This window comes from Vigna umbellata, chromosome 9, assembly GCF_029865625.1.
Source record: "Vigna umbellata cultivar VRB3 chromosome 9, Vumbellata_1.0, whole genome shotgun sequence".
NCBI classification, from domain to species: Eukaryota; Viridiplantae; Streptophyta; class Magnoliopsida; order Fabales; family Fabaceae; genus Vigna; species Vigna umbellata.
Genome location: NC_142173.1, coordinates 12,488,406 through 12,560,494, shown reverse-complemented (window position 1 = coordinate 12,560,494; position 72,089 = coordinate 12,488,406). Strand labels below are relative to the sequence as shown.

The following is a 72,089-nucleotide window of genomic DNA, read 5'->3' as shown; positions in this document are numbered from 1 at the left end:
CTCAGAATCACAAAATACAATTGTTGTAAACTGATACAACAATGAGTGATATCAAAGTTTGGTTGAGTGTCAGTTTGTGCTATAGGTCTGGGAACATTTTAGATTCAGGACATTGAGCAATATTACTATACCGTTGAGCACCACTTTTTGCCAAATACTTTGGCATTTGAGTGGTAGTAGGACACGCCATATTTACACTATAGATATGGAGCAATTTAGTTTCAGGATGTTAAGCTCTAGAAATGTCGTTGAACCCAACGTTTTGCAAAAAGAATAACGCTAAGTGCCAGAATTATTGTTGAGCGCCACTTTTTGTGAAAGGTTTAGCGTTAAGTGTCATCTTTGAGCGCTAATTTGTATATTGGATCAATTTTTTTCTTTGGACGTTTGAGATATATTAATAATAAACTTTAGGTGTTCAATAAGAGGATTAGTTGAAGTTAACAAAGTTAGATGAACCCAACTCTTGGGCTTTTCCACGAATTCCTAGTTCGTATGTTATTAAATATAAACGTTGCTAAAATTATTATAAACAAAGATACACTTTTGTTGTTGGATTTCTATTGTTTCAACAAAGTTTGAGTTTGTCATCATAATTAAAGAATAGAAGAACCTAAAAATATTACTAGTTCCCCTTGAAGAAGCACCAAATTTCAACCCTTAGAAGTTACAAACACAACAAAACATAAAGAACTTAAAATGAAAACCAACCTCCGACTGAGGAAGCAAAGTAACCTGTGTATAAAACTTATATACTTGGACTTAGACTCACACTTGATTTCCAACAATAATTGTTAGTATTATGGAGCTTAATTTAGTCCCACATTGCTTAATACTGTGAGATGTTGTTCTCTATTATAGCTATATAAGCAACTCTATGTAAAGCTTGAAAGATATACCAAAATATAAATATACTATAGTGTAGTCATGGACGTAGACACGTGGACATAGACATTTATTTGCCGAACCACGTTAAATTCTTTTGTCATTTATTTCTCTCTTTCCTTTTTTATTGTCTTATTCCTAACATTAAGCACTAAGTTCGGATGTTTAAAATGACCTATCGTTAAGTACTATGTCTAGATGTATAGTCAATTAGTTATTCTATCATAATCTAGAATAATAAGATACTTCACAAATATGCAATTAATAAATTATCATGCAATTAAGAATAATAATAGAATACAAAAGTAATGAGAAAATATATATATTGAATAACAGAAATTACAAAGAATTAAGATACATTACCTTCAACCCTTATGAATAAGGGAGTTAGTTAATCCTATACTAGAAAAAGAATAATGATGAATGTCTTGGACCTCCAGAATGAGTTTCTACCCCAAAATGAATTTCAACAATGTAAGGCCTTCTATTTATAGATTTTCATAAATACACAACTTGTCTGGTTGAGCCCGAAATTTGTATTTGATTTTATACTTAAAATAAACAACTTTATTGATAACTAATTTTGTTGATATATTCTTTAATCTTAAATAGCTTTCACTTATCTACAAAATATAAACCAAATATTTTTATTTTCCAAATTTATTTAATAAACTCGTAATTATCTAATAAAGGATAAGATACTCAAATTTTCCAAATTATTAAATAAAACCCTTATTAATCTAAATAAATACTAGTCAAAATACAAATAAAAGTTAAAAGTTAAAGTATTTATCTTTTCTAAATTTATCTATAAAATCCTAATTACCTAAACAGATAATAATTAAAATACTCGTAAAATATAAAAGTAAACAAAATAAAAAAAAAACATGATAATGTCAATTATCATATCAAAACATAGATTTAATGTCAACTTGAGAAGGAGGTTATATGTAATAATTGTTGTAGAATATGGATATAACGAGGATATATGTAACTTACAAAACCAATGATGTAATTTACAAAAACAATGATGTCTCGTGTCTCTAGCTCTTTCGTCTTCACCTTTATAAGTGCCATTTTTCGGTCTCGATTGTTAATCTTGAGTGGTAGGAATACCTATAAAAGGTATTTTAATAATTAAGTCAGCGGTTAGTCAAGAGATAAATTCAATTAAAAAAAATGCACTTTTTACCTGGTGTACACCTATTTATACTATTTGTACCATAGAGTATTAAGACGTGTGTCATACGGTCTGCCTTGGGACCAAGCATCACCCAGGCCGAACGACAGGCCATCTCATCCAGGGCGTTATCCCAAGTTGTCCAGCCATGTTGTTGTTCCAAGTTATCTTCTCAGGTCGTCTTTCCAGACTGTCCACCCAGGTCGTTCTCATAGGCCATCTAACTAGGTCGTGTCCAGTATAATCTAACAATATGGTCAGATTATCAGTGGTAATGACTTATTAAGCCCCTAATACAGATTAAGATGTAATTGAGCCGTCATTAAGAGAGCAAAAGGTAAAGGCCCATCGCAACTAATAAAAATAAAGGTTTCAGGTAGGACTTTTAGGATCATTGTGCACAATATATACATCACTTGTTATACTAACGATTTGATTACATTACTGACTTGAACTTCAAAGTACCTTTGACAGGTACTTACCCACACAGCCTGGACAAGAAGGAGGGAAAGCGAACAACGTGACTTGGATGATAAAGGACCGCTAGGGAGTCCATCCGGTCTTTAAGACAACTTGAAGTGCTTTGAGTAAGGACTTCAACCCCATTCCATACACAAAACACTATTTTTTATTTTTCCTTTAATATGTTTGAGAAGAGGCACAAGTTTAACTTAATCATGATTTAGGGTGTGCTTTGGGTTTAATCCTTGTTTAGCCATGCTCAGGTGCTAATTCTGCATTAGTTGGGTTGTCGGCTCATGAGGATGACCTTATGTCAAAAAACTTTCAACAGAAATTATCAATGAAGAGAACTCGAGTAATGCTTTTAACCCTAGACTTAGGTAAGCTCACTCTTCTTAATTTTCACTTAAAATATAATATAATTCTTTAGTTTGTTTGAAATATATTTTCATTATTGAATTAAAAGTATACCTAATAAACTAGCATATGAACTATTTAAAATGTATTTGTAAATAGTTGAATGTGTGCTCAATCTGTCATCATAGCTTTTAAATGCAAACAAACTTTCTTGTTGAATGAGAAAAAAAAAAGTTGATGAACTGCTCAATAGACTAAAGAATATATATATATATATATATATATATATATATATATATATATATATAATGCAATCTATTCCTTCCACTTTTGTGCAAACTAAAAATTATAAAAAATGGTGAAATGTTATCCACATTTACTCAAACATGATAAAACCCAATTAGTTGTCATATCTATTTCTATGGCAATTAAGAAAAGAAAAAAATATATATGCTAACATCTCCCTGGAAAATTTCACTGCTAAATCTTTGTGATGAACTTCCATTCATTGACAGAAGTGGCCATTAAAACTCAATACATCATCTAAAGAATCCATTTTTTTATAAATGCTTGTTTTTATTAGCAAAATAAGTAATTCCCATGTTGCCTTATTGAGCATATCATGTCAAGAGATGAGTGTCATTGGCAAATAATCAAACCCAACCACACATTACAAGAAACTTATCAAATGTGAAATATGCAGACTGTGTATTAGAGGACAAGACATGATTAGGTTACAAATCTAGCAAGTGAGGTTCATTTGGTAAGAACATTTATCAAGAGAAGTGAGTAGGATGTACAAATGAGTGTGGATTCCTGTATGGGCGTGGCACCTTCTTGAAAATAGCTCTCACAAGCTCAACATAAAATGGAAATTGCATCAGTGCATAGATAGTGATCGGAAACCAAGTGGCAACATAAACAGGGAGGAGTATCATATTGTACTTTTCATTGAGCACAAAGAAATGTGCAGCCCAAAAGGAAACGAGCATTGAAGCAACGGATGCAAAAAGAGAACCTAAGCCAAAAATAAGCTTCAAGGGCAAGCTGAGGTGGAAATGTTGAACCTGTTTTGGAGAAGTGAGTATGGCGAGGAACATTACCAGTGCGGTGATGGAGAAGCCAAGTCCTATAAGGGAAGCAATGGAAAATACATCAAACTCAGGTTTGCCACCTAAGATAGGTTTTCCGTTCTCGGTGCTGCCGGGGACGGTGGTCGATGTTGCGAAGGAGATGCCGGCGATGAGAGCTGCCACAACTGAGCCAGAATTGGATAAGTCCTTTAGGGCCTCTGAGCAATCTTTCACTTTCTGAATGTGTTCCAGCTCATAGATTTCCCATGCAGTTTTATCATCTTTGTTGCGTCTGTAAATGAATTCTTTCGGCACTAGACCACTGATGTACTGCTCCATGCATAATACAATTATTGTGTATATTAAAGTGTAATGCAAATTCTAGAAGAATGTAGAAGCTTCTTAGATAGAAGAATTGACATGTAATACAAGTTCTAGAATATTATAGAAAAACCTAAGATAGGAAGAAAAATCAAGAATATTCTACATAGGTAAAAATCTAGAACATTCCACATAAGTTGTGGCTAGTATGTTCTAGAATAATCTATGGGTCTATAAATACCCATGAACTCTACCATTTGATGTATGTAGCCAACATCTATCATTTGTATGAACCAACATCTACTACAACTAAAGACAACTACAACACTTCTTCCAACTACTACTTCTACATTCAACTATCTCTACATTTTCTCTATCCCATCAACTACTCCTTTCACAACCTTAAAATACTAACAGTGTATACGGTGAAAGATATCGAAAGATATAATTTATAAATACATACATATATATATATATACATACCTGATACCACTTGATATCCCATATCATTTGCATGGTAGTACCAGCTCTTTGGTTGCTTGATGTACCAGCTGCTAAGTGTAACACGGTGTTCTCTCTGTTATCCCTTTCTAAAATTAAGCTATCAAAAGTTTCCTTTTTCAAAATGTTACGTAACATCTCAACAACATTTACTTGCTTATTCTTCACTGCCACAAGCAATACATTTTCACTTTTAGGGCTAGTTTCATATACGACACTTGATATTTTAGTTCGAAGTTCAGACACAATTTCCGTAATGCCGTTTCTTGCTGCTGTCAAAAATGCCGACAACCTTTCCTCCTTTGTTTCTGCAGATTCCAGCGTCCGATTGAGAACTGACAAGGATACACTCAACTGTTTAGGATTTGTTATATAAAACAGATAAAAGTACTTGTCCAAATTACTATTTTTTTAATTTCTTTTTTTACAGATAAATGTCTATAAATAGTCTTATATTAACAGAAATTACCCTTGATCAATTTAATTTCTTTATCAAAACCCAGCCTATAAAAGTTGTGTCAATTGTAAGTAATAAAGCTAAGATGGTTTAATTTTAAAACATTTTTATCTAGTATTATATTGACAAATAGTTAAAAAATGACATCATATTTTCCTTCTTTTCGTAAATTTTAAAAAATGTGCAAATATTTGTAATTTAATTTTCGAGTATCTTAAATATGTTGTAAAACCTGTATTGCATAAGATTTTTCTTCCGTAGTTTGTGCGTGCTGAAGAATCAGATGATGCAGTTTTTGTGAAGTGGTTTTGACCACGTGCTTTGTAACCTCCCTAGGTATTGAGCTTCCAGTGTCTTCCGCAAGCTAGGAACTGCTAACGTTTATTTTGCAACGTTTTAATTAATTAAAATATTATTTTTCTTAAAGATATTTTGGATTTTTAGATCATGGGCTTGATCCATGAACTCTATAAATAGGGAGTTTCTCCTCTATTTCAAGACACACAAAAATTCATTATTTCTTATTCTCTTTTTTTGAGTTTTATTCTTTAGCTTTTTTTTTCTTCTAAAATTATTTTGGGTTATTCTTATACTCTATTTAGAGTTCTTTACTAGTTCCGAGATCCTCAGAAATTTCTAAGAAATTACTGTTGTATCCTGGGGCTTGCACAATACACCGCGGATAAGTCCTTAAAAACAGTAATCTGTTGGTGATTTTTATTCTATTATTGTCAGTTTCGCACAACAAAATAAAACTTTCAGAAGATAGGTAATAATAACTTGATAATTTGTTCTAAAGCTCTTTCCGAAGGGCAACTATGCCAGCTTGTTCCAATGTTTATTTTCTTTTCCTCAAATTCTGAGAATTTGTTTTCGCCTCGGTTTAACCACACGCGCGACATAAAAACTTATTAAAAAATATAAAACTAATTATAATTCTTTTAATAAATAAATATTTATGTTATTATTAACTTAACCGACGTTAACACAGTGCATAAAATTGACTCTAATATGATACAAAAGTGAAGACCTAGTGCGAGAAGAGAAGAGAAGAGTGATTAGGTGGAAAGTGAAGATGAAATCAAAGACAATGACAGTGGTGTAGAGAGTAGATGAATAATTGCTTCCGTGAGTGTACAAAGAGGTTGGGGGAGACCTAAACGCAGACCCCACTGTGTTGGGTTCACACTGCCTGGCAGGAGGAGGTGGGGCAAGATTGTCAATGGAGGTGTGGTAATGGGCGCCAGTGGAGGTGAAAGAAAGTATGGAGGTGTAGTGTAGTAGGTAGGAGTGGAAGAAGAAGATGATGACAAATTCGTCTTTTCATTTGGCTTATGGAGGTGCATGAAGAAAGTATGGAGGTGTAAGAATAAATACCCTTATTTTTAATCTAGAAGGCCATACTTAAAGATGACACTTATCTTTAAGCATAATTTTCATCTCTCACTTTGTATATATAAAGCTCATCATAGTCATTTTCTTCAACTACATTCATTTTTCTCTTTTACACACATCTTCGTTATCTATATTTTTTTCCTCATCTCCTTCATCAATATTCTCCTAATCTCTTTATTCACATCCATTCCTTTTATTCACGCTCATCTCCTTCACATACTAGATTTTTCTTTCCACTTTTTTTTTCATGATGAGGTATCTTAGGGTGAGATATCTAGGCAGAGGGTTCTTGTTGTGTTTTCTGCCGCTGCCGCCATCGAAAAGGTTGTCGTAGTTGTTGTTTACTGTTCTTTCGAGAGGTCCTCCCAGTTAGCTGCCACTATGATCATTAAGATAAGTTTTGATATATCTGATGCTCGTGTTTGTAGGATCTTTTTGTTTGGTTTTGGTTGTTAAATACGATTGTTAAAAGAGTTGGTAATTGGTTGTAAACTTTAGGAGGTCCATAATTGAGTAGAACCTTGTGCTTGTCCTCCTCATGTTTTGGGTGAGTGATCCATAGATGAGTACATGGTTTGTCTCCTAGAAGTCATAATCACCATGAATCTGTTGGAACAGAGCAAGAACACAAACAACACCGAATTTTTGTATATTCACACTGATCTCAAAATCAACTATTTACAAGTATAGAGGCCCAGTATTTATAAAATGAAAAGCAACTGTCAAGGACAGTTAATCAACAACTATCCTGGCCAACTAACTAACTAACACTCGGCTTAACTCTAACACTCCCCTCTAAGCCGCACACTTAGAGGTAGCACCCATCCTTGCCAGCCTATCTCGCGTACCACGTTGAGACCGAACGGTGTTTTTGGGACTCATAGAACTCACACTTGCCAGTCCATTGAGCAACTGTTCCTGCCAATCACGTAACGAAGGCAGATGCCAACTTGCGCGAGCTGTGCGACCAAGACCGAACGGTTTGAAAGAGCGACTAAGTGACATGACCAAACGGTTTGAGTGCGGTTGCCAGTTTGATGCTCTTGAGTGACGCCTTGCTCGGTTGAATGAATGTTGTGGTCGGGTGTGGTTGAATGACGTGACCGAACAGTGTTCGCCATGTCTCGGTTCTCCTGTGACTCTCAGACTGAATGACGTGACCGAACGGTGTTCGCCATGTCTCGGTTCACCAGTGACTCCCCATGCTTCTTTGGCAGCATTCCCTTCAACGCTTTTCTTCTTCTTCCCAATTGGAATGCCAACTAGCTTCCAGATTCCATTCTTCCTAACTGAATCAACTTCTTCTCTCATTGGATCCTTCCACACAAATTTCTTCAAGGCCTCGGTTTGACCGATCGGTTTTGCGCCTGCTATATTCAAGGCTTCTGCTTGACCGAACGGTTCTGCACCTACAAACATAGCTACGTGCACCAGAACTTCCTCATTACCAGTCTGTGTATCAGTATTCATCTTGCCAGATTCTTCACACATTGCAAACTTCACTAGGTTGATCTGAAATGTTTTATCCTTCGAGATCTTGCTCCTCAAGATCAGGTTTTTCTTTTTATCAAACACTTCAATCTTATTGAAGCCTCCCATTACTACCGTAAAACCCTTTTGAATTAAGTGGCCAATACTCAGAAGATTGTACCTTATTGCAGGCACAAACAACACACCGGTTAGAATGGCACGCGAGCCATTCTTCCTTCTGATAACAACATCACCAACTCCCTGTACCTTTGAAGTGTTGTCATCAACAAATTTCACCATACTCTTCTTGGTTTTATCAAAATTTACCAACCATTCTCTATGGCAAGTCATATGATTCGAACATCCCGAATCCAAATACCACAGTTTATCTTGAGAATGTGAACTTACTTTAGATGTAGTTGTCATCAATATGATGGGTTCTTCTAAATCAGACTCTCCACTTGAGCTGCGTAGGCCTCCTTTCCTTGAATCTTCTTATGTTCTTCCTTTTCAGCATAGCACTCACTAGCGTAATGCCCATACCTATGACAATTAAAACACTCAATATTCCTCTTGTCCTTCTCGTGGAAATTCTTCTCATATTTGCCTTCCTCCTCTGTTGAAGACTCATTCTGGTCAACTTTGTTCCTATCTTTTCTCCACTTCCCTTTACCATGTTTCCCTTTCCATTTCTTGGTTGTCTTCTTCTCTTCATTTTTGACGTGTTGAATTTTCAATGCCTGCTCATCGGTTTTTATAGGATTTCTTTCCCGCATCCTCATTTCATACGCCTCTAGAGAGCTTTGCAGTTCCTCTATCTTGAGGTTTTCAAGATCTCTAGACTCCTCTATTGCCACCAGAATATGATCAAACGTCGAAGGCAGTGACCGCATGATTTTCTCAATTACCATGAGATCAGTAACAGTGTTACCACAACTTTTCATCTGGTTAGAAATTGAGAGTATTTTATTGAAAAACTCACTCACCTTATCACCATCCTCCATCAGTAGGTGCTCATACTGTCTCCTCAACACCTGAAGCTTTACCTTCTTCACTTTTTCCCCTCTGGCATAGCAGCCCACCAAGATGTTCCATGTGTCTCTTGCTGAAGCCGCATTTTGTATCTTCTCAAAATGCATATCGTCCACACACTAATGGATAATCAACAAGGCTCTATCATCTTTCCTTTTAAACTCCTCTTTCTCTGTGCCGCGCAAATCAGATGCAACAATCACTCCCTTCATCACGCTGCTGACATCTTGAACACGAAACAAGACTCGCATTTGTGTGCTCCACCTGCTCTAGTTCTTGTCTGTGAGAACAGGTAGATTAACGGACATATCTCTGCTGGCCATTCTTTACACCCTTGATCTTTCACCAAGAAACACAGTCTTGATCTTCTTCACGCTTCAATCACCTTTCCGCCAAGCCTCCGCTAAGCCCTTGATGATTTCTGAAGCTCCTAAGTCACGAACCTGAAGCTTTGGATACCACTGTTGGAACAGAAGAAGAACACTACAACATAGACGACCGAGAACGACCCAACAAGAACACGAACAGCACCGAACGACCAAGCCCTTTGCACTGAACAGTCAAGGAGATGAGCAGAGAAAGAAAGAGTAAAACTCAAATGCACAAAAATTTTCGTATATTCACACTGATCTCAAAATCAACTATTTACAAGTACAGAGGTCCAATATTTATAAAATGAAAAGCAATTGTCAAGGACAGTTAATCAATAGTTGTCCTGGCCAACTAACTAACTAACACTCGGCTTAACTCTAACAGAATCTTGCTTCCAACTGTGTTGTCACACGGTTCAAAACAATTGGACAACAATGCCTTCCTCTTTATGATATTTCATATAAAATATATTTTATGTTTTTTTTTGGCTTCAAGTACTAACGGATCAAATGTGATTTTGGTGCTTTAGATTAGGTAATTTGTAAAGAAAAGAAAAGAAAGGAAACGTACCACATAAATAAAATTGGCTTCTTGTTTACTAATTTCTTTCCAGCTAATATAAATAATTTTTGTTCAAGTTATATGCCAAGTTTTGAACCAGTGGGTCTTCCCAAGAGCATACATGAAGGAAAATGTGAAGGTAAGGGTGTTCGAGGTGTCAGAATTTAAAGTGTTAGTATAAAAGAAGTTGATCAAGCTCATTTGTACATCTTAAACAACATTGTTGATGTGATTCCTTACATTTATGAACACGTTAATGAAATAAAGGCATCACACCCAAGAATGAGTGAAAAATGGCATCTTAATGAACATGTCAAAACCTTCTTACAATGGTTTAAGAAAAATATTTATGCGACTCCACATGTTTCTGAAAGTCTGTTGAGGTTATCTCGTGGGCCAAACACAGATGTCATTACATATGGTGGGTACTATATAAACAATATTTGTTTTCAGACAAAGGTATAAGATGACAAAAGTAGATTTCAAAATAGTGGGGTTACCCTACAAGTTGAGGCTGTGCACTTTGCCAGTTCTAAAGACAAAAATTCAATCACAACATTCATGAGTTATTTTGGAATAATACAAGAAATATAGGAAGTTGATTATGTCAGTTTTAGAGTCCCAGTTTTCAAGTGTAAATGGGTTGATATAAATTCTAGTGTTATGATAGATGGCTTTAGTTTCAGATTGGTAGACTTTAACAAGATGAATTACACTGATGAACCATTTATTATCGCTAATCAAGCAAGACAAATATTCTACGTAAATGATCCAGCGAATAAAAAATGGTTAGTGGTTTTGGAAGGAAAAAACATGCACGGATATGATGATCAAGATTCTCTTGATATACTTGAGACAACATCTGTTGCATCAAGACCCATTGAAGACTCAGTTCATGACGTTGTCGATGACATCCACGCAATTCGTAGTGATCACAATGAAGGGCTCTGGGAGAAAACAATATCTGAATAGGTTTTGTGATATTTCTTGTAATGACTTTATATGTAGTTTTATTCATCATATTTGAATTAGTACTAACGTTGTATATATTTTTCAGGTATGTCGACCTTAGACTCCGGATTAGGACAGACCATACGTGGTCGAGGCGTCACACGATTGCCAGATGTGACATCTGGGCGAGTTGATGGGCAGAGTAGACATGTTGACATTGACCCCTGATCAGGTGTGCCATCAAGGCCAAATGCTGATAGGTTTAGGAGTTATCTGGGTAAGTTAGCAAAAAGTCATTTTTGTATCGTTCATGCATCTTGGGATGACGTCCCAGAGGTCGAGAAGAACCTCTTATGGCAAGATATTCAGGTATGTTTACTTAAAAGAAATTTGATATACTTATTTCTTTGATCTTATTATGTCATTTAACATGTTTTTTGTTTTAAACAGCAACATTATGATATTCCAAACACTGGATAGATTAGAAAGAAGGTGTTATCGCATATAGCGATCAGATGGAGGGATTTCAAGACAAGGCTGACATGTTTGTATGTCTTTGGAGACAGACAACATAAGAATCCATGTCAGCATTATACCTTCACAGAGGAGGAGTGGATGCAGCAGTTTCGTGCATCTAGAGAGTCTGAAGAATGGAAGGTATGTTTCTTAACATCTACAAAGTCTTTCATGAAGTTTATTATGATTTTACACTTACGAATATACATGGTTTCACATGGTAAAAGGTTAGCCGCTCCAGAAAGGCAAAGGCTAAATGATGCACCACACTTGTTATCACGAGGTGGTTATGCAAAACCTTAGAAGAAAATTAGAAAGAGTCGAGCGAAGGCCTTGGGACTTGAGTCCCCCGACCTAGCACTTGCACCTGCTAGGTACGAGCTGTGGAAGGCTGTTCGGACTAAATCTGATGGGAACATGACATCTTCCTCAGCTGCCTTGATCTCACAAAGAATTGTAAGTTCAAATTCTAAACATTGATTGATTGTGTATTTATCATAGCATGTCTTTTAAGTAACAAAGTTTTTTTTTATGTGCAGGATAAGTTGGTTGAGCAGCAGACTCAGGGAACGTTTGCTGGCCAAGGTAGGGACGACATTCTAACAACGGCCATTGGAAAGCCCGAGCACCCATGATGTGTACGTGGAGTTCCTGGGGTGATTGGTCTTCGTGACTACTTTGGCCCTACACAAAAAAAACACTCAAACAACGAGTGAGGACGTACTGAGGCAGATGGATCTTCAGTGGGAGGAAAGACTCAACCAAAGCATGAGATCAATGGAGCAACGATTCATGGAGCAGCTACAAGAACAAAAAGAAATACAAAGATCGCTTGAACAGAAGCTGCATTCCATGACGCAGGACACCATGGGGTTGCCCACTGAAGCTCCCACAACATCTTGTGTCAGCACTAAAGGATCATGCTCTGCTGTAGAACCTACCGAGTATAGTGGTTAGTATGAGTTGTTGATTGATGGGGATCCCCCACGCATTGTGGCTGTCAGACGAGTACATGAGGAAGGACAGACTATTCATGGTGTTCCAATATTACCCCAGCACGTGCGTGTGACGATTGATGAGGTTCGGGATCCCCAGGCTCAAGTGCATGTACCCCACTACAGAAATTCATTTTGTGGGGAGGCCATAGGATCATTTATAGCCTGGCCTAGAGCATTGATCATGTCACACATTGCTACTCCACAGGTATAATATTTTTATTATTAGTATTTGTATGTTAAATTTAAAAATATTTATTGATAACTTTGAAATTCTTATCTTCAGTTCACACGTCCTTAGAAGCAGCCGATGCATGAGCCAGTCATAGATGAAGATGATGAGATGGTTGAAGTGAAGGATGATCCTCTATCAAAGCTAATGACAAGATTACCCAGGTTGAAGAGAGGACCATTAGAAATATACTGGGATTTGGGAGTATTTGGTCTCTCCCCCATGTGCCATTATATATCACATTCAATGATGCATTGGAGATCATTGGGGGAGACAGGATGTTGAATATTTCCATCCTTCAACTATGGTGCATGTAAGATAGTTTATTTTGTGTTCCATATTAGTTTTATTTAGATTCCTAGTTTCTAACAACTTAACTTTGTTGTTTTAGGTACATGGACAATATCGTTGTAGACCAAGGTCGGTCTTCCATGTACGAATTTGTTGAACCTCAGACCATTCAAGCTTCTGGTATCCAATGGTTGTAAGTCATTTATAGTTCTAATTCATTTTCTATGTTATTGAATGATCTAAATTATTGACTATTTAGTTTGTCATTTTAGTGTAACAAGCAGGTAGATTCATGGGAATGTGGCTTCTGTCATGTCTTGGATTAAGACCATCATTCAAGCTGCCATTACAGATGACTGGAATGAGGTAATGATGCATACCTTCAATACATTACAAATCAAATTCATCTTTGAACATATATGAAACCATATTGAATCTTTCTTCATTTTGCAACGCTTCAAGAGCACATCTCCTATAGCAGAGGACACAATTAGGTAGATAAGGCAGAAGTGGACAACTTATCTTCTGCAAAAATGGAGCTAAGAACACTTATATTTGTTGTTGAACATTACTTAGGTTTAGTTTAAGTTTATATTTTGATAGTTTTGGTATTGGATTGTTTTTAGATTAATTACAACTTTCTTTAGTTGAAACGCATATATATATATATATATATATATATATATATATATATATATATATATATATATATATATATATATATATATATATATATATATATATATATATATATATATATATTATAGTATACTGTTCTGGGAAAAATATCAACTGCATTATTACCGATTTATTTCCACTATTCGAAAATCCATAAAAAAAAATTTCGTTGCTGATGGATTTTGATTGTCGGTAATACTTGTTTTTCTTATATTGTTGGATTGGGGAACATATATGGAACTCCTAGCTATAGGAATAGAGCTTTAGAAAAGGGCGATATTTATATATAGGTGATTTCATTACCACTCATTCGTACGATACACACATTCATTCTCTTTCTATCTATTATGATATAAGTTATTTATTTTTAAATTGATGTGTATATATTTTATTGTAAGCACAAGAGCTGAGACGAGTTGTTTGCGTGCATGAGGTATTTCAACAAACTAATCATCAAAAGGGATCTGGTCAATTTGTGGATGAGAGGTTTGGAAAACACATGTAAGCGAACACAAAGTATTTTCAACTAGACTCTCCTAGGTTAGATCGGAGCAAGGATAATGTCCTATACTTGAATCTGTCACTCAGTTTATCGATAAACTTTACCGATAAATTTACTTGTAAGTAATGTTTTCTATTGGGTCACGTCAATATCGATATATATTAATAGTTGATAATTATTGACAAACATCGATTATCAATAATTATTCACTACCATTATCGATGATAAAAATCTATCGGTAAATATTTCTAATGATACTATTACCAATGAATTTTTTTGTTGACAATATCTCAGACAACAAACATTATCGAAAGATTTTTGTTGTTACCAAAATGTCTTCCATCAATAAATTCAATTTGTTGTAGTTAAAAGATATTTAGATTAGGATATTAATACAATAACAATCATGGGATATGCATGTTGATGCTTGTAAAGTTTCGGAAAAAGGTTGTTTGACATCATTGAACAATCATTTGATACTTGCAAAGGTAGGGACGGCAAGATAGGTAGTGCCTATTCCGTATCCAATCCACAATTTAGAGTTTTTATTGTTTGGTTTGGGATTGTTGTTTAATAGTGGTTTTAAAATACACGGTTGACAATACTCTAATGTTAATATTTTAAAATATATTCAAAAAAATTTTAGAATATCATAATCTAGTTTTAATGCTTAATATAGATGACAAGAAAAGAATAAAGTGTGTTGTTTTATGTCAATGTTATGGAATATTATGACAACCCTCTTCTGCCTCTCATATTGCTTGAAAAATTATGTTAAATAGAGTGCATATTGGAAAAAAAGTGTGAAGTATCAACTTAATATAATGAAGTGATTGTGGCTTACTTTGAAATTGTTGATGGGTAAAAAAGGGTTGACTGTCTCCGCCGTCAAATTCGATTGATGGGTGACCCCCCTTGAGTCCCGTGTACTTCTCATCAGACCTTAGCTTAATAATATCCAACAGCTGCAGACCCCATTTGTGCTTCTGCTTTATCTTCTTTACTGCTTTCAAGTCTTCAAAGTTACGTGCATCCACCCAGAAGACCAATCATTTGTAGTAAGAGAATTTTTACATGCAACAAGTACTCATTATTGATACATTTGCAGCAAATTCACAAACACGTTGTTTTTTCGCAGAAATATCTTTGTAGAAAAAAAATCACACTTTTCTAAGCAACCATATTAAGAAAAAACAAATTGGGTCAATCTCAATTTAAATAAAATTCTCACATCACAATATGCATTAAGAATGGTGATATCATCATAAAGACATTTTGAACAGAGAAGAAAAAAGATTTAGTGAGAATAAATTAAAAGTTAATTAGAAAAAGAGACCTACATACCTTCCGTAATGACACTCAATATTCTTGAAAGGCTAAGGCATTTGAATGCAGATCGAACAACACTCTTTACAAACCGAACAGAAGGATCATGCTTCTCGGAGACCTGTGATTTCTTGGCTTCATTTTCTATCCGTATTTTCACTGAAATGATACAACTCGTATAATGACTGAATATGAGGTTATAAAAAAATTCAAAGCTAAAACTTGATTCAGTACATATCAACGTATCTCTTTTTTGTACAATAAAAATAATTATAATATAAATCTTTTCACTTTTGTCATTTTTTATAATTATCATGTGTTTATAATAATAATTAGGTTTAAACCCTCGTATCGTCCTCATATTTGTTGGAGAATCTTAAGTGGGTTTTCGTTTTTTCAACTCTCTCAATTGGATCAATATATTTGAAAAATTGTCTCAATTAAGTCCAAATATTTGAAAAATTGAGTCACTTCATGTTCATTAAGTTTTCACAGACGGCGTTAAAATTTGCGATAGCTGAGAAAACGAGAACCCACTTAAGATTCCTTAACAAATATGAGGACGATCTGAGCGTTTAAACCTAATAATTATCATGTATTTATTGTACTATAAAATTATAACAATCAGAAAAATAAACAAATGAAATTAAATAGATAAATATTTATTTAAGTGAGTATGTGGCTTATTCGGTGGACGAGTGAAAGCTCTCTAGAGTAGGAAGAATACTTTTGGAAAAATCAGTGACTACACATGGAGCAGGTGAGTCTATACACCATTTATTATTTTTTAAGAAAAAAAAAATTTAATAATTTTTTTTGACAACTTTTTTATAACAGCTTATGTGGTAATTTGTGATTGGTCTGTTTCAAATATACGGATTAATAAAATAGTGACACATAATTTATTGTCAAAAAATTATTGAAAAATTTGTTAATATATCGAGGTGTTTTTTTGTATATTCTCTCATCTTTTATTCCAAAATAATAAGACAAATTTTTCCCTTTTTCCTTCCTTTTACATGGTATCAGGAGCAGGAATGATCCTCTGCTCAATTTTTTTTCTATCCTTATTCCCATGGCCAACTATAGAAATGAATCAAATTCCAATAGTTCTTATTCTCTCCATCATTCTGACCATCCTGGAATGGTTCTTGTTTCCAAACCTCTAGATGGAGACAATTATTCAACTTGGCGCAAAGCCATGGTCATCTCTTTGAATGCAAAATCCAAATTGGGTTTTGTTGATGGAACTCTCACGACATCTTCTGTTGAGGCCAGACCAGAAGAATATACAGCATGGAAAAAATGCAAAGACATGGTGTTATCTTGGATCTTTAATTCTTTGGCACCTGATATTGTCGATAATGTTATTTTCTATGACACTGCTCATGAAGTTTGGGTAGATCTTCAAAATTGTTTTTCTCATTGCTTGCTTGGCTCAAGATCAAATGACAGTTACAGCCTATTACACGAAGTTAAAAAAATTATGGGATGAGTTAGGCTCCTATAGTAATGCAACCTGCACTTGTGGAGCTGACAGTAAAAGGCACAAATTGATGGAGTTTCTTATGGGGTTGAATGACTCTTATAGTGTTATTCGTGGTCAACTCCTTTTAACGAATTCATTGCCTAATGTTACACAAGCTTATTCTTCCATCATTCAAGAAGAAAAACAACAACATTTGAGCACTGCATGTGACACAATAGAAGCTTCAGCCATGGTTGTTCAAAAAAATGAACCAGTAGCCCTTACTGTTTGACGCAAACAAGGCTCTTCTTATCGTCTTAATTCATCTAATCGAAAGTCGTTGCATTCTTCTCACTGTGATAGAGATCATCATACAAAAGACACATGCTGGAAGTTACATAGTTATCCTCCCGAACACCCAAAGCATGGAGCAACCAAGAATGCTTACTCTAAGCACAATGGGAGTAGTCAGTCTTTAGCTAATATTGTCACAGCGACTCTAATGATGCAACAAATGCAGTCTGTAATGCATGGATTAACTGAATTGCAACTCCAACAAATCTTGTCTATTATACAGGGTAATGAATCATCTCAATCAGCTAATCCTAAGGCCAACAACGCCAATGTTTCTTCAGGTTCGTCACCACCCAAACTTATAATTGATAGTGGGGCTATCGATCACATTATTTCTTCACCAACCTTGCTTGTTAACAGTAAAGAAAACACCTCTTTACCACCAATTGTTATGCCAAATGGTGACCAGGTCCCAATTCTCTCTACTGGCACTCTACCTTTGAGCCCAATTGTTTATTTAAAAAATGTGCTTGGGGTGCCATCTTGGAAAGTAGATTTGATGTCGTTAAGTCGAGTCACACGAGATTTAAACTGTTCAGTAACCTTTTTTCCTTCTGGGTGTATTTTGTAGGATTTGATGACGAGGATGACAATTGGTTTGGGTAAACAACAAGGCGGACTCTATTACTTGGTTGCAATGACATCCAACAAGTCACAAACTCCCATTCAATCCATAACAGCCCATGTCACCAAGTCATCTCCTCCTTCAAACACTTCTACTACCTTATGGCATCGACGACTAGGACATCCATCTCCATCTAGATTAGACTTCATGGCTAAAACTTTGTTAAATCTCTCTTTAGAGTCAAATAAAACTTGTGATGTTTGTACTCTTGCAAAACAGACATGACTTCCTTTTCCAACTAGTTCCATTTCTTCAATTAAACCTTTTCCATTACTTCATTGTGATATTTGGGGACCATATAAAATTCCTTCTCTTTCTGGTGCTAGATATTTTTTGACCATTGTGGATGATTTTTCTCGCTTTACTTTGGGTTTTTTTCATGCACCATAAAAGTGAAACCCAACATCTTCTTACCAATTTTTTTTTCTTTTGTCAAAACTCAATTTAATACCAATATAGCCAATATTTGAGTTGACAATGGAAAGGAATTTTTTTCTCTGCGAGATTTTTTTACACAACAAGGTACCACTTACCAACATTCTTGCACTTACACACCACAACAAAACGGGGTTGTCGAGCGCAAACATAGACATATCCTTGAGTCAACAAGAGCTCTTCGTTTTCAAGCTCATCTTCCTTTACAGGTTTGGGCAGAATGTGTTTCCACTGCTGTTCATATAATCAACTGGTTGCCCACACCTCTTCTTTCACGCAAGACACATTTTGAGCGCCTATATAGTAAAATCTCTTCTTATTCACACATTAGAGTTTTCGGATGTCTTGCTTATGCTACTAATGTTCATGTTTCTCATAAGTTTGCTCCTCGTGCCCAAAGATGTGTTTTTCTTGGTTATCCTCTTGGCCAAAAAGCTTACAAGTTATATGATCTTGAAATTCACCAAGTCTTCAATAGTCGTGATGTTGTCTTCCATGAGGCTAGTTTTCCGTATGAATCCATTGACACTCCTTCGACCACCCTAGACCCTGTCATACCTAATGTTATCCCAGACAATCCTCCGTCTGAGAGTCCTTCATACACTCAACCAGCACCTATAGAAAACAAAATTGTGCCTCTCATTACTTCCCCACCTACGGTTCCCTTGCGTCGTTCTCAACGATCTCATGGTCCTCCTACAGCTTTGCGAGATTATATTTGCAATCAGGTAGTGTCTTCCGACCCATTGTCATCCCCATCATCTTTTCCAAATAAAGGTACATGATATCCTCTTTGCAATTTTATCTCTTATGACCGTTACACACCTCAACATCGTTCATTTATTGTCGTTATTACTAATGATATTGAACCTACATGTTATGATCAAGCTGTTTCTCACACTCATTGGCAAGAGGCAATGAAATCTGAGTTGGCTTCTTTAGAGGCCAATAATAATTGGTCTATCACAACTCTTCCTCCTAGAAAGCAGGCTATTGGTTGTCGTTAGGTGTACAAAATCAAGCGCAAATCTGATGGTTCTCTTGAACGGTATAAGGCGCATCTAGTTGCAAAGGGATATACCCAACTAGAAGGTGTTGATTATCATGACACTTTTTCACCTACTACTAAAATGGTTACAGTACGTTGTTTATTAGCTTTAGCTGCTGCTCAACATTGGTCTCTTCATCAGCTTGATGTCCATAATGTTTTTCTTCATGGTGATCTTTCTGAAGAAATCTATATGTCCCTTCCTCCTGGTTTTCAGTGACAGGGGGAGAATCTTGTGTGTCGCCTCAACAAGTCCTTATATGGATTAAAACAAGCCTCTCGTCAATGGTTTGCTAAATTCTGTACAGCTATTCAAAGTGTTGGTTTTATTCAATCAAAAGCAGATTACTCATTGTTTACATGTACAAAAGGCAAGTGTTTTACAGCTTTGTTGATCTATGTTGATGATATTCTCATAACTAGTAATGACCCTATTGCAATATCCAATCTTAAACAATTTCTACACAATCGTTTTCGGATAAAATATTTGGGTGATCTTAAATTTTTTCTTGGTATTGAGGTCTCTCGTTCTAAGAAAGGTATTTTCATATCACAAAGGAAATACGCTTTGGAAATTGTTAAAGATGGTGGGTATCTTGGAGCTAAGCCCGTAGATTTTCCCATGGAGCAAAATGTAACGCTTTCTGATGAAGGGGAATTATTAAAGGACCCGTCAATATACAGGTGATTTGTTGGTCGCTTAATTTATTTGACAATTACCCGTCCGGATATCACCTATGTGGTACACATACTAAGCAGATTCATGCACGCTCCATGCAAGCCTCATATGAAAGCTGCAATGCATGTGCTACGATATTTAAAAACTAACCTAGGTCAAGGTCTGTTTTTCCTTTCACAAAATGATTTATCTTTGCGTGATTTCTGTGATTCAAATTGGGGAGGTTGCCCAGTATCCCGAAAATCAACTACAGGTTATTGTGTTTTTTTGGGATCTTTCCTTATCTCTCTTGGCGAACAAAGAGGTAGAAGACGGTTTCTCTATCCTTAACAGAAGCTGAATATAGAGCATTGACTGGTACTTGTTGTGAGTTGACTTGGTTACGATCATTGTTGAAAGATTTACGGATATTGCATCCTAAACCGACATTGTTGTATTGTGACAATAAAGCAGCCTTACACATTGCAGCTAACCCGGTTTTCCATGAAAGAACTAGACACATAGAGATGGAAAGCCACTTCATTCGTGATAAGATTCAAGATGGCTCAGTCGCAACTAAATATGTACCTTCAGCTCAACAACTTGCCGATATGTTCACCAAACCACTGGGAAAAGAAGTGTTCTCTATCATGAAGAACAAGTTGGGAGTTCTTGATATTCACTCTCCAACTTGAGGGAGAGTGTTAGAAAATAAATCATATCCCAAGATTATTGAGAGAATATATTATTATTATTATCCATAATAGCTGATTTACAAGAATAATGTTACATGATTATATATATAGTAACATATTAGAGTAATTATAGGGATAAAATAGCATAATTATAGATTTTCTCTTGTATATATCTCTCATCTTTTATTAAAAAATAATAAGACAGATTTTTCCCTTTTTTCCTTCTTTTAACATTCGTAGATTTGTTTCTAACTTGTATATTTAACCAATATATCGATTTTTACAATTATTGAAAAATATTTGAATTAATTTGCAAAACCCGTATGTTGCATATGGAAGGAAATAATATATATAGTTAACCAAATAAAAAGTAAAATTATGATAATATGGTAAAGTAGTTTATTAGAATGTGCGATGCATGATAAATGTCTATTTATATAACTAAAATTTATAAATAATATATAATTTTGAATATATAAATTATACTATGATCAAAGTTCAATAAAAATAAATATTTTTTAACATATAAAACACTTTATATTGTGATCCGAGATTATTTAATTGGTGTTTTAACTTTTAAAATATTTCATTTAATTTTAAAAATACAGATAAAAAATAAATAATCATAATAATAAAAGAGTAAATATTAAAAGCAACAAGGAAAGAGTTGTGGTATGTGAGATGGACTTTGAAGTTTACCTTCTATTTCATGATCCCCATGTTTTCCAATTTTCTTCATAAAGGATTTTATTTCTTTCTCAACATCTAGAGGTTCTGCCATCATACCTTTGACATGAAAAATTACATTGGAAGTATGTTAGGAATTTGACATGAATACTATTATCTAATATTTTTGTCAACCATTTTTTTTATTACTAAGAAAAATTCTTTAAACATTGTATTTTGAAGGTTAGGTTCTTTAGTTATGTTAGTATTTTGAGGTTGTTAAAAGAATAGTTGATGGGATAGAGAAATTTAGAGATAGTTGAATGTAGAGAAAATGTTGAGATAGTGGAATGTGGAAGGTAGTTGGAAGAAGTGTTGTAGTCGTCTTTAGTTGTAGTAGATGTTAGCTTACATGCTGTTAAATGTTGACTTCATAAATCAAATGGTAGAGTACATGGGTATTTACAGACCCATAGATTATTCTAGAACATGCTAGCTACAACTTATGTGGAATGTCCTAGATTTTACCTATGTAGAATATTCTTGATTTTTTTCTTCCTATCTTAGGCTTTTCTACAATATTCTAGAACTTTTATTACATTTTAGTACTTCTATCTTAGGACTTTCTACATTCTTCTAGAATTTGCATTATACTTTAATACTCCTTCTTAATGCAAATTCGGTAACTCCAAGCATAGTGCGTAGTTGTTCAAATCTTGGTCGTGGTAATGCCTTCGTAAACATATCTGCAATTTGATCTTCTGTTGGGCAGTACTCGAGTCGAATTTGTTTAGTCGTCTCTTTATCTCGAATGAAGTGATATTTAATGGCTATGTGTTTTGTTCTTTGGTGATGGACTGGATTTTTTTGCTATTGCTATTATCGATTTGTTGTCGCAGTAGATAATAGTATGTCCATGTTGTGGTTCACCCATTTTTTCAAGTATTTTTCGTAGCCATATTGCATGACTAGTGGTTTCAATAGTTGTTACATACTCTGCTTTTGTTGTTGATTCTGCCACGATTGCTTGCTTCTTTGATGCCCAAGATAAAACACCCGATCTTAGTGAGAAAGCGTATTTGGACATACTCTTCATGTCATCCATTGATCCTGCCCAATCATTATTTGTGTAGCCAATCATCCTTGAGTTAGTCATGGTTTTGTACCATATACCAAACTCCTTTGTTCCTTGTATAGATATCTTAAAATTCTTTTTCCTACTTCATAATGTCTGGTCGTGTGACTATGAGATACAAGAGACTTCCAATTAAACTTCTTTAACGTGATGCATCTACCTCTTTGCTCCATCATCTTTTTGTAGCTTCTCGTCTACCACTAACGGAGTAGTGACAGGTTTACAACCATTCATCTTGAACTTCTTGAGTAGAACTTCAATATATTTCTTTTGAGAGATAAATATACCTTCTTTTTGTTGTTTCACCGCTATACTGAGGAAATAGTTCATCAAGCCAAGGTCAGTCATTTCAAATGTCTTCATCATGTCTTCTTTAAATTCTTTCATCATCGCTATATTGTTTCCTGTATAGATAAGATCATCGACATATAAAGAGACAACGAGATGGTACTGACCTTGTGCCTTAATATATAGTGTCTGCTCACTTTTGCTCCTCTTGAATCCTTGATCGATGAAGTATTATCTAGCTATACCATGCTCGGGGAGCTTGCTTCAAGCCATATAATGTTTTTTTAAGTGTTAGTACTTTGCCTTCATTGCCTTTGTTGATGAAGCCTTGTGGTTGTTCAACATAAATCTCTTCTTCCATAGCTTTGACCCATACTTCTTGCTTTGATGCTTCTTCATAACAGTTAGGCTCAATCATGGCCATATTGCAAGTTTCATATATGTCTACCAAAGATCTTAGTCTTCTTGGACTAGACTAAGGTGAAGAATCTTGTTTTTGTGGAGGTGGAGAAAGCGTACCTGAATTTTCTGCCTCTTCTTGAGTTTCTTCTTGAGATTGTTGAACTGGAAGTAAAACGTTGCTTTTAACAATTTCTTCTTCCCAATTCCAAGAAGCATTTTCATCAACTTCAACATCTTCACTATTGATGAGCTTTTTTGCTTGTAGGTTGTAGACTCGATAGCCTTTTAACTGTGTACTATATCCCAAGAATATTCCTCGTATAGTTTTCAACTTGTGCCTCCTTTGATCAAGAACATGTATGTAGCAGATAAACCCAAATACTCGTAGGTGTTTAGCTTATGGCTTTCTTCCATTCCAAGTTTCAATAGGAGTCTTGTCTTGGACTGCCTTAGTTGAACATCTGTTTAGAATGTAAATTGCAGTATAGACTGCTTCAGCCTAAAAAAGTGTTAGGCATACTTTTCTCTTTTAGCAATGATCTTGTCATCTCCATAACTGTGTGATTCTTTCTCTCTGACATGCTATTTTGTTGTGGAGTATATGCAATTGTAAGTTGTCGCTCTATTCCTTCATCTTCAAAGAATTTGTCAAACTCTCGAGATGTGTACTCCTTGCCACGATCACTTCTAAGTACTTTTATCAGTTTTCCACTTTGCTTCTCAACACGGGCCTTGAATTTCTTGAATCCTCCGAAAACTTCTAACTTTACCTTTAAGAAATAGACCCATGTCATTCTAGAGAAGTCATCAATGAAGAGGATGAAATACCTGTATTTGTGATGTGAAGGCGTTCTTATCAGTCCGCAAACATCGGTATGTATCAACTCCAATATGTCTTCTACTCTCCATGCTTTTTTTGTCGACAATGGTAATCGGTGTTGTTTTTCGAGGAGACATCCTTCACATGATTCATTATTCTCCTTCAAGCATGGAAGATCTCTCATCATGTTTTTCTGATATAGAAGCTTTAAGACATGTGTGTTGAAGTGGCCAAATCTCCTATGCCAAAGCCATGAGTCATCAACTTCTACCTTCATGGAAATATTAGTTCCAATTTTGAAGCTTATAGGAAAGCTTATATTTCTCTTCTCTATTTTTACTTGGCCAATTTCTATCATGTTACTGTCATGAATTTTGCATGTATCTTTCTCAAAATGAAGAGAATATCCATTATCCATCATTTGACCAATACTTAAAAGATTTTCTTTAAGATTAGGAACTAGTAAAACATCCTTCATGAATTTCTTACCTTTCTTTGTCTCCACCATGACAGTTTCTTTGCCTCGAGACTCCATTGTGGTGTCATTTCCTAGCCGAACTTTGACATTGACAGATTTATCAATGTCTTTGAAGATGCTTTGATCTTTTGCCATGTGATTACTACATCCACTATCCAAGTACCAACTCCCTTGTCTACTAGGAGATTCTTTATTGACATAGAATAAGAGTTTCTCCATATTATCTTCTTCCTCAAAGTTTGCTTAATGTTGTTTTTTATTACGACAATACTTGTCTATGTGACCAAATTTCTTGCAATACTGACATTGAGGTTTTCCAAGATGCCAACAATCTTTTTCCAAGTAACTTGTCTTTTTACATATGCCACATGGAGGATATTTTTCTTGACAAGTCATAGAGAAGTTTCAAGAATTTTCTTTATTTCTAGAAATTTCTCCTCTACTTTTGTTTACTTCATATTCTTTATTTTGAGACCGTAATTTTAGTTTTGATTGAAAGACATTTTCATTGGAGTCTTGTTCATGCCTTTTCCATCTTTGTTGACAATGTAGTCAAATCTTTTGTTTGTTCAATCGCAGTTGCGATTGCATCATAGTTTTTGGGAGTAGAAATTAAAATTTTCTCAACAATTTTTTTGTCAATAATATTTCTTTTATTCTAGAATAATAGTCTTTAATGGTCTCAGATTCTTTCCTTCTTAATAATTCTAACTCTTATCTTAAAGAATGAAGTTTAACATTGTGTACCTCATTACTTCCTTGAAACTCCTCTTGTATTATGTTTCAAGCTTGCTTTGCACTTGTGGCACTAATTATCCTTGGAAAAATTGTGTCATCAACTGCTTATTGAAGAACAAATAAAGCCCTTGAATCCTTCTGTTTGTTTTCCTTCAACTCTTTCTTTTGAGCTATAGTAAGAGCGGAGGTGTCTTCTGGAATAGTGAATCCCTCCTCTATGATGTCCCATAAATCTTGAGAGCGGAAGAATGTCTTCATTTTGACACTCCAAAAATCATAATTTTCTCTTGTGAAAATAGGTACTGAAATTGATGATGTTTGATTGGTAGAAGCCATGAGTTGAGAAAATATTTTAAGTATATAATGGAGTTGAACGTAGCTCTGGTTAGTATTTTGAGGTTGTGAAAGGAATAGTTGATGGGATAGAAAAATATAGAGATAGTTGAATGTAGAGAAAACGTGGAGATAGCAGAATGTGGAAGTGATAGTTGGAAGAAGTGTTGTAGTCGTCTTTAGTTGAAGTAGATGTTAGCTTACAAGTTATTAGATGTTGGCTTCATACATCAAATGGTAGAGTACATGGGTATTTATAGACCCATAGATTATTCTAGAACATACTAGCCACAACTGATGTGAAATGTCCTAGATTTTACCTATGTAGAATATTTTTTATTTTTTCTTCCTATATCTTAAGCTTTTCTATAATATTCTAGAACTTTTATTACATTTTAGTACTTCACTTTCTATATTCAATTATACTTTAATAAGTTAAAAACCACTTACAATGAGCATGCAACACTTACAATGATATAGAATATTCTGAGTCCATGAGAAATCAGTTCCACTCTTGAAGGAGGAAGGCCTACTGGCAAGAACTTTGAGAGGAGTATTTCCGTCCTTGTTTCGCGCGCTAACAAGTTGAGGATAACAATGAGTTATCATAATCGCCAAATCTGCAAAATCATCACGCATACTATCAAAATCATTAAAAAACAAAATCTAATAATTAGGCAAAGTGAAATGGTAATTAATTACCCAAGAATTCTCCCCAGATGGCTCGGTGAAGGATGGTGTCTCCATCATAGTCCCTGTGTTCATCATCTAAATCTTTGGAAACATTGTGAAGGTACACAAAGGCCTCTGTTTGATATGTGCACTAGTAAAAAATTGGGTTTTTACAGCGCACATTATGCCACGGTTCAACGGAAACCGCAGCATAATGGTGCGCGGTGGCAGTTTTGTAAATAAATCGAACACATATGCCGCGGTTCGGATCAGAACCGCAGCATATACTCCAGTCAACCATTACCTTTGACGCCACGTGTGAATAAAAAATTAAATAACAGCGGTATATGCCGCGGTTGTCCAGAGAACCGCGGCATATACCCCTGCCAATTAATTGCAGGTGCTGACTGGGTCAGAGAATTTCAAAAGTTACTGCGGTATATGTCGCGGTTGTCCAGAGAACCGCGGCATATACCGCAGTAACTTCTCAACTTCTCTGCCAGTCAGAGAATTTCAGAAGTTACAGGGGTATATGCCGCGGTTTCGCAGAGCAACCGCGGCATATACCCCTGCACATCTACTGAAATTCCCCATAAGGCAGTTGGGCAGACAGTTGTGTTCAGCACGTTACAGGGGTATATGTCGCGGTTCTAGGAGCAACCGCGACATATTCTCCTATCTGAAATTAATTTAATATGTATTTGAAATATTTCGAGGTATATACCGCGGTTATATAATTGTTTTATAACAAATGTTATTCACTAACTATTATCAACTGTGATGATATATTGTAGTGTAACAGACAAAATGGGTCATATGAGTGTGGATACTATGTAATGTATTGGATGACCCATATTGTTCGTTCTCACATCACAAGTCGCTGGGAAACGGTAATATTTAACTTTAACAAATTTAGATTTTTTAACAAATGTTGAATTCATATACACTAAATAAAATGAATTGTCTTTTGCAGAGATTCAAGACTACTACACCAATTCCTGAGAAGTCACTATTATTCATTAGGAACGCTGCTGCGAAGTATATAGTTAGATTATACAATAGCTCTTAGATTTAAATAATGCATTTGATTAGATAGAATTTTCTTAGACTTTGTGGAACTCACTCTCGTTTCTGTATTTAGAAACAACGAACTCCCATCTTCCTTCCAACACCCACCCTCGGAACAGTGATATCACATCCTCTTCGCCTGTTCACTCAACATATCATCAACTTACGGAAACCATATAAATACTATTTATGCACTGAATCATGATCTTTTTTCATGTAAAATGAGATTTGTATATACAAAAATTGATTTTATATTTATTTCATGTCAGATTTTCAAGATATATTAAATATAAAAATAAATATTAATTTCATTTTAAAATATATACATCTTAAATATAGAAATAAACTGATACAATAAATAATAAATTTTATTAAAATAAATTCTAAATCATAAATTATATAAATTTTAAATTTAATTCAAATTACAAAATCTGACTTGTAAGTTGGGTTTGCTCCACTTATATAAATAATAATACATCAATACATTTAATACCAATTGTATACAAAACCTACAGGAGAATTTTAAAATGTTAGAAAACTAGTTTGTAAAAGTTGTCATCGCATAGACTCACCTTTTATATCCATTTTGAAACGAAGAATGCAGAGGAAGAGGGCGATGGAAGTGAAATCTCAAATAAGACGAAAGGAGGCTTACTTTTTATAGTCACAAAGCTCTCATAATTCTACATCACAAAAACAAAGAAAAAGAGAAAAGGAAGATAGAAATCATAATAAGGGAAGTATCTTATTATTTTCTCATTGTATTAATTTCTTCCTATTAAATTAATTTTAACTGTGAAAACTTTTTCCTGATTATGTTTTGTCTGTTGTAAACGAACATATACTTCCATTATAAAGCCTGTATAAATATATTTATGCATTCAAATTGAGAATATTAGCATTTTATTATTTGTATCAAAATGAAGGGTGGCCAGTGGGAATTTTTGGTCGATAATCACATGCAGATCCACGGGCAAGAAAATCATAAAGTAAAATGCTTTTTCACTTGTTATATAATTTTGGCATCAACCAAAGACAATATTGGCATCTGGTTGTCTTTATATATGAGGAAAGAATTGTTCACTTCAGAAATTCCATTCCAATGTTATTTGAGATTAGAATAAAACTATTTATATTTTTATTACATATTTTAATTTGTTTCTACACTTTTATTATTACAGAGTTTTATGATTACTTTTTTTATTAATTGATTAGATAATTTACTGGATAAACTTAATTTGCAGATGAATTTAATAGTCTTATATTAATTTTTGCTATCCATAGTTATATTATGCATTAAGAATAATTAACAATAATAAATAAACATAAATAAACAGTTGAACCTTTCAATTAGAACAATCTCCGGTATTCTAAATGAAAGCGTATTTGAATTCATCATTAGAAATAAAATAGATAAAAACTATTTAATTTTCTAATTGTAAAACACTTTAAGTTTCCTCTTAAAGAGATAAAGAAAAAATAAACAAAAATAATATATATATGCTCACATATGACCATAAACCCTTTATATAATTTTTTTTGTCGATTACTTATTCTGAAAAATCAATATTCCTACATCAAATTAAAATAATAGATATAGCATTTACACAGTGAATATTTTATAATATTACTCTCTATATATATAATTAATTAATTAGATCACTTTAATACTTTAACTAATAATAAAATTATCCTAACACATTTAATTATTATTAATAATATATATTATTTTATGTGTTAGATTTTATGAACTTATTTTATGTCTTGAATATATTTAAAAGATTTGTTATTTGATTATATATATAGAACCAAAACAATCTTTAATTGCATTAATCGTAACTAAATATAACAATAATCACTAATGTTGATATAACCAAATGGCATAAACGCGTCAAGAAATATGTACTATGAAAATTAAATGAAAGTAACATGTACACATCTATTTTCAACTCATCTTTACTTTATCTGAATGAGATCAATATAGTAGTATTAATACAAAGTGTAATTTATGAATAATAAACTACATATTCATAAAACCAAATATGTCCAAAAGACAATGTATACATACATAAAAATAAAACATAAAATACAAAAAACATAAAAATTACTAACTCCCATTAAACCAAACATTTCTCAAACAGAAAAAACACCCATACGAGCACATGCTCATGAAAGACTTTGGTTGGAAGTCCGTTAGTAAGATGATCAACTATCATGGAGTTTCTCCTGTGTTTTATGAAAAATTGTCCATTTTATATTTCTTTAACAATTAGGAACTTGATGTCAATTTGTTTTGATTTGCTCGAACTCCTATTGTTGTTATAATAAAATCCAGTTGATTTGATCTTATAGTATAACTTAAGTGATCTTTCAATTCCTTCCACAATATGCAACCTTGTGACAAAGTTCCTCATCCATATTTTTTGATTTGATATGTCTCATAGCACTAGTAAAAATCGCATTTTTAACTCACATTACACTTTGGTTCCAGAAAAATAGAAGCATATCAAAACGCAGTGGCAATTTCGTCATTTTTAGAACACTATATGCCTCAGTTGTCAAGCAGCTGATGTCTAAAAGGAATATTACCTCGGTTGGCAGGGTGAACTGAGGCATAAACCCCACAGATATTACACTAATAAGACCTTTCACTTGTACCTTTCTGGTGGCAAAGATACTACCTCGGTTGGCATGATGGACTAAGGCATATAAGCGTTCCTAACAAGCGAAAGAGGAAATTTTTTCCCAAATGCCTCATTCAAGCCAGGAAAACCTAACGCCTATCATCCTCTCCTTTTTCTCGACGATGCTACAATGGCGAAGAGATTATCTGTGGAGTCGAAGAGAACATTGTCGGGCTTGATGTCACAGTGGGCCACGCCCATGCGATGGTAGTGGGCCAGGCTTTCGAGAAGGCTCTTGATGAGGATGACCGCCTGGGTCTCGAAGATGGGGTCGTTAATGATGTGTTCGAAGAGCGTGTGGGGCTGGCAGAGGTCCATGACGATGGAGAGATAATCGTCGTCCTCGAAGACATTAAAGATTTGAAGGATGTTAGGATGAGGAGAGAGAAGGGTCATGAATTTTGGTTCGTTCTAGAGACACTCACGGTCGGTGGAATCGGCAAGAAGAGACTTGTCGATGACCTTGCAAGCGTAGGGTTCGTTAGAGAGAGGGTGGAAACAATGGAAGATGGTCGTGAAGCGTCCACGACCAATCTCCTCATTTACCTGGAACTGCGTCTTCAGTGCTTCGCACATTCTTCATTCGACATGCTTGATATGCTTGACATGGGCTGAATTATTAAATCATCCATCACCATGTAAGTTACTACTTCTTTCACAAAACCACTACTGTCGGCAGAAATTTCATTTGCAACCTTTTCACCAATAAAAATCATTTGCGAGTTCATAGAATTGCCACAATAGCAATCAGGACAACGAGTGGTGTTATCATATGTGACGTGACCATAGTGACTTGGGCACCGGTAGAACACATTCGTGGAGTTGTTGGAAGAACTATCATTAACTGAAGGAAGAAGACCAGAGATTCGTGAAGAAACGAGGGCACTTGGTTTCAATAGTAGATCCTTATGTAGGTCTAGTTGCATGTAAGTTTTATTCAGATTCTCAACACTTTGATAGAGATTTGCTAAGCAATCGACCATCTGATTCTTCTTGAAAATCCTTATGACAGTATCGATGGGCAAGAAGAGCAAGTTAAAGAAAAAGTAGAGCAACCTGGTACTGCGTCTTCAGCGCTTCACACATTCTTTGTTCGACGAGTAGCGACAATGGTCTTGGGGTGGATGGTGATGATTGTGGTTGAAAATCTAGGTTGAAAATCTGGGTTGTTAGTGCAAGTTGGAGTTTGCCTGGAAAGAAATTGTGGTTGAGTGAGAACAAGCATTATTGTTATTCACGGCTTCTGAAGCTTCTTTTGAATGTGTGGGCATACCACAGTGCAAGGAGAATGGTGTATGTAGACCCCGAGACTGGTGTAATGCAGGAACAACACAAGTTCAAGAGCCGCAAGGGTCAAATGTGGATCAAGGCACAAAGAGAAGGAAAAGAGAAACCGAAAGAGCATAGAAAATTAGAACAAAATAGTAAAAATTAAAAGCACTCTACTGCCTCGGTTGTCTGTGAACCGAGGCACAATCTGAACCTTTTTGACCCGGTTTAGAACCCAGGCAAAAAGTCTACCCCTTTTTACCTCGTCTATATATGCCTCGGTTGCGAAACTGCTTCCTATAAGCGAAAATAACCGCTGTCGTTTCCCTTTACTGCACTAGTGTAGCATACTACAAATTCTGCAACCATAATGGTGAAATCGTAAGGGTTTTCTTGGATATCTTGAATCTGAAGGAGAGAATCAAGGATTTGAAAGAAACCAATATCAGTAGGATTATGTTGTTGAAGAAGAAAGGGTTGAAGAAGAAGGGGTTGAAGATGAAGAAGAGAGTTTGGATTTACACATTGTCACTTTTTAATGATGTTAGCACCGATTTCACGAAATGAACTACATTGTCTCTATTAAAAAAAATATAGAGACTTAATTAAGTAAAAAAAAAATATATAGGGACCACATCTCATAAACCTAAATATAGGAATCAAATTACTAATTGAACCTTTTATTGGACGAGTATGTAGTCTTCTTCCAAACGAAATTAACTCTAATTTAACGGAAGAAACTGATAACGTCCAATTTTACCTACTTTTGTGTGTTTATTATCATGAATAAATCAACTTTCTCCTAGCTTTAATCTTATGTCATACTCAAGTTTAGTGTATTTGATATAGTTTTGTATTTTAGTTGTTATATGGTTGTTTTACCTTTAACCTCTTTGTTTATAAATATAAAATAAATGAATAGGTAGCAATTTTGGTGGAGAAAAACAAATTGAAACTCACGGAAGCATGATTGGACAAGGTTCTTTAAAGAACAAAAAATATACGAGTATATACTTAAGTTATTTTATAATCGAACCTTATAGTTGTGTAAAAAATTTTAAAAATGTCACCGCGTTTTGAAAAACTTCGTTTTTCATAAAATCGAAGCATATTGGACGATTTTGAAAGCCTTTTTTGCACTAGTGATTGAAAAATCCTATATGACCAAACTAGTCACAAAAAGTCCATAAGGTTTCTTTAAACATGAAAGAATATTAATTTTTTTAAATATCTTATTGGACTATCGGCCCAATCCTTCCCATCACCACCTTTTTCGTAGGAAAACATGTCTAGAACTTTGGGTGTGGTTGTCTCAACCATCAGCCTGGGTCAACATTCTCGACATTTGTCCTTCGCTGACCAATCTCGACTTATAGTCTAGACCACCCGTTTCCACTTTGACTTAGGCCGACCCGTCATCACCTTTGGCCTAATTCTCCATATCTCCACCTTTGGTTTATCTCTACCTTCACCCTAAGATGACATGTCTCCACCTTTGACCTGGGTTGGTTTGTTTGGTCTATCTTAACCTTCAAATAGGTTTGCCTACCTCGACCTTCGAAAACCTGTCTTTACCTCCTTCCTGTGCTAATTCGTTTCAACTTTTGATATGGGTTAACCCATCATGAGCTTTAGCCTGGGTCAATCCGTTTTAACCTTTGCCTTAGACTGGTCTATAACAACATTTAGCTCAAGCTGGTCGATCTCAACCTTTGATCTATGACGGTGTATTTCGATCTTCAGGACAGGTCAGTCTGTGTTAACTTTCGGCACGACCGGCCTACCTCAACCTTCGGTCTCAACTAACTAATCTCGACCTTTGACTCAGGTTAGCCAGTTTGCGACCTTCGGTACAAGTCAGTTCATCTTAGCCTTCGACTTACTGTGACCAGTCTCAACCTTTAGCTTCGACCTCTTTTGGCCCATCATGACCTTCAGCTTAGGCCAACTTGTTTTGACCTTCAGCTCAAACTACTCAGTGTTGACGTTCAATCCAGTTTGGTCTATCTCGACCTTATGTTTATGTTTTCCTGTCTCAACCTTTGTCCTAACTGACCCATCTCATCCTTCGTGTCGTGCCAACATCTCTCAATGTTTGAGTTGGGTTTGACCTATAACCCTGGTTAATCAATATCGACCTTCGGCTTAATCCGATCTATCTTGACTTTCAGCTCCTCTCAATCATCTCGACCTTTGGTTTAGGATTGTCCATCTCAACCTTCGGTCTAGATCAGGTTATTTCGACTTTTGGTCCATACTGATTTGTTTTGACCTTTGATATGAATCGATGTGTCTTGATCTTTACCATGAACCATTTCATCTCGACCTTCTATTCGAGTTCATCCATTTCCAAAGTGTTTTGATTCCATCACACGTAAATAAGAAGAAAAGAAAATAGAGAAAGCACATCACTAAGAAACCAAAAATCTGACTTTAAATATGTTGAAAGTGTACAGAAGTAAAAGCGCAATCGACGAGCATACATATAAAAAGGGAGGAAGAGAAAAAAAAAACAGAGAAATAGAAGCAAGACCGTAAGATTGTTTAAACTAAGCATGAAGATCGTTTAATGATCAAGCGTGCAGATCGTCTGATGATCATAAGGAGTGTTAAAAGAAAAACAAATTTTAGTTATTGATGAGTTTTTGTATGTTGTTTATATTTTCTGCCTTCAAAATATATTTTAAATATATTAAAAGAAGTTATTATATCAAAATCACTTTATTATAAAAGCATAACAGAGGATACACCAAATGGAAAATCCGGAGTGAAGAAAAAGTCCTCTAAAATTGGCTGCTGGTAATACTTGGTTGTGGGACCTTCTTGAAAATGGCTTTAAGCAGATCAGCATAGAGAGGAAACTGCACCACTGCATAGAAAGTGACAGGCAAACAAGTGGCAATGTAGACAGGGAACAAGATGTTCTTGTACTTGTCCTTCAGCACGAAGAAATGCGCAGCGCAGAAGGAAACCAGCATGGAAGCAATGGAGACAAAGAGAGAGCTCAGGCCGAACAGGAGCTTCAATGGCAAGCTCTTCCGGAAGTCCTGCGCCTGTTTCCGGGAGGTCAGGATCGCCAGGAACATGATCAGGGCGGTCACTGAGAAGCAGAGCCCGATCAGGGACGCGATGGCGAACGCGTCGAAAGCCGGCTGCCCTTCCAGCTCCGGCTTTCCCTTGTCGGTGCCGCCAGGCACGGAGCTCGAGGTGGCAAAAGAGACGCCAGCGATTAGGGCAGCCACCACCGAGCAGGAGTTGGAGGTTTCCTTCAGCCACTCGGAGCTCTCCTTCACCAGGTCTTTGTGCTTCTGCTTGAAGATCTCCCCACCGGTTTTGTCGTCCTTGTTCGTTCTGAATGTGAAATGTTCTGGCACCAGGGCTCTCACGTACTGCATCAATGCATGCATGCATGCATGATCATGCAATGTATGTATACATAGGTGTGTGCTGAATGTGCAAGGATTGGCCTGGATAATATTATGAAGATCAAAACATGCGCATACCTGATACCACTTGATATCCCACATCATTTGCATGGCGGCACCAACAATCTGCCAAGTTCTTTCAGTGTTGGCAATGGTGCCTGCAGCCAAATGCAAGACAGTGTTGTCCCTGTTATCCACTTCCAAAATTAAGCTATCGAACAGTTCCTTATCCAAAAACTTCCTCAACACCTCAACAACATTGGTCTGTCTGTTCTTCACTGCCACAAGCAACACGTTTTCGTTGTTGGAGTTGGTTTCATGCGCAGCACTGGGTATTTTGGATTGAAGTTCAAACACAATTTCCACAATGCCGTTTTTTGCAGCAGTCAAAAAGGCAGTCTCCTTCTTGTCAACGTGGTGTTCTCCAAGTTTGTTTTTGTAGTTCTTCATTGCCACAACCAGCAGGTTGTCCTTCTCAGGGGTGGTACGGTCATGTGGGGCACTTGGTACTTTGTTTCGAAGCTCGTTCACAAGGTCGACTATGTCAGCTTTCGCCACCGACACAAATGTTGTTTCCTTTTCCTCATTTTTTGCTGCAGATTCTGTTCTAGTATTCTCTTGTTGATTCTGCCCTGAGCTAGCTGCACCCACCACTGCATGTATACAGAGAAAGAGAGAGATGGACCAAATATTTAAATAACGAACATGGATAAGCAAAATTAACTTTTGACTAATATTAAATAGTTCTATTTTCTTGTGACTTATTACTTTGCAACTGTTGTTGGGTAATTTGAACCGAATTCCTGTCTCCTCTGTCAAATGTGATGAATGGTGGACCCCCACCAATTCCCATGTACGACTCATGAGGTCTCTGCATAAAAATATTCAAGAGCTGACGACCCCATTTGTGTTTCTGCCTTGTCTTCTTTATTGCTTTCAAGTCTTCAAAGTTATGTTCATGCAAGGAGAATATTATCTCAATTTAAACAAAGTGAGGTAATATGATCATAAAGACATAAAGACACACAAAAATGATTGAGAATAATGTACCTTGTGCAGTGACACCCAATCCTGAAAGACTGAGAATTTTGAAGGCAAATCGAACAGCACTCTTTACAAATCGAACAGATGTGGCATACTTTCGTTCCATGAAAATCTGTGCTTTCTTGGCTTCATTTTCCAACTGTATTCTCACTGAAATACCTGAATCTTATACTAAAATTAAATACATGTAATTTAAGTTGAAGTGATTATGTATGTTGACTCTTTTACTTATAGTCTCTATGTAAAGAATAGAGTCGAAAATCCATTAACTTTGTATTTCTAAAAGGCACCGATAATTTATTTTTATAAGAAATTTAAAATATTTATCATAAAAATACATTGTTTAGAAAGAAAAATAAATAAAAAAATTAGAAAGTTATTATGAGAATAATCTTATCATAGTAATAATTAGATAATTCCAAATAATATCTAAAATGACTAAGAATTTGAAATTATCCATAGTTTTTTTCTTTTCTCTCTTGTGCATGCTCTTTTATAATTACCTTCTTCTGGATTTAGATTTTGAAGGCTGGCAAGAATTATGGAGGTCACTGGAGCAGGAAATAAAGGGAACTCGGGAAAAGAGGGAAATAAAAGTGTTTTAACTAATCATATTCTATACTTTTGACTAGAACAAATACAAATAAATATTATTTTCAAATTAGATTGTTTTCTATCAATATGAATTACAAAATATATGTCAAGAGAAAATAACTGGATGAATATTTTTTCCGGCAGTGTTGGAGGTATAGAAGATAACCAAAATAATGTTGAAAGAGGTGATTGAAAAAATGAAGGTGAAAGAGATTGATCTCTCAGAGACAGAAAGATTTAGTTAGAGGGTCTTATATAAGAGATTTGATCCCTATCAGAGGCTGCTTCTGTGTAATATGGTTCACTGAATAAGAGAACTACGATACTAAGATTTGTATATATATAATATACTTCTATATGATAAAAAAAAGAAGTTATTTCTTAGTCAACGTTAATTACCAGACAGTAATAGGAATATAATTATCTCTCTTCATTACATATAATCTACAGTGATGCTAATTTTTTATTCTAACTTGTATGTGGAACTTATCGTGTATTACAATTATTTAAAAATTATAATTGAATTGATTTTCAGAACCTGTTCATACAGAAGAAAATAATATAGTTAACCAAATGCATAAATAAAAATTAAAAGTACAATAACAGAGAAAATTAAATACCGATAAAATGGGAAATTAAGGAACTGATTAATTATTTTTATTATTCATGTATGAATATATGTAGTTTAAAATAAAGAGGTAACTAATACTCGTAAGATCATAAAAGTGGGGAAAATTGAAAATAACGTTTAATTTCACTTCCATGCGTTAATTAGTGAGAGTTAATTAAAGAGAGTATTATAACATTTAGATATTAATCCGAAGTTACCTTTGTGTTCATGGTCCTCAACTTCAACTTTCTCCATGTAGAATTTTATAGCTTTCTCAACATCTAGAGGTTCTACAAGAATACCTTTGACATGAAACATAATAGAAAAAGTATTATAAGTGTGTCTTGATGTGGGTTTAACATAAATAACAAATCAATTAAATGTTATTTCAGTCTTCCAAAATATAAGTTTTATAGGGTTTTTGTTTTTTATTCTTAATTAAATCTTTGATTTGTTATGGTTTACATTAAGATGCATATGTTTTCTACTATCTAAGTTTTTTTTTTGCATAATTAAGTATATTTACTTTCAAAATAATTGCAAATTTAGTTTTCATAAGCCTTTATATATAAATCATTTAAAAAAAATCAAAATCGCTATTTAAGTTAATTAATGATGAAATTGATATATGAAATCATTTTAAAATTTTATAAATATGAAATTGAATAAAAAACACAATAAAAAGTGTAATAATTACAAGGTGAAGATTAGAAAAGAGGATAAATTTTAGGACTGATTTTTAGAATTTGAAATTGAATTCAATGATTTTATTACATTAAGAAAAATTAAATTTTTTAAAAAAATGTGATAGATATAAAAAATTGAGGATAAAAATTTGTAACATTAATTAATATATAGAGTTGCTTAATTTTCAAAAATAGACCATATTAATTAATAGTTTGAAATAAAATATGCAACATTTTTTTCTGTTATAATATAAAATCCCAACTAGGCTAGCCATGTTGAAAGGATATGTATTTAATTAGAATGTATAAAAGATATATAAAAGTATAATTATTAGTTAAAAACCTTAATTATGAGCTTAATCACCACACAGCACTTCTTACCATAATATAGAATTTTCTTCCACCATGGGAGATTTCTTCCACTCTTGAAAGCTGAAGGTTTAGAAGCAAGAACTTTGAGAGGTGTGGCTCCATCTTTGTTTCGCGTTTTCGCAAGTTCAGGATAACAATGAATTATTATAATAGCCAAATCTACCAATCACACATACAAATCATTAACAACCATTAGAATCTACATATCAACTCAACACAACTCATCTTGTTTAATCCTACGTATCAACTCAACATCATTAAAAAAAACCTAAATATAATAAACTTGTTTTTAGTTATGATAATACTAACAGCAACTCAACAGACAAGTCTGACAATCAGACATTATTAACAAACCTAAAGGTAAGAAATTCGATCTCGTTCACTATAACACTCAAGTATGCTTGATCACTCCAACATCAATAATATTATTAGAGAAGATTGCTTACCCAAGAATTCTCTCCAAATGGCATGGTGAAGGATGGTGTCTCCATCAGAGTTCCTAAGAGGAACATCTATATCTTTGGAAACATTGTAAAGGTACAAAAAGGTCTTTGTTTGGCATGTGAGAACAGCCCTGAAAAGAGGTGTTTCACCCCTGTTGTTCCTAACCCTAATCAAATCCTTCCTTTCACCATTTTCACCAATGATGCACATGCACATGCCAATGAACCCTCTTGAGGCTGCAAGGTGCAAAGGAGTGTCACCTCTCTCATTCGTTGATCTCAGTGCACTGTCATCCCTCACCACTTCCCTCCCTTCGTGATTCAATATTGCTCCAACGAGAGTTTTAACAAGCTCCACTTTCCCATCATTCACTGCAACATGCAGTGCAGTGCCTCTGCTTTCGTTGATTCTGATTTTGTGAAACTCACTCTCGTTTCTGTATGCAGGAATGACGAACTCCCATCTTCCTTCCAATACGCACCCTCGGAACAGTGATATCTCATCCCCAGTTGTAACTTCTTCTGTTCCTTCAATTATAGTTGATGATTCTTGAGAAATCAATCTTGACGCTAATTCTTGAGAAACTAGTCTCGGTGGTGATTCTAGATATACAGAGAGTGTAGATCTTGGTGAGAGTGGAATCAGAATCACATCAATGTTTACATTACAGATTTAAATCAGGAAAATAGACTGAGTATGAATATTTAGAAAATATGTAAATTGATCAAATATAGAGGAAAAATAGAAAAATTATAATGTGGAGATTTCTCGGTGAGATTTGCACCCACTTATAAATGACCTTATTTCTAGTCCACGTGGGATTTCCAATAATTATCATAAACAAAATTTAGTATCAAACATAATAACCTATAATAATATCATGCAGAATTTGGAAACATTAAAACTATATAGTTTGTGAATGTTTTCATCTACATTCTATGAATTGGACTCACCAATTGTACTCATTCTGCTGGATGATGATAGACTTGAAATGGGAGCTAACGAGGTGTATGATACTATAAGAGGAACTCAAACCTTCTTTTATAACACCAAATCCCCCACTTCTATTCACGTGTATGCTTTCTAGTGAATTTTCTATTTGTTCTAGAGAAATTATTCCATTCAAACTATTTTTTTTTTTAATTTATCATACTATTTATTAAATTATATATTGAGTTAGTTATCTGTTATATATACCATTACCACTTTCCAGCTTATAAAATTTTCTATAGTGTGCCTTTATGATATATAATTTTCTATTTTCCTATTCAACATATATAATCCTATTAAAATTCTGCTTATATAATGTAACTTATTTATTCGTTAAAAGTTAAGAATATTATAGTTCTGTTTATATAGAAAACCCAAAAATTTTACCACTCCTTGTAGAAAGCGATGACTTGGTATTGAAGAAAATTTCTAGCATGGCAACCACGATGCATATATATTAAAGCACAAGTTTGAGCAAAAACAAAACCAAAAAGATACTAATGGCTTTTTCGTTTTTGTTTTGGCTTTAACCAAATATAAGGCTTGGTATCGATCTTTTCACCTTTATTATGGTATTTGTCATATGATCAGTCCTTTTCTTTAAAGTAGGCTATATTGAAGTGATGCTCTGATTTTGCCCAGTAGTTTTAAGATGAAGACTTTTTGTTAAGAAAAGTTATGTACACGCAGTACGACTCAAATGAGAGGAAAGTATTATGCTTAACTTCACCAACAAGACTCAAGTATATAGGAATCATAAAAGTGTACTATGAACATATGGGTATGTATAAAAATGTTCACAAATAGATAAAGTAAAATATATTTGTTTATGTGAAGATAGACCTGAGATAGATATATCAAACTAAATTTAATGGGTGTAGATGTGAATAAATGTATTAATAAGATGAAGATATTTGATGGGTTGAGCTGTAGCTTTTTACTAAATATTGAATACACATATATCTTATTTTAGTTTTTTATTTACAAATATTTTTATTTAGATATTTTTCTTTAGCTCCTTATGTGTAGGAATAAAATATTATAGTAACATGGTATTTTTACATGTTGATAACAGTTGAAAAACTGTTATTTTCATGCTTAAAATTGATATTAAAAGCAACCTTTAGACTTAGAAACTAGCTTGAAATCAATGCTTTTATCTATATTTTCAGAAATAAGAGAGCTGGACAGGTTTATGCTTGATTTGAGTGTTTTTGTGCAGGTTTTAAGGTGAATTTAGTGAAAAGAGTGAAGAAGGAGAGAAGTGACATTAGAAAAGACAAGAAAGAGTGCAAAAAGAGAAGACGAAGGCACCGCTCAGCGGTAATTTACCGCTGAGCGGCACTCAAGGAGTCACGTTGGAACCGCTGAGGGGCAAAATGGCCGCTGAGGGGAAGAAAGAAGACGCGCAACCACCGCTGAGCGGTATTTACCGCTGAGCGGCACTTTAATGGGCTTGGGCTTTTGTAATCTTTTGTAACTCTAAATTAGTATATAAGGGCTTGCACGTCCTAGGGTTTAGTATCTTTGGCAGAAACGAAGCAAACACTCTCTCTTCCACCCCTTTGAAGGAGGATCTTGGATGCTCAGGCTACCTCTTCACCTTTCTAGGGTTTATTCTTTCATTCTTTCATTATTGTTCATCTAGGTTCACCATGAATATGGTGAACTAAACCTTGTATGTTTGTTGGGGAATCAATGTAATCTCTTGAAGCTCTCGTATATGGAATTTGTGCTTACATCTTTTGATTAAGACTTATGCTTTCTTTCATCATTAGTTAGGGTTTTTCCTCTTTGCTTAATGCTTGCATTGTTTAACTCATTCTATTGCATGATTATTGGTTTTGTCGATACGGACACGTACGGGGAAGTCTAGATCCGGGGAATTTCTCCCAATATTATACTGACAATATTATATTGGTTGTCGTTAAGCTCCTGCGCTTATGAACTAATCATTAGGAATGCTAGGAATTGTATGAACTATTTGATTAGGGAGAAGCCATCTAGAATGGTACTTTAGAGAGTGGCATTAACAATGATGATTTGAATGTTGAATTCTTAAAATGTATGAGAGTGGATGAGATGAAATTGACCCCCAACAACATATTCATTCATATATTTCACTGAAAGTGTTTATCTTTTGTCTTTGCCATTGATCAATTCATGCATACATGTTTATTTTTCGTCTTGCATATAAAATCCAATTATTTCGTCCTTAAGTCTTAGCTAATCAACAAATCACATAACTAAACTAGGCCGTGAGTCCTTTGGGAAGAACGATACTTGGTCTTACCAAGTTTATTACTTGAACGATTCGGTCATACTTGCCGATTGTGAAACAAGTTTGTGACATCATATTTTGGTGCTTACAAATTTGTCCATCAAGTTTTTGGCGCCGTTGCCGGGGACTCGTGGTTTAACTGGTTAATTTGTGTGATTATTGATTATCTTTGACTTTACTGTTGAATTTCTGTTTTTATTTTCTGTTTTTATTTTTCAGTTTTTATTTGATTTGTTTTTATTTTATTTTATTTTATTTTATTTTTCGGTTTTTATTTGATTTGTTTTTATTTTATTTTATTTTATTTAATTAGGTTAGATTTTATTTTATTTTATCTTTTTAGATTAGATTTTATTTTATCTTTTAGATTAGGTGAGATTTTATTTTATTTTTTTAGATTTTATTTTATTTTATCTTTTAGATTAGGTTAGATTTTATTTTATTCTATCTTCCAAATCTTTTATCTTTTTATCTTCTGAATCTATATCTTCTTTTCTATCTTTTTGTGCTAACAAATATTTTCTAGAGTTTTGTGCCTAATGTTTGCAAGATGCAATTCGAACAAGAATTTAATAGGCACTCAATTCTACTAAGGTAATTTCAATCACTGGCGGGATCTCACTCAAGCATGGATGATGGTCAATTTTGGCAAGCTGTCGAACAATTTAAGAATCTACCACCACAACAAAGGCAGAAAAAACCCTCTCTATCGGGAAAAAGGAGAACATTGGAGGAGGCAGTTCAACAGTACATACAGATACCTGATTGTCATCACAAAAACATTCAAGCTGCCGAAGAATTTGATAGGCCGCCACCACAACAATGGCAGCAACAACCTTCTCTAACAGAAAGTTTGGAGGACACCCTTCAACGATTTTTGAAAAATTCCGACTCTACTCAGAAAAGCATTGAAGAATCATGTAAAAGGATGGAGATGCACTTTCGTTGCATTAGTCAGAGATTGAATGATGAGGTTAATACTGAAGTTAACCTTAAAGAGGAAGGGCAAATCATTATCACCGAAAGTGACAAGATTCTTGATGAGGAAAAATTAGAGAGAGAGGAGGAAAAGGTAGAGAGAAAAGAGAAAGAAGAGTTGAGTGAGAAAAATAAAGATGAAGAGAAAGAGAAAGAAGTGGTTGAGAGAGAAGAGAGAAAGAAGATTTGTGTGAAAATAAAGAAGTTGAAAAGAAAAAGAAAAGGGAAGAAAAAAATGAAAGAAAGGAAAAAGAGAAATTTTAGAGAGAGAAAAAGGAAGAAAAAGAAGATGAGAGGAAAGAAGAAGAAATCATATAAAAAATCCCATCCTCATCTAAAGAAGAATCATGGGAAGGAAAAGAAATTCAAGTGCTTTATGGAAATTTTCAAGAAATTGGAGATTAAAGTTCCTATGATTGAAACACTGCAACAGGTTCCTGGTTTAATCAAATTTCTGAAGAAGTTCAGTAGAAAGAAGAAAAAGAAGAAGGAACATGAGCTTTATTGGGTCAAGCTAATGACGTTAAAAGAGCGTTTGCTGGGAGGCAACCCAGTGATTTAAGAACTTTTGATTTTATTTTGGTTTTGTAATTTTTAATTTGTGGACATTATTTTTGTAACTATTTTGTTGGAGATAGCATCTACTGATGGATGTTAGGCGGAAGAGCATCTACTGAAGGATACTATGTTTGTATACACCTACTGATGGGTGTTGGTAAGAAAGATTTGCATCTACTGAAGGGTGCTGGAGGATTTTGGGTCAGGCTCGTGACGTTAAACAAGCGCTACCTGGGAGGCAACCCAGTTGATTAATTTTTCTGTATAATTTTTGTTTTGATCCTGCTTTAGTTGCATAATAGGGTTGTGCATGAGTGATTTGAGAATTTTATTGCAGGGAGCCAATAAGGGGTATGTTTAGGATGCATCTAGGTCAAGCTAAGAAGGAGAGCACTTCCCGCAAGTGCCGCTGAGCGGCAAACTACCGCTGAGCGGTAGTATCGCAGAAGGGGATTGGGTTGCCCCTCAGCGGAACCTGAGCCCATTTGGGGTATTTTTATACCCTAAGCTGCGCCTTGGCCTCTCTTTTTAGATTCTTCTATGCACACACTCCTACATACTTTTCCAAGGTTTTCTACAACTTTTTCCTCACCCCTCTTGAGAAAATCTTCCTTTCACTCACTTGCTCACTAGTTTTCCATCTAAGTTTGGGGTTGGGAGAGAGCATCATTGATGGGGCTGAGTTTTTCAAAGCACTAGAGTAGGATTTGTTTTATCAATCACTTATGTTTGTAGAATAGGGTTTGATGTACTCAATTGGAAATTTTGTCTGTTATGATGGTTTGCTTATGATTGTTGTTTGATAAGTAATGCCTGATGATGCTTTGATATTGATTGATGTTGAGAATGTGCACATTATATGCTTATACAGGTGGTTCACAAGCATTGTGAACAAATGCAAGGGTTTATGATTGTGATTATGATTCTAAGCAGGATGTTATATGTCAAATGTGAATGAGCTTATATGTGAGGTTTTGAGCTCCAGAGTTGTTATTGTTGAATGCTATTACTTTGAAAGCATGAATGATTTTGCCCAGGTTTTCTATGATTGAATTAATTGCTTGTTTTGCATCATATGATCAAGGCCGTTTTGTTGAAACCCTTTTTATTGGCCAAATTCATAAAGTTAGCCTATCAAAAGAGAACATGTTGTGTTCTATCCTTTGAACCTTTAGCCTTGAACATACACTTGAAACCTTTGATTGAAAATCTTTACCTTGAGTTAAGAAGAAGGTCTTGTATGATATTGATAAATGTTCAAGTTTGGGGTTGTTGGGAAAATATGAAAAGCATTGAGCTAAGAGCTAAAAAGTAAGAATATGCAAAGAAAAAAGAAAGAAGAAAAAGAAGTAAAGCTCAGTGCAAAAGCAAAGGCAAAAGAAAGTTGGGAATGAATAAGAAAAATTGTGTTGTGATGATTCTCTTAACTCAAGGATTTTGTGATCCAGAAAAACCAATTTTCTTGTTAGCCCAGCCACATTATAAGCCAGTGAAAAGTCCTTTTGATGATGCATGCTTGTGATTGTTTTGATTATGGTAAAATGAAAGGCAAAGTTGATTCATGTGACATTGTGATAGTGGAGTGAATGAGTGAAATACTTTACCTCTTATACACTTGTGTGATGAGTGAAACACTCTATCTAGTGAGGAAATATTCCATAAGCACATGAACATCCATGCTTAATTGATTGATCATTCATGAAAAATAGCATTTGTTGGAACTTAAATGACTTTGTGAACACTAAAGCATGTGCACATCTTGATTGAACTCTTGGTCATAAGTTTGAGTAAAGTTGTTATTTATCTTGAAAAGAGAATTTTTGAATGAGTGAACCATCATATGAATTGGTTGGAGATGGAGTTACATTTTGTTTGCTTGAGGACAAGCAAAGTTCTAAGTTTGGGGTTGTGATAACAGTTGAAAAACTGTTATTTTCATGCTTAAAATTGATATTAAAAGCAACCTTTAGACTTAGAAACTAGCTTGAAATCAATGCTTTTATCTATATTTTCAGAAATAAGAGAGCTGGACAGGTTTATGCTTGATTTGAGTGTTTTTGTGCAGGTTTTAAGGTGAATTTAGTGAAAAGAGTGAAGAAGGAGAGAAGTGACATTAGAAAAGACAAGAAAGAGTGCAAAAAGAGAAGACGAAGGCACCGCTCAGCGGTAATTTACCGCTGAGCGGCACTCAAGGAGTCACGTTGGAACCGCTGAGGGGCAAAATGGCCGCTGAGGGGAAGAAAGAAGACGTGCAACCACCGCTGAGCGGTATTTACCGCTGAGCGGCACTTTAATGGGCTTGGGCTTTTGTAATCTTTTGTAACTCTAAATTAGTATATAAGGGCTTGCACGTCCTAGGGTTTAGTATCTTTGGCAGAAACGAAGCAAACACTCTCTCTTCCACCCCTTTGAAGGAGGATCTTGGATGCTCAGGCTACCTCTTCACCTTTCTAGGGTTTATTCTTTCATTCTTTCATTATTGTTCATCTAGGTTCACCATGAATATGGTGAACTAAACCTTGTATGTTTGTTGGGGAATCAATGTAATCTCTTGAAGCTCTCGTATATGGAATTTGTGCTTACATCTTTTGATTAAGACTTATGCTTTCTTTCATCATTAGTTAGGGTTTTTCCTCTTTGCTTAATGCTTGCATTGTTTAACTCATTCTATTGCATGATTATTGGTTTTGTCGATACGGACACGTACGGGGAAGTCTAGATCCGGGGAATTTCTCCCAATATTATACTGACAATATTATATTGGTTGTCGTTAAGCTCCTGCGCTTATGAACTAATCATTAGGAATGCTAGGAATTGTATGAACTATTTGATTAGGGAGAAGCCATCTAGAATGGTACTTTAGAGAGTGGCATTAACAATGATGATTTGAATGTTGAATTCTTAAAATGTATGAGAGTGGATGAGATGAAATTGACCCCCAACAACATATTCATTCATATATTTCACTGAAAGTGTTTATCTTTTGTCTTTGCCATTGATCAATTCATGCATACATGTTTATTTTTCGTCTTGCATATAAAATCCAATTATTTCGTCCTTAAGTCTTAGCTAATCAACAAATCACATAACTAAACTAGGCCGTGAGTCCTTTGGGAAGAACGATACTTGGTCTTACCAAGTTTATTACTTGAACGATTCGGTCATACTTGCCGATTGTGAAACAAGTTTGTGACATCATATTTTGGTGCTTACAAATTTGTCCATCACATGTAACATCCCAATTTAGTGGTATAAAACCATTGAAATAAGGGTTACAAAGATGATAACTTACTAAAGAAACTTGAGATTTCTTATAGAAGAATTATCTACTAACAAAGAGAAACGACAGCGGTTGTTTTTTATAATACGCTTCGATTTTCGAACCGAGGCACTGGTGAGGTAAAAAGGTAGAGACTTTTGGCCTCGATTTCTGCTTCGGTTCTTCTGCACCTGAGGTAATAACATGGGTCTATGGCAGCGGTTCATGCTAGAACCGATGCCAAAGCCCTTTATATATTTATTTTTAAATCACGTGCTCTTATATGAAATTTTAAAAAAAAAAACCCAACTCGAACAGAAATTCCTAAAACCAGAACAATTAAAACCCTAATTACAAGAAAATTTTGCAAGCATAGAAACCCCAAATTTTCAAATCGTAATCCAAAACCCTAGCCTCAAAACGCAGGAATCAAATTAAAAAAAATCCCAAATCAGTACGAGGTCAGAAACCCTAAACTTCATGCTAGAGTGTCAGACGCAAATTTCCTTCGCCGCGAAAACATCAGAACATGAACCCTAACGGAGGCGTCGCTGCTACCACATCGCGAGAAAGAAAGATGCACCTAATCTGTTGAAGTCGAGCCAACACCGAGAAGCGAAAGGGAGTCTTCCCTCCATGCGAAACACAAACCAGAGTTGGAGAAGAGGAAAAGGAATTTCGTGCCTCCCTCACTACGAGGCGAAACGAAACAAGAAGAAAAGAAAAAGATGAAGATGGGTGTTTCCCCCTTCTTGTGAAGTCGCGACAAAGGAGTGAAGAAGAGAACAAAACATTGGCAGAGAAAACCCCAAGGGCAAGAGAGAGCAACGACACAATTTAAACCGAAACGAAGGCCTTTTGTTTAAAAATACATCTATTCGCGAAATTTAAACCTAAACGCTTGTTATTACCTCGATTATTTTTTCAACTGCGACAGTAAGCCTCTACTGCCTCAGTTCTTGGTTCTATAAAGAACCGAGGCCTAAAGTGCCCAGAAAAAAATTCAAAAATTATATTAAATTGTATTTTTTGTAATTTTAATTAACCTTTTTTACCTTAGTTCCAAGGAGAACCGAGGCCAAAGCCCCTTTCAAGAGCGAAAATGTCAGTGGAGTAGGGGGGTTTAGCCTCGGTTCTGAAGATAACCGAGGCCAAAAACCTTGCACAGAGATATTTGTCAACTGAAAAGTCTTTTCTTGGCAACTTTCGTGAGCTTTATGGCCTCGGTTGCCCTTGTAACCGAGGCTATAGGTGCTTTATGGCTTCGGTTAAGATAGAACTGAGGCATATACTTCCCCAATAATTTCAAAAATGTCACCGCCCCATTTTATGCTTCGATTTCTAACTAACCGAAGCATAATGAGCGCGTTAGTAGCCCCATTTTTTACTAGTGACACCTGAATAATTTCAAAAGCTATCTATGTTGTTGTTTCTCCCTCACTCCCACACTGAGACAACTGGAGATATGCCTCCCTAAACTCACACCATTAAGATGATCATCGCAAAAAAGAAACATACCCAAAGACAAACAACACAAAAGCAAAGGTAAGTTAGATAAAAAAAACAAACAATAAAATACATTAACATATCACGCATCACACATAATTCATATGTAATAATTAAATCAAAACATCCTAAACCTGACCTGACTTAGACTTATCGACACATTATGAATGTCGAACTACGGTGGTTCATGCACTTGTTGTGGCTTCCAACAATACCCATTCAAAATCAATTATCAATACCAATCCATGTCATCCACAAGGTTAGTTTTTCAACACCTATGACCCTAACTAGTGACCATAGACTAGGTGATGGCAACTCCTTTAAGGACTTTCATCCAAAGAAATATCAACTTATACTAAGACTAAGAAAGGGAAGATGAATAAAGACTTTTAATAAAAAGCTCTTTCCTTATCTAAATCTTAAGAAGATTTACTTTACTAAATAAATTTGCATTGTTTTGTAGGCCTTAAATAAATCCAAGTCAATAATTTATTGAACAATAACCTTTAGATAATAAATGATGAATCCTGTTTCGGGTTGAGGATTGAGGTTCCTTACTCAAAGCACTTCAAGTTGTCCTAAAGGCTGGATAGTAATCATTAATTCGAAATTAATTGTAATAATGAAAGGTAATTAATCAATCAGACCTAATTGAAAGCCCATTATAAGATTTATAAATATATGTTTGATAAGGGAAGTTAGGTAATAACCTTTCACTACTCATCCTTACCATATAATTATTGAGTAAAATTACAGATTTGAGCGTCGAAGTGTCTTTGAGCGTCAAAGTGTCTTTAATAGGTACCCACCTACACAGCTTGGACAAGAAGGAGAAGGAGTGAATAACATAACTCGGATGACGGAGGACCGTTAGGGAGCTCATCCGATCTTCAGGACAGCGTGAAATGCTTTGAGTAAGGAACTTCAACCCCCAACCCGAAACAAATCCTATTTCGAAAAAACAATGAAATCAACCTATTTTATTTATCATTGTTTTTATCTTTTTAAATCTTTTTATAAATTTCTTTCTATCTATCTTTTGTTATTTTGTTCTTTACTGTTTTTGTTTTACTAACCTTTTTCTATAGTTTTTATAAAAACTAATTTGTTAAGAATCAATTTCGTGTTTATTGGGAGACGACTTAGGATTGAATTTACCATTTATAATTTGTTGACTACTATCTTAACAATACTGAAGTTCTTATAATTTAGTAGTATTAATTTGATCGCGTCAACGATAGTGTTGTTAATGGCTTAAAAGAAAAGCATGAAATGAAGGTGATGGATAAACAAAAATTGGTCACATTCAAGAAGAAGGTGGAAATCAAGAACCCTATGTTAGACTCTATAAAGTAGATTCCAAAGTGTGCAAATTTTTTTAAGAACTGTGCACACATAAAAGGCGTAGCGTATGCAACAGATAATGAGGAAATTAATTTGAGAAGGATGCGGTGACCATTTCTGATAAATGTAAACATCTAGTTATATTTTCAATTATTTTATATTCTCTGCATAATAGATATACTATTAGATCGATGGTAAGAAAAAATGAAGTTAACAATTTGGATCTCTTCAACATACTCATGGGACCATCTTATTTTATTTTATGAACAAGTAGTCTACATATGGCAAAAAACATGGTAAAACAGACTCAAAGTTTAGCTACTTAAGTTCCATTATGAGTCATTAAAATAAATATTTATTAGTTCTTTTATTATTGTCTTTTGCAAACAATATTAGTTTTATTACATAGCCACACAAGTACCCTTAATTAAGATGCATGAATAAATAAATAAATAAAAAGTCATGCCTTTATATTATAATGATGTGATCTTCAACAATAGTAATTGCAAATAGTTATTTGCTTAATTACAAGCATCAACACTTATCCATTCAATTATGAATGAATGGTTTCACCAGTTGAATAACTATTTTAACCTTTTATACACGTTTCCATAGAAAATGAAAGCTTAATCTTACAGTCTTGAGGAAGTTGTACCAATTTGTGACGATAAAACCCTTAGTTAGATATAGTGGCAAATAGACAAGTACAAAGCTTTTCTATGGCTGGAGGAACTTTGGCATTTCCAAACATATGAACAGCTTCAACACAACATCTTGGAGTTAGAGGCCCAAAGTCTGGATTAGCCAAATAAGGCACGCACGAGACGAACATTGGTTTATTGTCATAATACATGTCAGGAAGTTGACCTTCACTCAATCTTGTTATGGCTAAAACATAAACAAATATCACCAAAGAAAAAACCTTCTTCTGAGTCATCTTTGCTCTTAATTATTTATGCTTCTTTGCTTTCACTCTTTTCAAGTTTTGGGACCATCTTTCTTAACATCTCATTACTTATATAGACTTAGTATTACGAAAATTATATTTTGATATCCAATTTTTTTTCTTATTTTCCATTTACTCCTTCTTTTAATAGTAAAATGTTATATTTAATAAATAAAAATAAATATAAACAAAATTTAAATGGAGAGTATAAACAAAACTCAGTATATAAGTATCAAGGTCCTCGATATTAATTCAAATATATATTTTATCATAATTTATCTCTCTTTTTGTTTTCGTCAGCATGATAATTTTTTTCTTGTTCTAGGTTACTTTTGAACTTTAAATATTAATCTAAGTAGAGACCATCAACAAATTTATTTCTGAATCTAGATCCTTTATTACGAAACTATATTAAATTACGAAACTTAATCGATAGTAAGACAATCGTAAAACATTTTTACAGCGTATTTAGATAAAAGTTTGTGATGAAAAAAATTATATGTTAACGTATATTTTAATTAATATTTTTATTAAAATTTAAATAAAGTATTACCCTTTAAAAACGTTTAACTAAGTCAATATTGAATTTAAAAATTTACTAAATTAGTAGCTGCTTCATTTAGTATTTGAATTTGGCTAATTGATATTTGAATTAAGGTATAGAAAATAATTGAATAAATTAACATAAAAAGAAGAATTGACTAAATAAGCAGTGGTGTCACGTCCCAAATTAGGAGTCACATGTGAAAAAAAAAACATTCACTTTTATTAAAACAAAATTGTGACATCTTCGAAACTTATTATTATAAAAAAAATAATAATAAGTCGTGCAAACAAATAACGAAATCCAATTATGAAATATTGTAAGGTTTTAACAAAATTTATTTTAAGAAAATAATGTTTCAAAACCTTAAATATGATCATCGTAGATGGAAATCACAACACTGTATCAACACCATTTGTATCAATCTCTGCATCATCATCTACTTTCGTATAAATAAGATCATCACAGATATGCAAGAATGAGTTAACAGAATAAGAATCACAACAACATATAAAAATATCAATTAATATTTTAACTCGTTACACCCTCACTTAAATCAAAATCATCCCACAATAAAACAATTTCAATTTCTATAGAAACAGCTATAACCACTAATGACTATATTTCTTCTGTACTCTGACACCTTAATAACCTGTTTATCAAAATAGAACCTACTTATCAAAGCAAGACTTTCATTCTCCTGTTTATCAAAACAGGACCTACTTACCAAAATAAGAGTTTTACATTTATTTATCAAAACGAAGCCTTAGGACTTTAACATCCTATTAACAATATGTTTATTAAACTGATCACCAAAACCCCTTCTCCTAAGGTAAAGAACATGCAAATACACTATTGAAAGTCCTCCACATTTATATGTACATTACAATTTAAATAACTACAGTATAGGTTTCAATCATCACTTTATAAAACATTGTCTAGACACTACATCACATATCAAGCATAAACATAGATAACAACCACAATATACAAAAAATACTAATAAACCTGTGACACCCTATTGCCCTCTAAACAATTACTAACCTATTACCAAGGTTATGAATAGCTGACCCTTTGAACCCAAACACGGAATTGAGTCACCCTCACATAAGGTCACAGATCATTTACTATGAATTTCCATACATTCACCTCTTTCCAATAAACAAAGCCAAATACACTTTAATATCATAAAACATATTCTCTTGCCAAAACCAATCACGCTGAACCTTTTGGAATTTATCTCAAATATTAATGAACCCCTGCATGTTTTATATATATATATATATATAACACCGAATATATATTGTATATTATTTATAAATACATGATATACACGTAACTATACATTTTCAAAAAGCTATTCACCTCAATACCCTAATGCTAAATAACAGTATATATGGCATAAAATTTTGAAGAATTTAAGCACTGCACCTAATCTAATATTAACTATAAAATTCTCCATGAATTAACCATATTTCCATAAAACAATCATTATGCTAATATAATTGTCAAACCACAAAAGACATTGCATTAACATATATTCCAAGAATTGTTTTCCTAAAGCTTCATGCGTTAGAGAGAAAAAAAAAACGGGGAGTTGCTCCCTCCACCCCCACACATCTCTTCCTCCACCTCCCCTTTACTTTTTTGCCCCTTCCTCCATCTTTCCTTTACTATTTTGCCCCTCAGTAAAATTTTATTTTTAAAATTATTATTTTTTAATTTTATTCATTTATAACATATTTCACTGATAACCTACGTAGTTCCTTGTATGAGTAAAATATTTTTCTGCAAAGTTTGGTGATCGTGAAAAGAATTATCAAGCAATCTTCCTCTTGTTCTCGGTGCAGTACGTGGTACAGTGCGTTTGTGGTGTAGTGTCCTTGTCGTGGTTCCTCTCCAGGTACGTAGTCATAATCCTTCCTATAATCCTAAACCCTAAACCCTTCCCATACTTCCAATAATCCTTTTAATATCGAAGCCTATAATCGTTGCATGAGCCGCAAAACGCAGTAAAATAAAACCGAAACATAAAAGGAAACTGCCTCTGGACGGATGACATCCTTCAACGGATGTCAACATCCGTTTAAGGCGAAACGGATGTCGACATCCGTTTTGCCTTAAACGGATGTTGACATCCGTTGAAGGATGTCATCCGTCCAGAGGCAGTTTCGTTTTACGTTTCGTTTTTATTTTATTTGTTTATTTTATTTACAGTAATTTATATTTAAATTTATAATTTTAAATGTTATATATGGTTAGTTTTTAAACCTAATAATTTTGTTAAAATATGAATTTGTTATAGATGATTTTTGTATCTTTAATTCTTTAATAATTTGATAATTATATAAAAAATTATTTATTACTCTATTTATATCAAATATATAATTTAATTATATTAATATTTTTATATTTGTTTGATTAATTATTAATTATGTTAATAAAGGTCATTATAATTTTGTAGGTGATTATTATTTAAAATGGATGAATATCTTCATATGGATTCTCAGATTGGTTGTAGTTTGAAATCTGATTTGTCTTCATCAATTAGCAAAGTTGTAGAGAGAGATTTAACAAATAGATTTACAACAAATGAAATATTTCATTCACGGGACCACTTAATTCAATGGGTAAGAGGGATGGCTTTTGATTTAGGATTTGTTGTGGTAATAGTAAGATCTGACATAGCTACTGGTGTACGGGGAAGAAAAACGTATGTCAAGCTTGGATGTGAAAGAGGGGGAAAATATAGGAAATACAAAGCTGATGCAGTGGCTAGTGTATACGGCACTCGTAAATGTGAATGTCCGTTTAGATTAAAGGGTAAACCATTTTCAGATGGGGCCGGATGGGTGTTGAAGGTGATGTGTGGACATCACAACCATGAGTTGGCTGAAACTTTAGTGGGTCACCCTTATGCTGGCAGGTTAAATACGAGTGAGAAGTCATTACTGGTTGATATGACAAAGAGTAAAGTTACACCTGCAAATATTTTATTAACACTCAAACAAAATAATGATCGAAATGTGACAATGATTAAACAAATCTACAACGCAAGGCATGCGTATAAACGATCATTAAGAGGGTCCAGAACTGAACTACAACAACTTATGATGTTGTTGGATCGGGATAAGTACATTCACTAGAGTAGGTGTGTTGATGATTCAAAGGTTGTTACTGACTTGTTTTGGACACATCCTGATGCGGTGAAATTGTTAAACTCATTTAATGTTGTATTTATGATGGATTCCACATATAAAACAAATAGATATAGACTTCCGTTGCTTGAGATTGTGGGTATGACGTCTACAGGGTTAACCTTCTCAGCAGCATTTGCTTTCTTGTCTACTGAAAGGCAGAGTAATTTCACATGGGCTTTGGAAAAGCTGAAAGGTTTATTTTTAACATCTGAGGGTGGTCCTAAAGTTATTGTGACTGACCGAGACTTGGCTTTGATGAATGCCATATCAAGTGTATTCCCTGAGTCATATCAGATGTTATGTCGGTTCCACATCCTTAAAAATGTTAAAGCTAAATGCAAAATGTTAGTTCATTCTACTGAGGTTTGGGAAGTGTTGATGGATGCATGGGAAAATGTGATGGATTGTGCTGATGAAAGCTTGTTTGCTGAGTATGTGAATGGTTTTGAATACGCAAGCAGATCATGGCCTTTGTTCTTTGAATATGTTAATCAGAATTGGATTATTCCGTACAGCACATACTTTGTAAAGTTCTGGACGAACAAAGTAATGCATTTAGGGAACACAACCACAAATAGGTATGTTGTAATGTTATTTTATTTATTTGTTTTGTAGATAAATATTTATTTGTACTTGTTGAAGTTTTTTTTTTTGTTTCAAGGCTGAATCTGCTCATTGGAGCCTGAAGAAAGTTCTGGCCAATAGTATGGGTGATTTGTGTTATTGATGGGATAGTATTCATAACGTCATTATCTTACAACACAACAAGATTAAGGCGTCATTTGAAAGTAGTTTGTTGCTCAGGAGTGACTATTTTAAAGGCTACATATATAGAGAACTTATTGGGCGTGTGTCTCGATATGCATTGGATCTCATTGCTAAGGAATTGAAAATAGTGCACCAGATAGGATTGGACTCCTCAAAGTGTGGATGCGTATTGAGACGTACATTTGGTGTCCCATGTGCATGTGAATTAGCACGATATGATCCTAGGATGATCCCATTAGGTGAATTTCATATCATGTGACGAAGATTGCATTTCTCAAATGTTGAATTAAATGAAACTAAGCCTCAGTTATCCATTAAAGATGAGTTGAAACAAGTAGAAGAATGATTCAATGAGGTTGACATTGGCGGTAAAGTCACCATCAAGCAGAAGTTACTTGAGATTGTTTGTCCTACATTGACATCAATGGTCCCTCCATTACATAAAGTCAAGACAAAGGGTGCACAAAAAAGTAAAGTTAAACGAAGTGAAAGGTCTACTACGCGGGATCCATCATATTTTGAGTATGTGGACGCCTTTCATTCAACCATAGAATCTTCATCTGTGAGAAGTAAATTACAATCAAAGCCAAAAGCAATGAAGAAAAGGAGAGTTCCAATGATAGACCAGTTTCATTCTACTACTCACCCCTTCATTGTGGACGTTGTTGATGTTGTGGTTGATGGTCACTGTGGGTATAGATGCATTGCTGCGTTGTTGGGACTCGGAGAAGATTCATGGCCCGTTGTGAGGAATGAGTTGTACAAAGAACTCAGTGCTTGGCGTGATGAATATGCAAGCCTAGTAGGAGGCTATGATAGACTAGAAGAACTGAGGTCCTCTTTGTTGGTGCAGTCACTGTCCGCGGTAAGTGTTTCCCGTTTTATGTAGTTTCTTTATTACATGGTTTTTTCTAACAACTTTTATTCATAACAGGCTAACACGAGCAAGTGGATGACATTACCAGACATTGGTTATGCAATTGCTAACCGATATAACGTTATCTTAGTGTGTTTGTCATACTCTCAAAATTATACTATCTTTCCACTACGTTCCACACCACCTTCTGATATCACTCAACATCGCTTAATTTGTATAGGACATGTTCATGGATGTCATTTTGTGCAGGTAAGTGCATTTTGTTATGAATTTATTTTAAAATTACTTATCACTCAATTATATTTTGTTATTTGTATAATGTAGGTTAAGCTACAAGAAGGTTGTCCGTTGCCCACGGTGAATATCATGTCCTCAACCCACTGTTATCCTGAGGCACGAGCGTGGTCATCTATTTATACTAGTAGGATGCACGCATTTGAACAGTTGATGGACATAACAACATCTTATGTTGACTTAGGTGATTCATGATATTTATATTATGTATGAAGATATGTAGAAATACACTATTATATTTTGTTATTTAAGTACTTATTGTCAGTATTCATGACAATTATATTTTTATTATTCGTGATATTTATGTAGTATTTATTTATATATGATCATATTTATATTACTTGTTGTTAATTAAGTTCTTATTTTTATCCACTTAAACATATAAATATTTGATCATCTATATAACCAATATAAAAGAACATGTAACTCAAAATGAAAACATTGAAATTATAAGAAATTATAAATGTCTATTACAAATACAAAGATAATAGAAAGTCCTGTAATACATAATCAGAAAAAGGAAATATAAAGTCCCATCAATTAGACGTCGACCGTCTACCACGCACATGCCTCTGCTCTCTCCTAGTGGTGGAATATTCGTCGATGCCTTCATTAGCAATCTGAAGCAGGTCCACTGACACCTGATGTGCAACAGTACCCTCGGTGACATGACGACACGATATCAAGGACTGTAACATTCTCGCCATTCACCTAAATCTAGCCTGCATTATAATTATATCAAACAATTAAATAAACAAGGTGATCAAAATTTAATAATATAAGCAATGAAAAATAATATACCACGGCGCCAGATGGTGAAGGTGGAGACGATCTACGATGGGGTCGTGCCTCCCGTGGAACATCGGGGCGTTGCCTAGGTGCAAGAGCCGGTCGCGCGTCATCTGCATCAACAATAATATAAGGATGCGAAACCCTCCTAAACCACTGAATGTACCCATCAACACAGTCAGAAGGGGATGCTGCATGTCTGACATTACTCACAACGTGAGCTCTGAAGTGCAACCACATATGATCAATGGCCACTACATCTGCATCTGGAACCGTAGTCGGTGATCGTGGAATGTCTTGCTGAAACCCAAATTGCCTCAGCACACGCTCAGGCAAATGACGACAAAGGGTGTCACCAATCCGAATCCATCCAGAATACATACAGATGCCGAAGAATGGCCGAATGCCCCGATGCCCCTCATACGGATGCCATACAACTCCATTGTATGTCAGCGCATCCAACTGTGATCGAATCTCTGTGAGAGTGGAACTCTGCCTAGGGCTCTGCCACCTCATGGCACGTGGTGTGGTGTCATCGTAAGAAGCTACCAACCGCCTCCTCCCCATACTAGGGAAATGTTCGTATATCCAACTCTAAAAAATAATTATTCAATTCAATTTCATCCATCTTCGAACATGGAAATAAATACATGAAATAAATGTCAAAGTTATAACTGTACCTGAAATAGAGTCAAATATCCAGCCATCTGCTTCGTGGAGGCGAGACTCGCATCCCCGAGCTGGTCGTACAAATAGGCGAGTGCAGTAACACCCCAAGCATATCTGCCACACGCGTGTACGTCTCTAAATAACAATAAGTAAGACACGCGTATAGAACTGACACTCTTATTTGCAAAAAATGTGCATCCTACTAGATGCAACAAATATGCTTTAGCAGCATAGTCTCAATGCTGCGACTCACACCTCTGAACATATATCTCTCTAAGCCAGCTGAGTTTGACTTTCGGACCACGTGCGTCCTCCATCTCAGAACCTGCTGTGCCACCATCAACGCCGAGTAGTTGCACAAGGGCTGTACGAGCCTCCTCAAACTCCAACTCCTCCAAATCACACATTTGCCCCATCACGGGCAGGTGAAGTAATGTCGAGACGTCATCAAGAGTAATCGACATCTCCCCTATAGGGAGATGGAAACTACTGGTCTCAAAATGCCACCTCTCTATGAATCCGAGGAGTAACCCCTTATCAACGTAATCATAACAAATCCCTGTAAGAGGCATCAAACTGGAATTCAACACAATGTCTTGAATTCCCTCGTGGCATGGTCCTAACTTATTTACTTTTTTTCCGTGGGAGATCAACTTCAGTGTGTCCCCTCGATCCTACACATCAATATTTAATAAATTTTCTATTAAAAAAATAATAAAATAAATTTTATTTTTGCACTCACCCGGCCTTGGGAAATAGCATAAGCTACATGCTGAACATAGTGCGTCAGCAATGAATGATCGTGTGGACCTCCAGGAAATCCAGCGACATCCTCTTGTATGTCATGAACATCTGCATGCTCCTCCTCATCGTCATCATCGTTAGGGGCCTCAAATGCATTCTCCTCTCCATGAGTCTCATACGCCTCATATGTTTGTTCCTCAACGACTCGCTCCTCAGCTATGGGGTCATGCTGGATAGGAGCTGCCCGACTTCTACGAGCAGAAACGGTAGGTCTTCTTCGAGCTTCGCCCTGCGACGAACTCTCTCCTCGAGAACTCTCTCCTCGAGAATTAAAAGATGCACCACGTGTTCTTGCCATTTCTAACAATAATTTGTTTATTTAATTTCAAAAATTAAAATAAATTATTGTTTCAAATATCATTAATAAACTATAAAAAATGCAATTCAAAATAAATTAAACTAATAATAATTAATTTATTAACTTACAACAAAAATTAAATAAAAGAAACAATTAGCTAATTAATTAAAATAATATATTTAAATACATTTTCATTTAATTATTATTAAATTAATTATTATTACAAATACAAATTTACTATAAATAAAATAAATACAAATACAAATTTACTAATATTAAATAAATTAAATTGATAATATTTATTTTAAGAAATAAAAATAATTTAAATATATAAAAGTTTTCGTATCTAATTCTTAATCAATTTATTTACAAACTACAAATAAAAAATTTTATAAAATATTCAAATAATAATCTAAGTCAAAAGAAAATTTAAAAACATTTAACAATAAATATATCAAATATATAAATATATATTTCAGTTATAATAATTTAAAAACAATTAAAAAAATAAAAAAAAGCAGCACAGCCGAAACGGATGTGGGATATCCGATTAGCCTTCAACGGATATCCCACATCCGTCGACGGAAGTCGGACATCCGTCGAAGGCAAACGGATGTCCCACATCCGTTTTAGCCTTTCGTGCACAGTAACACCGTCGACAGAGAAGGGTTGAAAGAACGAACATGGAACGCAGATCTGCTCTTCCACGCTGTTGTTCCTCCGCACACGCTATTCCTCTGCACCAGTTTTGCTCCACACCAAACGATCTTCTACAAAAACCAAAAATAAAGAAGAAAGAAGAAATGGAGAAAAATGGAGAAGTTGGAGAGGTTACAGAAGTGAGGGAGAGGTTACGGAAGTGAGAGATGGAAATGAAAGGTTAGTAGGTGTAGGGCAGTAAATGAAAAGTAAAAAAATTTTACTTTAGGACATAATTGGAATTATATAAAATTGGGTTAGGAGATAATTGGAATTATATAAAATTGGGGAGGTGGAGGGAGAATCACGTGGGGGTGGAGGGAGCAACGTCCAAAAAAACGTGTTTGGTCCATGAGCCCACCATTAGCTTTCCTACTATATGAGCCCATTCAAAGAGCTAAAAAAAATATTAAACAAATGCATGAAAAGTTTTAACCTATAATGACTGCATCATATATATTTATATATTCAAAAGTATGAATGAACAAAATAAACAAATGAAGAAAAGTTGATCTACCATTTTGTTTTATTTTTTTTAGAACATGATGGTTACATAATTTAGCACTATTGCGTCACAGAAAATATAATGTTCTTGAATTACAGTCTCTAGACCTCCTCCCTACTTAATCTTTCTAGTAAACTCTTCCGTGTATCCGTTTTTGGTTTTCTGTCCTCCCTTTAACCTAACTTTCTCTTAATATTTATATTCCTCCAAACCCTAAAAATCACCCCTGATCATATATATATATTTCATTCCCTATTTTTAAAATCAAAACTGTTTTATACAGAGATATCTATATTATTTCGTATGGTTTTCTCCCTGTAACCGTCTAGCTCTCTTTTTTTTTTTTTTTCTAAACCCGTAGCCTCTACCTAAGTTCTTTTAAATAAAACCCCTTAATACCATGCAGTGTGACCCACTTTCATAAAAAGAGAAACCCACTTATCCATTTTAATTCCCATGTGGGCCCCCACCCTGTCCTAATATAAGAAAACAAAAACAACCTACTCTTTAGCACAACAGGGTTCAACAACGTTCGAATGAAGAGCATCAATGCCACTACATTCTCCAACCATCCAAACTCATTAATAAATATTCACACAAGCAGATATATAAAATCTACAAAATAATTTAATTTAACAAAAACCCAAACTATATTATTTCAGACATCTATTTCGGATCTCACAAGTGCTGTTTCATTTAAAATTTTAATAAATATTTAGCTGAATTGATATTTAAATTCAGGTATTGAAAATATTTGACTATTTGAAATTTCCATTTTTAAACACGTTTTATAAAGTAACTTTTTAAATAATAGCAAAAACTTATTATATCCTGGAAGGTATTAAAAAGACAACAGAAAGGTAAAACGTTAACTTCAAACAATACAAAAATATTGTTTAATAAAAACACGCAAGGGAATGATTGGTGGAATTTAATGCTAACCTAATTGATACTTTTGTCAAAGTTCATAATCACATTACTTAATTTGGAAATTTTCATTTAACAGTATGGAAACGTTTGTGTATTGTCACGCCCCAATAATTACTCTGCTGAGTCATCCCTGTGCTTCCATTAATACACGCCACATCACTGCTCAGGGAAAATTAAAAACGCACTAAGCACTGCATGCATGCGTGCCACTTGTCACGAAAGAAGCCTCCGAAGTCGGAAGTGGGTGTGCAGGTGTCGGAGGGTGAGACTCCCGTCCGTTCAGACATGGGTTGAGCAAAACAAATTTCTGAAAAGCTCTTCCACTACCCTGCACGCACTCTTCTTCTTTCCTAGAACTCAACTCTTCATTTTCTCCAACTTCTCTCTAGAACTCCCAACTTCTCTCTACTGTAAATCTCACGCCTCTTCTCCGATCAACTTGCAGCGCCGTAGAAACGTTCCCTGAGACGTGAGTGTCTTTCTGAACCGAACAGAATTGGGATCTGAGCTGGTAAGTTCTCGCCTCTAACCGTTCGACCATTTGGTTTCATGCGAACCCTAGTTCTGGTTGCATGTATGAGTTTAGGTCCGAGTCGTTTATGATTTTTGGTGTTTTAGATTAAGTGAGAGTTGTCGAGCGAAAACTGAGGGTACGACGCTGTTAGAAGTCGCACTAGATCTTGCTCTTTGTGGAGTACACTGCTATCCGGGTAAGGGAAGCTTATTAAATTTAATTCGTATGTTTGTCTTGTACTGTATGAATATTACGTGTGTCGCATGAAGTATGAACGGTGTTATCTGATTTTTGGTATATGATCATAAGTATGAGGTGTATATTGGTTGAGTATGCATGATCGAACGTTGTTGTACTGCATGAACATGATATATGTTGGTTGAAATGTATGATATGGGTGATACGTGTGAATATGAAATATACATGCTTAGAAGCGGTGAACATAAGTGAAACTTGAATATCAACTTCCCTATGATAACGTATGTCCGACATTAAACGGTTCTCGACCGTTTGATGTTCCAGTAAACTTCTTTGAATTTGGAATACTTTCATTTGGGAAGGATTCTGGTCGAGCATGAGCTATGTAGGTCTTTTACTTAGAGCTCATAATGAGCAGTGTCGATCTTACACATAGTAATCGTATTGGGCAGTGCTCGGTCTTACACCAAGCGCTCTTACTCTTTTCTGGAAAAGTACCTTTGTTAATACAGATCATCCATCTGTGTCGACCGACAGTGTCGAGTACCTTTGTTAATACAGATCACCCATCTGTGTCGACCGACAGTGTCGAGTACCTTTGTTAATACAGATCACCCATCTGTGTCGACCGACAGTGTCGAGTACCTTTGTTAATACAGATCATCCATCTGTGTCGACCGACAGTGTTGAGTACCTTTGTCAATACAGATCATCCATCTGTGTCGACCGAAAGTGTCGAGTACCTTTGTTAATGCAGATCATCCATCTGTGTCGAGCACCCTTCTTGATGTAGGTCGTCCATCTGGGTTGACCGACCGTGTCGAGCCATCTTGTAAAATAGGTCGTCCACTTATCTTGAAGCCGGTATTACTTTATTTTGGAACGGAGCAAGTTCTTCGGTCTCGTTCCTCACATTCGTTCTTGTTATAAAGAGGTCGTGATTTTTATGTACTTTGACAGAAAGACAAAAATGAAAATAAAAGTGAAAGATCATAAATGATGAACATTATATGAGGTGAACTATGGTTGTGAATTTTGGACGAGCGTTCCAGGGAGGGACGACTCATGGTTGAATATGGAATTTTGTAAAGTATGACTGTGGGCATGCTAATGCTGGCTTGGTCCATCCTGATATTCCGTGATACTCATCTTCACGTAGAGGAGAGTAATTCATGTGTGGGAATGGCAGGAGGTCCTTAGTCCATAAGTTAACATGGGCGACGTAAGAAACGGACTAACCTCGAGTGGCAGCTGTCGAGTGTAATACAGTTACTACACCACTCGGGTGCAAGGACGCCTGTAGCTACACAGATTCATACAGTCCGGACGGTCAATCTAGTATCAGGAATTGATTTGAGTTAAGGGATTGATTTAATTATATGTTGTGAAATATCTGAGATGTTTGATGTATTATGTGATGTATGATTTTCCTTGAATTAAATTCAATAAGCTTACCCTGTGTTCTCTTCCTTGCGTTGTCGATCGTCTCTGTACATCCGTCTTGTCTATGCAATGATCATCCGTGTGGATGTGAGCAGATGGTGAAGCGTTACTTGAGGAAACACTGGAAGAGGAAAATTTGGAGGAAGCAACCCTTGTAAATGTGGAAGTGAAGGCCGAACAGTAGACGTTCGACCAGCTGTTTAGAATAGATGTTTCATTGTACTGAATTTTGGATCGACCTTTATATTATTTGGTCGATCGGTTGTATCGGTGCTTTGTAACCGTTGGTTGGGTACATTCGTGTCGAGCGTGCTTCTTCTTTAACTTCTTGTAGGCCGTACAGCCTGAACCCCCTTTGCTGTCGTTAATTTAAGACTGATTTGTTTATCATTAAATGTAATTAATTCTACTATATGGTGTTACTGTATTTTGGGATGTTACATTAGTGGTATCAGAGCAGTTTTGTTCTATTAAAAGGACACTGTAGGTTATGAGTGCACTGTGTTTTTGCTGTGTACTAAATATGTGTTTAATGAGCTATTTCTCAAACTCGTTGAACATGACTAACGCTTCTCTTCTCGGTTCCAGAAAACAAATGGCTCCTAGACTCCCTCCTCCACCGCAACCTACTGACCCTGATGCGTCCAACAACGCTAGGTTGTTGGAAACGGTGATTGAGAGACTGCAACAACAGAATACCACTCTGATGGAACAGAACGCTACACTAATGCAGCAGAATCAGACAGCTATGCAGAGTCTGGAAGCCTCTCGAGCCAACTCCGAGGCGACGCAGCGGCAGTTGATGGAAATATTGGCTGCCACTAGGGGCGCGGCAGGAGCGTCCTCTTCTAACGCTGCCCCGCCTACTGCTGAGTGGAGTTTGGAGAGCTTTCTTCAACATCATCCCTCCAAGTTTAATGGAAAATGCCTTCCTGATGAGGCCGATCAGTGGCTGCGGGACATGGAGAAGATTTATAATGCAAAGAGGTGCCCTGACGACAACAGATTGGCGTTTACTGAATACCTGTTGACTGGTGAGGCCAGCCACTGGTGGGCGAGCGTGAAGACTATCCTGACAGACGCTCATGCTCCCATCACTTGGGAAGTTTTCAGGAACAAATTTTATGAAGAATATTTCCCAGACAGCGTTCGTTACGCCAAGGAAGTGGAGTTCCTTCAGTTGGTGCAAGGGGGAAAGTCTGTATCGGAGTACACCAATGCTTTCAAGCAGTTGTTGAGGTTCAACACTATGGCCACTAGTGAAGAGTGGCAGTGTAGGAAGTTCGAGAATGGAATAAGGAGCGACCTGAAGGTGTTGATATCAAGTTTATGCATTCGGTCATTTCCTGCCATGGAGGAAAGAGCCAAAGTACTGGAGAAGAATATGGCGGAGGTGGAACGACAAAAGAAGCAGCCACAGGTGGTTAGAGGACCAATCGTATCCAGGGGTACTGCTAATACGAGAAGTACTCCTTACGCTCGTCCAATTCAATCAAATACGAGTGGATCACGAGTGCTGATCCCTGCCGGACAGTCTGGGCAACCAGGAAACATTACTTGTTTCCAGTGTGGAGGACCACACTATCGTTCGTCCTGCCCTCAACTAATGGGAGGTAAATTCTGCACTCGATGTAGAAGAAATGGGCACTTGGAGAGTGAGTGCAACATGGGAGGACGCGCTGTGTTGAGGCCACCAAATGCTGGAAGGAATCAACCGAGAGGTGGCAGAGCACAAGCAGTGGGGCGCGTATATGCTATAACTGGAGCGGAAGCAGCGAGTTCAAGGTAACCTTATAACCGGTGAATGCTTGTTGTATGGGATATCTTGTCGTGTGCTGTTTGATTCGGGGGCGACTCACTCCTTCATCTCGAAGGCGTGTGTCGAGAAATTGGGAATAGTTGAGAGAGTCATGCAGTTCGACCTGGTGGTGTCGACCCCAGCGGCTGGAGAGCTTAGGACATCTACCGTATGCATTAGATGTCCTATTGTGGTTGTGGGGCGTAGTTATAAGGTGAATTTAATCTGTTTGCCTTTGAAGGATTTAGAAGTGATTTTAGGAATGGATTGGCTGGCTGCCAATCGCATTCTTATTGATTGCAGAGCGAAGGAATTGATTTTCCCTGGTGAAGAAGAAGAAGTTCTTTCAGTGACGCTCGGCTAGCTGAAAGAAGATATTATGGAAGGCGCCAGCTGTTTTCTCATCATGACGCACGGAGACAGGGAGGTTGGGAATGCGAGTGAGGAACGATCGTCCAAGGACAAGAACAATGAAGGACGATCGGTTGTGGACGAATTCCCTGATGTCTTTCCGGAAGAGATACCTGGACTTCCTCCTCATCGTGAAGTTGAATTCACCATTGATTTGGTGACGACAACGGCTCCTATCTCGGTTCAGCCTTATCGGATGTCGCCTACGGAGTTAGCTGAACTCAAGGAGCAAATTGAAGAGTTGATAGAAAAGAAATTCATTAGGCCGAGCGTATCACCCTAGGGAGCGCCCGTGCTATTAGTAAGGAAGAAGGATGGCAGCTCTCGGTTATGTATTGACTACAGGCAATTAAACAAGCTGACCATCAAGAATAAGTACCCATTGCCAAGGATAGATGATTTGTTGGATCAACTGAATGGGGCGACTGTATTCTCAAAGATCGACTTGCGGTCGGGATATCACCAAATCAGAGTTAAAGAGGAAGACATCCAGAAGACTGCTTTCAGATCTCGTTACGGACACTACGAGTATGTAGTGATGCCGTTCGGTGTGACGAACGCACCAGCAATCTTCATGGATTACATGAATCGAATATTCAGACCTTATCTGGATAAGTTCGTGGTCGTCTTCATCGATGATATCCTCATCTATTCCAAGACCGAAGACGAGCATGAAGATCATCTTAGACTTGTGCTTGGAGTGTTGCGGGAGAAGGAGTTATATGCCAAGTTGTCTAAGTGTGAATTCTGGATGAAGGAAATACAGTTCTTGGGGCATGTGGTGTCGGCTGGAGGCATCTCTGTAGATCCAGCTAAAGTTCAAGCGGTACTGGAATGGGAGAGTCCACGTTCAGTCACGGAGGTGCGTAGCTTTGTTGGTCTAGCGGGCTACTACAGGCGTTTCATTGAGGGTTTTTCTAAGATAGTCGCGCCACTGACGCAGCTTACGCGCAAGGATCATCCATTCGCTTGGACCGATCGGTGTGAAGAGAGTTTTCAAAAGCTTAAGCAGAAGTTGACGAGCACCCCGGTTTTAGTGATTCCAGATACGGCCAAACCGTTCGAGGTGTACTGTGACGCCTCTCATCAAGGTTTAGGCTGTGTGCTGATGCAAGAGAAACGAGCAGTGGCGTACGCTTCTCGACAATTGAAGGTCCACGAGAGAAACTATCCAACACACGACCTGGAGTTGGCAGCGGTCGTCTTTGCCCTGAAGATTTGGAGACACCATCTGTATGGATCCACCTTCCAGGTCTTCAGCGATCACAAGAGCCTCAAGTATCTATTTGATCAAAAGGAGCTGAACATGAGGCAGAGGCGTTGGTTGGAGTTTTTGAAAGACTATGATTTTGAACTACTGTACCATCCTGGGAAAGCTAATGTAGTGGCGGACGCACTAAGCAGGAAGTCGGTTCATGTTTCAGCTATGATGGTGAAAGAACTCAATCTAGTGGAGAGCTTTAGAGACCTAAGGTTGCAGTTCGAGTTGGAGCCGAACAGTATTAAATGCTGCACCTTGAGGATAACAAGTGATGTGTTCGACCGAATCTGGATGAAACAACGAGAGGATGAAGAATTGGTGAAGATTTTAAGCGCGCTCGGTACGGATCAGGCCAAACATTTCAACACTGGAACAGACGGCATGTTACGTTACATGGGTCGGACGTGCGTTCCTAATGATGGCGAGCTGAAGAGGATTATCTTGGAGGAAGGACATCATAGTCGTCTTAGCATACACCCTGGTATGACTAAGATGTATCAAGACCTTAGACGTTCGTTCTGGTGGCCAGGAATGAAGAGTGATGTCGCACGTTTTGTGGCATCATGTTTAACTTGTCAACGTGCCAAAGCTGAGTATCAAAGACCTGGCGGATTACTTCAGCAACTAGAAATTCCTGAATGGAAATGGGACAACATCTCCATGGATTTCGTGACCCACCTACCACGTACGGTCAGAAATCATGACTCAATTTGGGTAATCGTGGATCGACTGACGAAGAGCGCCCATTTCCTGGCAGTAAATTTGAAGATGTCGATGACCAATCTGGCCAAGCTCTACATTCAGGAAATTGTTCGTCTGCATGGAGTGCCGTCGAGCATAATTTCTGACCGAGACACGAGGTTCACATCACGGTTTTGGCAGTCACTTCAGAGCGAGCTCGGTAGTAAGTTGCAAATGAGTTCAGCCTACCACCCTCAGACGGACGGCCAGTCTGAACGGACCATCCAGACGCTTGAAGACTTACTGAGGACGTGTGTCCTAGACCATTTAGGCGTTTGGGATGAAGTCTTGCCACTGGTGGAATTCACGTATAATAATAGCTTTCAGGCTAGCATTGGAATGGCACCGTTTGAAGCTCTCTATGGTAGAAGATGTCGAACGCCACTATGTTGGTTCCAGGAAGGAGAGAGCGTGCTGACTGGACCTGAGCTTATCCAGCAGACGACGGAGAAAGTGAAGTTAATCCAGGAGAGATTGAAAGCGTCGAGGAGCAGGCAGAAGTCCTATGCTGACAAGAGAAGAAGGCCGTTAGAGTTCCCAGCTGGCGATCACGTATTCCTTAGACTGAATCCAACCACAGGAGTCGGCAGAGCTATGCGACCAAAGAAATTATCCCCGAAGTTTGTCGGACCCTATCAAATACTAAGGAAGATTGGCCCAGTAGCGTACGAGCTAGCACTGCCTCCTCAACTGTCGAACCTTCACCCAGTATTCCATGTTTCTCAACTTCGGAAGTATATAGCAAACTCATCACACGTACTAGAGTTGGAAGACGTTCAACTTCATCCAGACCGAACACTTGAGTTGCAACCAGTCCGTGTAGAAGACAGCCGCACCAAGCTATACAAAGGGAAGGACGTTCGGTTGGTAAAAGTGGTATGGGACGACAAGACTGGCGATTCTACTTGGGAAGTTGAGGATGCCATGAAGGACTTATACCCTCATCTATTCCCTGGTAAGTCTTCAATTTTCGAGGATGAAAATTTTTGTAGTTAGGGGGATTGTCACGCCCCAATAATTACTCTGCTGAGTCACCCCTGTGCTTCCATTAATACACGCCACATCACTGCTCAGGGAAAATTAAAAACGCACTAAGCACTGCATGCATGCGTGCCACTTGTCACGAAAGAAGCCTCCGAAGTCGGAAGTGGGTGTGCAGGTGTCGGAGGGTGAGACTCCCGTCCGTTCAGACGTGGGTTGAGCAAAACAAATTTCTGAAAAGCTCTTCCACTACCCTGCACGCACTCTTCTTCTTTCCTAGAACTCAACTCTTCATTTTCTCCAACTTCTCTCTAGAACTCCCAACTTCTCTCTACTGTAAATCTCACGCCTCTTCTCCGATCAACTTGCAGCGCTGTAGAAACGTTCCCTGAGACGTGAGTGTCTTTCTGAACCGAACAGAATTGGGATCTGAGCTGGTAAGTTCTCGCCTCTAACCGTTCGACCATTTGGTTTCATGCGAACCCTAGTTCTGGTTGCATGCATGAGTTTAGGTCCGAGTCGTTTATGATTTTTGGTGTTTTAGATTAAGTGAGAGTTGTCGAGCGAAAACTGAGGGTACGACGCTGTTAGAAGTCGCACTAGATCTTGCTCTTTGTGGAGTACACTGCTATCCGGGTAAGGGAAGCTTATTAAATTTAATTCGTATGTTTGTCTTGTACTGTATGAATATTACGTGTGTCGCATGAAGTATGAACGGTGTTATCTGATTTTTGGTATATGATCATAAGTATGAGGTGTATATTGGTTGAGTATGCATGATCGAACGTTGCTGTACTGCATGAACATGATATATGTTGGTTGAAATGTATGATATGGGTGATACGTGTGAATATGAAATATACATGCTTAGAAGCGGTGAACATAAGTGAAACTTGAATATCAACTTCCCTATGATAACGTATGTCCGACATTAAACGGTTCTCGACCGTTTGATGTTCCAGTAAACTTCTTTGAATTTGGAATACTTTCATTTGGGAAGGATTCTGGTCGAGCATGAGCTATGTAGGTCTTTTACTTAGAGCTCATAATGAGCAGTGTCGATCTTACACATAGTAATCGTATTGGGCAGTGCTCGGTCTTACACCAAGCGCTCTTACTCTTTTCTGGAAAAGTACCTTTGTTAATACAGATCACCCATCTGTGTCGACCGACAGTGTCGAGTACCTTTGTTAATACAGATCACCCATCTGTGTCGACCGACAGTGTCGAGTACCTTTGTTAATACAGATCACCCATCTGTGTCGACCGACAGTGTCGAGTACCTTTGTTAATACAGATCATCCATCTGTGTCGACCGACAGTGTTGAGTACCTTTGTCAATACAGATCATCCATCTGTGTCGACCGAAAGTGTCGAGTACCTTTGTTAATGCAGATCATCCATCTGTGTCGAGCACCCTTCTTGATGTAGGTCGTCCATCTGGGTTGACCGACCGTGTCGAGCCATCTTGTAAAATAGGTCGTCCAATTATCTTGAAGCCGGTATTACTTTATTTTGGAACGGGGCAAGTTCTTCGGTCTCGTTCCTCACATTCGTTCTCGTTATAAAGAGGTCGTGATTTTTATGTACTTTGACAGAAAGATCATAAATGATGAACATTATATGAGGTGAACTATGGTTGTGAATTTTGGACGAGCGTTCCAGGGAGGAACGACTCATGGTTGAATATGGAATTTTGTAAAGTATGACTGTGGGCATGCTAATGCTGGCTTGGTCCATCCTGATATTCCGTGATACTCATCTTCACGTAGAGGAGAGTAATTCATGTGTGGGAATGGCAGGAGGTCCTTAGTCCATAAGTTAACATGGGCGACGTAAGAAACGGACTAACCTCGAGTGGCAGCTGTCGAGTGTAATACAGTTACTACACCACTCGGGTGCAAGGACGCCTGTAGCTACACAGATTCATACAGTCCGGACGGTCAGTCTAGTATCAGGAATTGATTTGAGTTAAGGGATTGATTTAATTATATGTTGTGAAATATCTGATATGTTTGATGTATCTTGTAATGAATGATTTTCCTTGAATTAAATTCAATAAGCTTACCCTGTGTTCTCTTCCTTGCGTTGTCGATCGTCTCTGTACATCCGTCTTGTCTATGCAATGATCATCCGTGTGGATGTGAGCAGATGGTGAAGCGTTACTTGAGGAAACACTGGAAGAGGAAAATTTGGAGGAAGCAACCCTTGTAAATGTGGAAGTGAAGGCCGAACAGTAGACGTTCGACCAGCTGCTTAGAATAGATGTTTCATTGTACTGAATTTTGGATCGACCTTTATATTATTTGGTCGATCGGTTGTATCGGTGCTTTGTAACCGTTGGTTGGGTACATTCGTGTCGAGCGTGCTTCTTCTTTAACTTCTTGTAGGCCGTACAGCCTGAACCCCCTTTGCTGTCGTTAATTTAAGACTGATTTGTTTATCATTAAATGTAATTAATTCTACTATATGGTGTTACTGTATTTTGGGATGTTACATGTATCCTTATAGGAATTAAATATATAATAATAAGTTGCTATTTTGTAATAATGTTATTTAATAGTTTTTATACAAAAGATTGCAGAAGAAGATTATAGAAATAAATAGTAAAAGTGTTTATATAAAAGCAATGGTATGGTAGGAATGAGAATAAAATTGAAAAGAAAGTGAAGAGAAGATGGGAGAGAAGAAAGTATTGGTTTATGGTTTGGCAATAACAAGGTTGGGTTATTCTCAAATTCCTGCAACATGCAATGGGATGAAAAATTACTGAGCTTTTGTTGAAGAGTATTTGGTCAATAACAAACATAATCTATCTTCTGACTGCTGTAATTCAGCATCAGATGCATTCAAAAGAGCCATGATTGTTTCTCATGGTCAAGGCATAAGAGATATTTGTAATTGTCTTAGGCTTGAAGGACCAGGCTGTAATAGTTGCGTCACGCAACTTCAATAACTTGGAATAGCAATATTTCCAATCAGAAATGGTATAATAGAACGGTAGTATGAAAGCAGAGAAAGTTTATAGAAGAAGAGAAAAACCTCACCTTTTTTCCCCTTCTTTGTCCCATACTGGTGCTACTTATTTTAATTTTTGGACCACACGAAATCAGCCAACTTGGAGTTTGTTATTTTGGGTCGAGTGCTACACCTTATTCTTTTGTCATTTGCCACATGTTTTGCCTTGGTCCCACTGTTTCCTTCTCTGATTTCCTCTACAACTATACTCGTTACATTACCTTCCCCTATAAAAGAAACCTTGTCCTCAAGGTTGAAAGCAGGAAAAGCTTGAGCCATAGCAGCAGTATCCTCCCAAGTTGCGTGAGTGTCTGCTAAGCCCTCCCATTTGATCCATTTGATTAGGTGTTGTTGCACTTGTTGTTGGTTCCTGAGAATGACTCTATTTTGTAATATGGCTTCAGGTTGCAAAACAGGTCCCAACTCTGAGTTGGTAATGGGCAATGGCATATATAGCTGAACATGATCTCCTTTACACACTTTCAGCTGAGAACAATGAAAAATTGGGTGAATGCGTGCAGAAGAAGGCAAAAGAAGTTTGTAAGCTATTGCACCAATTTTCTCAATGACAGGAAATGACCCAAAGTATTTAAGACTGAGCTTTTTATTCTTTCGTAAGGACACTGAATTTTGTCTATATGGCTGCAATTTCACCAATACCATATCACCAATTGCCAATTGAAATGACTTTCGTCTTTCATCAACATTTTTCTTCATGTGTTGTTGCGCCTTTTGTAAATGCGCTTTCAAGTGGTTAAGGGTGGCATCCCTTTGAACACTAGGAGGATCTTGATTGTTAACTGTACGTATACTTAATTAGCTGAGGTGGATCTCTCCCATAAACAACTTTGAAGGGTGTCATGCCCGTACTATGATGGAAGAAAGAATTGTACCAAAATTCTGCCCACAACAACAAT

At 36.1% G+C, this 72,089-nt stretch overlaps 5 protein-coding genes and 2 pseudogenes across 5 annotated transcripts; 3 read left to right on the top strand and 4 right to left on the bottom strand.

The window, feature by feature from the left end:
* Positions 1-3,660: 3,660 nt before the first annotated feature.
* LOC148192586 (uncharacterized) lies at positions 3,661-8,401 on the bottom strand. The gene is made up of 3 exons (XM_088099238.1): positions 7,523-8,401; positions 4,762-5,133; positions 3,661-4,287 (listed from the first exon to the last, which is right to left on the bottom strand). The coding sequence occupies exons 1-3, from the start codon at positions 8,399-8,401 to the stop codon at positions 3,661-3,663; spliced, it is 1,878 nt and encodes a 625-aa protein (XP_087955364.1).
* A 143-nt stretch (positions 8,402-8,544) lies between these two features.
* On the bottom strand, positions 8,545-9,456 carry LOC148192585 (uncharacterized; annotated as a pseudogene).
* A 7,657-nt stretch (positions 9,457-17,113) lies between these two features.
* On the top strand, positions 17,114-17,985 carry LOC148192584 (uncharacterized; annotated as a pseudogene).
* A 16,186-nt stretch (positions 17,986-34,171) lies between these two features.
* On the bottom strand, positions 34,172-39,534 carry LOC148192583 (uncharacterized). Its single transcript, XM_088099592.1, has 7 exons — positions 39,522-39,534; positions 38,571-39,170; positions 38,134-38,283; positions 37,285-37,368; positions 35,869-36,021; positions 35,587-35,760; positions 34,172-35,471 (listed from the first exon to the last, which is right to left on the bottom strand). Exons 1-7 carry the CDS (start codon positions 39,532-39,534, stop codon positions 34,177-34,179), a joined length of 2,469 nt encoding a protein of 822 aa, XP_087955718.1. The 3' UTR covers positions 34,172-34,176.
* A 14,079-nt stretch (positions 39,535-53,613) lies between these two features.
* LOC148192582 (uncharacterized) lies at positions 53,614-54,120 on the top strand. Its single transcript, XM_088099237.1, has one exon. The coding sequence runs from the start codon at positions 53,614-53,616 to the stop codon at positions 54,118-54,120; it is 507 nt and encodes a 168-aa protein (XP_087955363.1).
* Positions 54,121-55,537: 1,417 nt separating this feature from the next.
* On the top strand, positions 55,538-56,344 carry LOC148192581 (uncharacterized). Its single transcript, XM_088098488.1, has 3 exons — positions 55,538-55,807; positions 55,877-56,068; positions 56,144-56,344. Exons 1-3 carry the CDS (start codon positions 55,538-55,540, stop codon positions 56,306-56,308), a joined length of 627 nt encoding a protein of 208 aa, XP_087954614.1. The 3' UTR covers positions 56,309-56,344.
* Positions 56,345-58,082: 1,738 nt separating this feature from the next.
* LOC148192580 (uncharacterized) lies at positions 58,083-58,673 on the bottom strand. Its single transcript, XM_088098423.1, has 2 exons — positions 58,314-58,673; positions 58,083-58,130 (listed from the first exon to the last, which is right to left on the bottom strand). The coding sequence occupies exons 1-2, from the start codon at positions 58,671-58,673 to the stop codon at positions 58,083-58,085; spliced, it is 408 nt and encodes a 135-aa protein (XP_087954549.1).
* Positions 58,674-72,089: the final 13,416 nt, after the last annotated feature.

What these genes read in the sequence shown, in the direction of transcription:
- LOC148192586 (XM_088099238.1), bottom strand. Translation starts at nt 8,401, where the DNA reads ATGGTGAAATTTGTTGATGACAACACTTCAAAGGTACAGGGAGTTGGT. An exon ending in TGCTCAATGGACTGGCAAGT is followed by an intron (nt 5,134 to 7,522) that starts GTGAGTTCTATG and finishes AATCCTAAACAG; the next exon opens with TTGAGTGTATCCTTGTCAGT. An exon ending in GGGATATCAAGTGGTATCAG is followed by an intron (nt 4,288 to 4,761) that starts GTATGTATATAT and finishes TGCATGGAGCAG; the next exon opens with TACATCAGTGGTCTAGTGCC.
- LOC148192582 (XM_088099237.1), top strand. Translation starts at nt 53,614, where the DNA reads ATGGCTTTTGATTTAGGATTTGTTGTGGTAATAGTAAGATCTGACATA.
- LOC148192581 (XM_088098488.1), top strand. Translation starts at nt 55,538, where the DNA reads ATGAAGAAAAGGAGAGTTCCAATGATAGACCAGTTTCATTCTACTACT. An exon ending in TGGTGCAGTCACTGTCCGCG is followed by an intron (nt 55,808 to 55,876) that starts GTAAGTGTTTCC and finishes TATTCATAACAG; the next exon opens with GCTAACACGAGCAAGTGGAT. An exon ending in ATGGATGTCATTTTGTGCAG is followed by an intron (nt 56,069 to 56,143) that starts GTAAGTGCATTT and finishes TGTATAATGTAG; the next exon opens with GTTAAGCTACAAGAAGGTTG.
- LOC148192583 (XM_088099592.1), bottom strand. An exon ending in TGAGGACCATGAACACAAAG is followed by an intron (nt 36,022 to 37,284) that starts GTAACTTCGGAT and finishes TATAAGATTCAG; the next exon opens with GTATTTCAGTGAGAATACAG. An exon ending in TACCCAACAACAGTTGCAAA is followed by an intron (nt 35,472 to 35,586) that starts GTAATAAGTCAC and finishes GTATACATGCAG; the next exon opens with TGGTGGGTGCAGCTAGCTCA.
- LOC148192580 (XM_088098423.1), bottom strand. Translation starts at nt 58,673, where the DNA reads ATGGCAAGAACACGTGGTGCATCTTTTAATTCTCGAGGAGAGAGTTCT. An exon ending in ATGCTATTTCCCAAGGCCGG is followed by an intron (nt 58,131 to 58,313) that starts GTGAGTGCAAAA and finishes TGCCTCTTACAG; the next exon opens with GGATTTGTTATGATTACGTT.